This window comes from Triturus cristatus, chromosome 7, assembly GCF_964204655.1.
Source record: "Triturus cristatus chromosome 7, aTriCri1.1, whole genome shotgun sequence".
NCBI lineage: Eukaryota > Metazoa > Chordata > Amphibia > Caudata > Salamandridae > Triturus > Triturus cristatus.
This window is the reverse complement of record NC_140590.1, coordinates 1,257,446,976-1,257,519,064: the sequence shown is the minus strand read 5'-3', so window position 1 is coordinate 1,257,519,064 and position 72,089 is coordinate 1,257,446,976.

Below are 72,089 nucleotides of genomic sequence, written 5' to 3'. Positions count from 1 at the left end.
TACTAATTGGGTTTAACCTGCATTTGATTTAGATAAAGAAAGATTAATTGAATTCATGTGTTGCGTTGTTCTTTCATTGAAATGTATTATTGATTTGATTCAGAGAATTAAGGAGTCATTAAGCTAATTCCAACTAAATGATTCATCGACAAAGTTGGTGATCTCCTTGATGGGAAGGAGGAATAGAGGGATTCTGTTAAGTGATGTTAGCAAGTTCCCATCAAGGGAAGCAGTGTAGTTCGGAACCAAATGTTTTATCCCGTTTCTGAATAAAAGGTACGGATAGATTGATTAGAATGAATGTTGGTGTTATGGGCCCCACCAGTGTGTGATGTGTAAGTGTGTGTGTGACTGCGATATCACTCTGTCCGTGGTAGTAAGGGGAAATTGAGGAACCCGAACTGTACCAGTTTTTCTGGTAGCAGAGGATGGTAAAAAATAAAAATGCAGAAAAACAACTGTAAATGTTCTATTCTGCGCTCCCATATAAAAATTATCACAATATGTATTATTATCACGGCCTGGTTAACCCATTCCTTGTGGCTTTTTATGGTACAGACATGGTCCAGGGTAACCAGATCCAAACACTCCCCTTATTTCTGCAAACTGGGGCGGTCGGTGTACATGTAATTCACAAGTGACAAGGGATATGCCATACAAAGGCTAGTGACAGATCTGGCGGGGTAGCCGGCGGTCCCCTTCCCAAAGAACCTCATATGCATCTCCACAAACACATTACTCGGGACAGCCCTTTTATTACGTCCCTGGAATTTTTTTTGCCTGTACTAGGTGCGGGTACACGGTATGCATCCTCAAAGAACCATGTCACCCCACAAAGTATTATTTTCACCAGTATCAAAAGAGCAACGTTATTTTACTCTTTTTGGACCAAATCACATTATGTTGTGCCATGATAATTGGTTGCTCCTCCTCGGCAACCTTCCTACCAAAAAGATGCACAGTGGAATTCGTTTTTTTCCCTCTATTACAAAAGAAAATGCAAGGAAACACAATAGTTCACAGTGTCTATCAGATCCTCGCTAGCACAGGCTCCTATTGTCCATCAATCAGTTGGCGCTCTTGAACACCTGCGATGGAACTTGCTCTGTCCTAAGCTCTTCTCCTAATCTATCCCACGTCGATAAAGGTGGTATACTTTCAAAGTATACTTTTTCCCTATCTAATGTCCGAACATTAACAAAAAACAAATGCAGAATTTTCACCTGCTCGAATTCCTGGTTGGTACTGCTACTCAGTACTGCCTATCTTGTACAGTCCATCCCTAATTTCTTTCCCCTTCGATTCAGGGGCCCTCAGCAGAGGACGTAAATTGCACCCGGCAGCCCCAGGCACTGTGTGATCACTGAACAGACGCTCCTGGATAGCTCGTATTTCTGGTGGGACAGTCTTGTTCAGAACGTTGTCGTTCTCCTTCTCTGTTTGTCTCCAGATCAGTTGCGTGTCACTAAATAGGACAAATCTGGGCACTTGTTCACATTCAGTGTCTCCAATACCCTCCTTGACCCACTGGGCATACGGCAGCGGCAAAGGTACCCTCCAGCAATGGTTGGCGTGCACCTAGTTCTTTCGACCAGCAACTTTTACATCCATCCGCGTCACCAACAGAATTTGCTCTGGACCTTTCCATAGGGGCTCCAAACTTTTCTTCCTCTGAAAATTCTTAACCAGAACGAAGTCCCCAGGCTGGATGTTGTGGCCAAGCCCCTCTGGTGTGGGAGGTAGCGAGTCTTGCACCTGTTGGTGAATAGAAAACAAACTTTCTGTCAATTGTCCAAGATATAGTGGTGGCTGGTGAAGTTTGAGAGTGGTAGGGCTGAGCCTGGCCTTTGGGGAGTGAGGCATGTGGGGGGCACGTTATGGCAGCACGGCAGTGCATTTTTGGGAGTCCAATCACCATTTTCTGTGCAATCGCAATAAAAATATGTAGTTTTAACTGCTCCCCCATTATGGCTCTATTCTACTGCCCAAAGAATAGCAAGGGTCAATGCTTCTAGGTGTATTTAGGCCCCATGACATTCATATGTAAAAACCTAACTAAAAGGCAAGACAGTTGTCATGTAGACCCTGCAAGTGGCCCAGATTATTATAGAGCAAGATGTGAGCAAATACCTTAATTACTAGCTGATTTGTACAAAGTGAACCTAGAAAACATGGATAAATCAGGGCTTCCCCACATACATTATGCGATCTTAGGCAAACATTTGGTCTCACCAAATCGCTTTTCCTTCATTTTTAGGTATGAAAGCCCTTTAATCAAATGTGTTCAAAGCATGCCAGTTGTACAGAAAACATTAGGGCTGCCTTCAGGTTAAGGTCAGGTCACAGTCGTAAAAAGTATGGAAAATGCACAAAGAGGTAAAAATCAAAGCCTTCATACAGATTAATAGACTCTCAATTACTAGATATTTGTAAAGTGAAACCTGAAAACCTGTGGATCAATCGTGGCTTCCTAACTAAAATGAATGAACTTTAGTCACATCTCATGTCACGGCAACTCTTCAAAAACCATTACTGTGCGTACAATGAAATTACTTTAAAATATGTGTGCCCAGAATGCCAATTCTTCAAAAAAACATTATTGATTGTACTTTTAATTAGGTGCGGGAATGTAAGCTGTACAAAAACCATCAGCTGTGTAGCTATCTGCAGGTCGAGGTCTGTTAATTTTTTTGCCATCTACGAACCTGGAGGATGGTGGTTTCTCCTGCCACATGCAGGTGGCTAACAATGATCCAATTTACAGGCCACGCCCATAGAATAACAGACGGAACCCCACTGCCTCCCAGCGTGAGAGCAACGTTGCTTTGATTAGATTGCTACAGCCGCTGTCACACCGAAGCGAGGTTAGAAGGACCAATCAAATCCATGACAAGGCTAACTTGAACGGGACCTCTTCCATTACTCTGTGTAAGTGATACTTAACTAACCCGAACGCACGCTGCAATGTAAACCTTTACACTGACATTCAAAGTCCTACTCGTGGTTCAGCATGAAAACGGAGCAGCCATGGAATGTAACCCGTGCCGTTCCTTTTACAGACTTTCTCTTGGTTTGCACCAGTAAAATTAAGTGTTGAACACAGTAGCCTACAGTTGGTCCTACTGGCTCACTGAAAATTTGAAGTTGTTCCTTTTATCCCAACTTAAAGTATGATTACTTTGTTTCTCATATGGCTATCTAAGCACCTGGAAGCCCTTGTGTGTTACATGGCACCGTGTGAATGTATTACTCACTCCCTCATTCACTCCATCGTTTCGATGAGCTCTGCAAATCTACCATCCTGCTCCTTGATTCGAGCATGCTATTAATAAGTGGATATTGGAATTGGCCATTCACTCTGTGCACTTCCGTGCAGTTAGTTTACACCTCCTAGAGCTTGAAAGTGTGAGCACAACAAATCCCTTTATCCTACCTATCTTTAGATAGAAAAAGTACAAAGGATTACCGTGTTTACCCATTTTTCACGTACCTAATCAATAACAAACACCAGAGTAAAAAGGCTTCAAACTACACCACCGACACGCACGCAGGCACACAGTGTCCCAAGTCTGGGAGACACCCAAACATCGTCCATATAATCTCTGTGCACACTGTGGCTGGTCACTCCAAGCCTATTGGGTTTTACGATTGGCATACTATTACATAGGGCAGCACAACCAATGCATCAGTTGCGCATCTATGTGTTAAATCACGCACGCAGTTGCTAATTAAAACTGTGAGGTAAAAAACAAATGCACAAACAATTGCTGATCTAATCCTTTTCCCATGGACAGATGGAGCCGTAAAGAGACAGGGTTGGGAGTCTGCAGGGCACCGTCTGGACTCTGCAAGCAGTGACGCAGCCACGAGTCCCAGACCACTGCAGTGGACACCTCCGTAACCTTCCCTCCATGCTGCCACCGGGTCCAGGGGTTTGCTGCTGGCTGCCAAACAGTCCATCAATGTGTAGTGCCATACAGGTGTGATGCACCCACAATACAGTGCAGCACAGGAAACAGAAAACTCGAGTCTGCGCAGTGTCTTCAGGAATCCTGTGGACAAACTGCACAGATTCAATTTCTACACTTCCCGCCTGCCTGCAGCCTCTACCCCACCCCTTGCCAACTCGTCACAGGGTGGGACCAACCCCCCGTGACAAGTTGGAAATGGGTGGGGTAGCCATGCTCTTCACCCCCTGATTGACGTGAAGCCCCGGCACTACTGGGCTTAAGCCTGAAGCGCCCGGTGCTATCTTTACCCCCACGTTATCAGGGGATGGAGACTGATCCTTTGGGCTATGTGTTTGCTGAGCTGATGACCTCACAGGCCTCAGGTCGGTGAGCTCATCAGCCTGGCAAATAGTTTGCCCAGCGTCACTCAGCGTCAGTGACTCAGGCTGGCATTGTGCATTACTTATGGCCCCAACACAGAAAACAAGGATGTATACTAAGAACACAGTTCTGGGCACACATCCTGGGTATATAACAATGGTAGAAATGTCTCGTATTGTACCAATTTCTGTGGTCAACACAAGTATATTTGTTCGATAGTATTTAATAATGCAACAACAAAGACACATCCAGCTGACACGTGTTTCGTCACATGAGGGAACTATCCTGTGACTTCTTTAGGGCTGGGAAGGATAAAAAATCAGAAAAACATAGAATGGGTTGTTGCCAAAAAAAAAATAACACCACTGCTGGGGGAATGTGGATCAGTATCACCCATGTCACGTGGAAACCCTAGGTGAAAAATGTGAAAAGACAAATGTACAAGTGACTTGGTGTATGAACCGATGTCGTGGTGTGAAAATCGTGACTGTACAATGGAGCGATAATTGCGGAAAAACAAGGGGACACAATCTTAATACGTTGTGAATGATAGTGCTGGGGAGACCTCAAAATTCTAACTGTACAAAATCACAAAACATGTTCATCAATAGTTCAAAAACACAGACACCAAATCCTATGAATAGACATGACACACAAAAGATGAGTGTGTGAAGTATTGCCCACGGCTGCTCACCAGCCAGGTTGGGGGATGGATGGTATTGGGACATTAGTGAGGCATGAACGAATCGTGTGCAGGAGCTAAACTATAAAAGCAAAATAGGCACAGACAGGGGAGACAGCCAGGTGGCCGTGCATAGAATAAAAGCATTTTCAACAGGTGTCACTGCACAGCTGGCACGGAAATACTAATGGTACTGGGGGTGGAAGACAGTACCTGTGTGGCGGTGTCGATAGACCAGCAGAGTCTAGAGAAAAGGAGAGAGACAAAAGGACGGAATGAAGGGAGTGTGAGGGTACGTGGGGTTGTGGGGCCCACCCGGCGTTAAGGCAGACTCCATAATGAAACCAAGGATGAAGGATCACCACGAGGCCTGTGAGAACTTAAAACCTGGTATTGGGTCCAGGAAGACCTTGCAGTCCACGTAGGAATTCCTATTGTGAGGGTGGCCTGAGTAAGTGGGTCCCTGTGAATGGAGCTGGGAAGTCTAGGGTAGCACTAGGACCTGGTGAAAAACCACAGTAGGGGAGAAAAGGAGATCAATGGTGCCCTAAGGAGATGGGTGAAAGAGGATTGAGGGTGTTCCAATCGCTTACCTCTTGGAGGTTAAGACACGTCCTGGTGTGCTGTGTAGAGACAAGTGTGGAGTGCACAAGGAAGTGTCAGAAGCTGGAAAGGAGGGAGAGGGTGGAATTACACGAGGGAAGGCAGGAAAAACTGAGAAATGGACAGGCTCCGTGTGCTGGGGACTTACCCTCGGGGAAAGTGTTGCTTGGTACGTCCAGGTATTGGAAGAGGCAATAAGGCGGGTGAGCCGTACTGCGGGGAACTGAGACGCTGCAAAAATTGGGGGAGAGTGCAGGTACTCTGGGGAGGCAACACAATAAGAGGGGGACTGACCCGGCACATGTGTAGTGTGATCTTACACTAGGGTACAATATTCGGAACGTCCAGTGTAGGGATTAAGCAAAGGGTGGGTGTGCCAGACTACTGGGATAAAAAAAAGGAGAAAGAAACCAGTCAGGGTGAACTGAGACTCCTGGCTCTGAGAACCACGTAGGGCAGTGAACCGGGTGCGGCTTACTTCGAGTGGGTAGGAGAAGACAAACAAACACTGGGTCCATCACGATTTCCGGATGTGGAAGTCGGCGGATGTTTATGCGAGCTATTTGAACAGGTGTGGATTAAAAAGACTAGACCGTACCTGGAACGGTGCGTGCAACTGGAGATGATGTGAAGGGGCAAGCGAGGGTGGACTTAACGGGTGTGCGACTAATGGCGAGGTGCTAGCAGCAGACAGGCACCGGTGAAAATCATAACATGCTCAAAGTGCATGCGTGGTGTGGATGGAAAGAGTAGACCGTGTCTGGAAAAATCCACAGTGGCTCATTGACTGACGTGGATGCAGTTGAGCCTTAACAAATAGCATTGTAAAGTACTTATGTTGGACATGCATTTCTGGAACTCTAGTTCCTCACTGCAGTTCCTCCTAGTTCTGACGAATTCCCCATAGGGGATCGCTTGAATTTGATGGAACGGGTGAGAGCTCTCTGCATGTAAGATGGCATTACATGATGTTGACCTCCTATGCAAACAACTGTGTAGTGTGTCTGACTTGATGCAGAGTTCCACATCAAGAAATGTGATGCTTGAGGTACTGGAGTCACTCGTGAATCTCATGTTCATGTCATTGGAGTTCAGATATTCACAAAATTCTGCCAGTTACTGTTGCGACACTGACCATAGTAAAAGACAGGAGGGAACTCGGTCGACACCTTTTACAACCTGGTAATGGCTGACATAGACGTGAACAAAAAGTACTGAGCACCAAACACAGAACCAAGGACAATCTACATAGAGAGGAACGGGTAGCTTTGAAAACCTTGGGATCTAACACAGACATCGTAATTAAAAAGGCGGATAAAGGCGGAAATGTCGTGGTAATGAATCTGATTGACTACCACAATGAAATCCTGTCTCAATTACAAGACACCTCCTGCTATGAGCAGCTCACTTACAATCCCATGGGCAGACTCGCCACCAAAATCAACAAATGCCTTTCCAAATGGCACTCATTGGGTCTCATTGATGATCAGGAGCTTCTCTATCTGAAGGTACACAAGCCTGCATTCACCTGGTTGTACAACTTATCTAAGATACATAAACCTGCACCATTCCCACCTGGCAGACCTATCGTATCGGGTATTGTGGGTCCCACTGAGAGACTCGCACAATACGTGGATCTTTTCTTAAGTCCTATGGTCAAAAATTTACCATCCTAGATACGAAATGCATCCAAAGTATCTTGGCAGATGTCCAATGGCAACCAGGAATGACTCTAGCCACCTTGGATGTGGTTCCTCTCAACACAACAATTGAACCTGAGTTAGGACTCCGTTATCAGCAGCCTGCTACTGAATAGGCCAGCCACCTTATGGCAATATACCAACATGCTTATCACAATGATGGACATCATTTTGAATAACAATTTCTTCATGTATGACAACATATGGTACAAACAAAACAAAGGCGTGGCCATGGGCTCTAAGTTGTCGCCCTCATTTGGGAACCTTTACATGGGTGTCTGAGAATCTAATTGGATTTGGGGCAGTAAAGGGGTTCCATGGGTCGATTCCATTGTTCACTGGGGACGCTACATAGCCAACTGTCTTTTACTATGGTCAGGGTCCCAATACAAACTGGCAGAATTTTGTGAATATCTGAACTCCAATGACATGAACAGTATCTCAGCGGTACAAAAGGGGGTGATGATGGACGGAGCATCAGAACCAATCAAACACTCACACCCAGTCAACGGATCTGGGTTTGATCCATCACCGTTCTTTAGCCCACTCTGCCACCCCAGTTCAGACATGGCCATATGCAAATCAGTCTGACCCTGTGCCTCATGGGAACAGTCCAGCCCGAACTGCCAAGCCATGCCTTCCTTGGACCGGAAACAAGCTTCCTAGGACCGGTTTCTGGCATTTCAGCCGTCTTCAGCCAGGCTTGCTTGAATCCAGTGGCAAAGTGAGCAAGGGACTCACGTCTGAGCATACCCTGCCAACTTATGGCGAACAAAGCGGTACAAAAGGGGGTGGTGATGGACGGAGCATCAGAACCAATCAAACACTCACACCCAGTCAACGGATCTGGGTTTGATCCATCACCGTTCTTTAGCCCACTCTGCCACCCCAGTTCAGACATGGCCATATGCAAATCAGTCTGACCCTGTGCCTCATGGGAACAGTCCAGCCCGAACTGCCAAGCCATGCCTTCCTTGGACCGGAAACAAGCTTCCTAGGACCGGTTTCTGGCATTTCAGCCGTCTTCAGCCAGGCTTGCTTGAATCCAGTGGCAAAGTGAGCAAGGGACTCACGTCTGAGCATACCCTGCCAACTTATGGCGAACAAAGCGGTACAAAAGGGGGTGGTGATGGACGGAGCATCAGAACCAATCAAACACTCACACCCAGTCAACGGATCTGGGTTTGATCCATCACCGTTCTTTAGCCCACTCTGCCACCCCAGTTCAGACATGGCCATATGCAAATCAGTCTGACCCTGTGCCTCATGGGAACAGTCCAGCCCGAACTGCCAAGCCATGCCTTCCTTGGACCGGAAACAAGCTTCCTAGGACCGGTTTCTGGCATTTCAGCCGTCTTCTGCCAGGCTTGCTTGAATCCAGTGGCAAAGTGAGCAAGGGACTCACGTCTGAGCATACCCTGCCAACTTATGGCGAACAAAGCGGTACAAAAGGGGGTGGTGATGGACGGAGCATCAGAACCAATCAAACACTCACACCCAGTCAACGGATCTGGGTTTGATCCATCACCGTTCTTTAGCCCACTCTGCCACCCCAGTTCAGACATGGCCATATGCAAATCAGTCTGACCCTGTGCCTCATGGGAACAGTCCAGCCCGAACTGCCAAGCCATGCCTTCCTTGGACCGGAAACAAGCTTCCTAGGACCGGTTTCTGGCATTTCAGCCGTCTTCTGCCAGGCTTGCTTGAATCCAGTGGCAAAGTGAGCAAGGGACTCACGTCTGAGCATACCCTGCCAACTTATGGCGAACAAAGCGGTACAAAAGGGGGTGGTGATGGACGGAGCATCAGAACCAATCAAACACTCACACCCAGTCAACGGATCTGGGTTTCATCCATCACCGTTCTTTAGCCCACTCTGCCACCCCAGTTCAGACATGGCCATATGCAAATCAGTCTGACCCTGTGCCTCATGGGAACAGTCCAGCCCGAACTGCCAAGCCATGCCTTCCTTGGACCGGAAACAAGCTTCCTAGGACCGGTTTCTGGCATTTCAGCCGTCTTCAGCCAGGCTTGCTTGAATCCAGTGGCAAAGTGAGCAAGGGACTCACGTCTGAGCATACCCTGCCAACTTATGGCGAACAAAGCGGTACAAAAGGGGGTGGTGATGGACGGAGCATCAGAACCAATCAAACACTCACACCCAGTCAACGGATCTGGGTTTGATCCATCACCGTTCTTTAGCCCACTCTGCCACCCCAGTTCAGACATGGCCATATGCAAATCAGTCTGACCCTGTGCCTCATGGGAACAGTCCAGCCCGAACTGCCAAGCCATGCCTTCCTTGGACCGGAAACAAGCTTCCTAGGACCGGTTTCTGGCATTTCAGCCGTCTTCAGCCAGGCTTGCTTGAATCCAGTGGCAAAGTGAGCAAGGGACTCACGTCTGAGCATACCCTGCCAACTTATGGCGAACAAAGCGGTACAAAAGGGGGTGGTGATGGACGGAGCATCAGAACCAATCAAACACTCACACCCAGTCAACGGATCTGGGTTTGATCCATCACCGTTCTTTAGCCCACTCTGCCACCCCAGTTCAGACATGGCCATATGCAAATCAGTCTGACCCTGTGTATTATATTTATATTTTTGCATTTGTCACCCCGAGTGGGAAGGGTATGCTCAGACGTGAGTCCCCTGCTCTCCATGCCACTGGAATCAGGCTATCCTGGCTGATGAGGGCTGAAAGCCCGAAACCGGTCCTAGGATGCTTGTTTCCAGTCCAGGGAGGACCTGGCTTGGCAGTTCGGGCTGGACTGTTCCCATGGGGCACAGGGTCAAGACTGATTTGCATATGGCTGGGTTCAAACTGGAATGGCATGGTGAGCAAAAAAACGATGGATTTAGGCCCAGATCTCTGTACTGGGGTGAATGTATGACATTGTTCTGCATTCTGTCCATCAATTGTTATTTTTGCATTTGTCACCCCGAGTGGGAAGGGTATGCTCAGACGTGAGTCCCCTGCTCTCCATGCCACTGGAATCAGGCTATCCTGGCTGATGAGGGCTGAAAGCCCGAAACCGGTCCTAGGATGCTTGTTTCCAGTCCAGGGAGGACCTGGCTTGGCAGTTCGGGCTGGACTGTTCCCATGGGGCACAGGGTCAAGACTGATTTGCATATGGCTGGGTTCAAACTGGAATGGCATGGTGAGCAAAAAAACGATGGATTTAGGCCCAGATCTCTGTACTGGGGTGAATGTATGACATTGTTCTGCATTCTGTCCATCAATTGTTATTTTTGCATTTGTCACCCCGAGTGGGAAGGGTATGCTCAGACGTGAGTCCCCTGCTCTCCATGCCACTGGAATCAGGCTATCCTGGCCGATGAGGGCTGAAAGCCCGAAACCGGTCCTAGGATGCTTGTTTCCAGTCCAGGGAGGACCTGGCTTGGCAGTTCGGGCTGGACTGTTCCCATGGGGCACAGGGTCAAGACTGATTTGCATATGGCTGGGTTCAAACTGGAATGGCATGGTGAGCAAAAAAACGATGGATTTAGGCCCAGATCTCTGTACTGGGGTGAATGTATGACATTGTTCTGCATTCTGTCCATCAATTGTTATTTTTGCATTTGTCACCCCGAGTGGGAAGGGTATGCTCAGACGTGAGTCCCCTGCTCTCCATGCCACTGGAATCAGGCTATCCTGGCTGATGAGGGCTGAAAGCCCGAAACCGGTCCTAGGATGCTTGTTTCCAGTCCAGGGAGGACCTGGCTTGGCAGTTCGGGCTGGACTGTTCCCATGGGGCACAGGGTCAAGACTGATTTGCATATGGCTGGGTTCAAACTGGAATGGCATGGTGAGCAAAAAAACGATGGATTTAGGCCCAGATCTCTGTACTGGGGTGAATGTATGACATTGTTCTGCATTCTGTCCATCAATTGTTATTTTTGCATTTGTCACCCCGAGTGGGAAGGGTATGCTCAGACGTGAGTCCCCTGCTCTCCATGCCACTGGAATCAGGCTATCCTGGCTGATGAGGGCTGAAAGCCCGAAACCGGTCCTAGGATGCTTGTTTCCAGTCCAGGGAGGACCTGGCTTGGCAGTTCGGGCTGGACTGTTCCCATGGGGCACAGGGTCAAGACTGATTTGCATATGGCTGGGTTCAAACTGGAATGGCATGGTGAGCAAAAAAACGATGGATTTAGGCCCAGATCTCTGTACTGGGGTGAATGTATGACATTGTTCTGCATTCTGTCCATCAATTGTTATTTTTGCATTTGTCACCCCGAGTGGGAAGGGTATGCTCAGACGTGAGTCCCCTGCTCTCCATGCCACTGGAATCAGGCTATCCTGGCTGATGAGGGCTGAAAGCCCGAAACCGGTCCTAGGATGCTTGTTTCCAGTCCAGGGAGGACCTGGCTTGGCAGTTCGGGCTGGACTGTTCCCATGGGGCACAGGGTCAAGACTGATTTGCATATGGCTGGGTTCAAACTGGAATGGCATGGTGAGCAAAAAAACGATGGATTTAGGCCCAGATCTCTGTACTGGGGTGAATGTATGACATTGTTCTGCATTCTGTCCATCAATTGTTATTTTTGCATTTGTCACCCCGAGTGGGAAGGGTATGCTCAGACGTGAGTCCCCTGCTCTCCATGCCACTGGAATCAGGCTATCCTGGCTGATGAGGGCTGAAAGCCCGAAACCGGTCCTAGGATGCTTGTTTCCAGTCCAGGGAGGACCTGGCTTGGCAGTTCGGGCTGGACTGTTCCCATGGGGCACAGGGTCAAGACTGATTTGCATATGGCTGGGTTCAAACTGGAATGGCATGGTGAGCAAAAAAACGATGGATTTAGGCCCAGATCTCTGTACTGGGGTGAATGTATGACATTGTTCTGCATTCTGTCCATCAATTGTTATTTTTGCATGAACAGTATCTCAAGCATCACATTTCTTAATGTGGAACTCTACATCAAGTCAGACACACTACACAGTCGTTTCTACTGGATTTCCAGTGTTTCTTGCTTCACATTTGTATTTTCTGTGAGGATTTCTTGGTTCTTCATGGCTGACACCCCGAAGAAGGGCCTTTTCAGGTCTTGTTCTTCCTGTGGGAAAAAGAGACTTCATGTGGACGACCAACATGAGGACTGTGAGGTATGTCGTACCTTCTCCTCCAAGACCCTTAAAGACCGGGAAGGGTGCCTCTTAATCTGGCTGCAGAGGCTTAAGGACAAGGATACTGTATTGTCCTCTGAGGAAAGTGAGGGCTCTTCCATCTCCTCTCAGTCCTCTCAGAAGAGACCAAGGGTGACATCTCCGGTCCCTTCGTCGCAGCCACCTCAAAAGAAGACGCATAAAAAGTCTTCAGAGGTCCCTGCTAAGACTCTGCCAGGGACAGTTTCTCCTCAGGAAGTTCCACATGCCTTTAAGAAGCCTACTTCCACCCCGTCGACGACGAAGACCTCGTCGACGGTGGCTTCATCTACGAGGAGATCTCCATCGACGGCAGTCCATGTTACCTCGTCGATGACGACAGTGTCTACTTCTGTCGCGTCACATTCCTTGACTACATCGACGACGACAACTCCATCGTCGACGGCCGGTAAATCTGTCTCGTCAACGCTGAAAATTAAAAAGACAACGTCATCAGCCAAGCTGCCGTCGACACTGCGATCGCCGGCAACAGCATCGACGACGACACCATCGACAAAAGCTACCTCGTCGACATCATCGTCGACGAGGACACCGTCGACGACAGCTCCGTTGATGAAGCATTCATCATTGTCGTCGACGACGACACCGTCGGCGATGGCCTCGACGACGGCGTCACAACTTTCAATGATGCTGGTCCCCACTACATCGTCGACGACTCTACCATCGACGGGCCCATCGACAGCTATGGACTCCGATGTACAAAGTACATATGTGCACCTCAAGATTACGAAACGTGCACTGACACCGGCCCTGACTTCACGTAGTAGGGTCCATCTCTTGCCTCCAGCTCAACTTTTGGAGGAGGAAGACTCTGACGACGGAAGTATGTTCCGTACAGCGACAAGTCCGTCGCAGCTCCATGTGAAATATCAAGATAGCTCTGACTATGAGGATAACGGACAGGAATATCAGGATGTTGCACCTGAGGACTATACGCAACCTCCACCATCCATGGTTTGTCTGCCTGCGTCCCTGGTCTCCGATCTCCAGTTCCTTATAATCGACTTCAAGCAGCGGTTTCCAATGCAGGCTCCTTCTCCGATACCGGTTGTGCCTCCAACACCAAGGCCACGACCGCCTCCATTGGTTTTACAGTCTGAGCCTATCACATCACCGCCTCGTCTCACTACAGATGACGAAGATGATGAGGAGCATGAGGAAGGAGAGCTTCAGGATGCCCAATCTCATCAGGATGAATGGGAGGACTACATTCTTCCCTGTCCTGCTTCTCCCGTTCCTACCACAGCCGACACGCCTCCAGAGGACATTGGAGGCTTTCATAATATCGTAGAGAGAGCGGCCCAGCGCTTTCAAAAGCCTATGCCCTCGCACCAACAGGATTGTTTCCTCTACGATTTTAAAGAGCCTTTCAAAAAGTCGGTTCGCTCGATCCCTATAATAGACTACATTTGGGAACAAGGCATAAAGATTATGCAGAACCGTTCCTCGGTCCCTCCAGTTTTGCCTCGGCTGGATAAGAAATATAAAGCGCCAGATACCGCTCCAGCTCGTCTCACAGGCCATCCAAAACTGGACTCTGTCATTACCCAAGCCGATCAGAGAAAGTAAAAAAATCCATCTGCTTTGTTGACTGCTCCACCGGATAAAGAGGGTAGGCGACTGGATAAAATTGGTAAGCGCTTTTCGTCCATGTCTGCTTTGACAGTGCGTGCTTCCAACTCCTTAGCAGTGTTGGGACGTTACTATCGGCAGATGTGGGCAGATATTGCGCCACACCTATCGAACTTACCTGAAGAGTCGAAAGAGGAGGCAAAGAAGATCTTACTGGAGGGGGAGAGATCTGCCTCTGAAATTATAGATTGCGCAATGGATATTGCTTCAACCAGATTTCGCCAGCTAGCGGGCGCAGCTGTGTTACGGCGCCAGGGTTGGTTGAAAGCAACTTCCTTCAGGCCGGAAGTACAAACCAAGGTACTAGACATGCCATATGATAGCCAACTTCTCTTTGGCACGCATATTGATGAGGCATTACAAGGTATTAAGAAGGATACCGACACCGCTAGGGCGTTGGGTACCCTACAATTCCGGAACCCTTCTTTTCGAGGCGCAAGAGGGAAAGGTCAAACATCGACTCGAGAAGATTTCCAACACTGATCTTCCTTCCCTTCCTCTCAGCAATACCGTTCGCAATATGAACAGCGTCAACAACCCTCCTCCTACACTAAATCTTCCTTTCGTGCAAGGGAGGGAGACAAAAGGACGCCGCTCGCCGGCAATGACTTTCAACTACCGCCGGTCTCCAACTCCTCTCTGCCCTCCAAAGTTGGAGGAAGAATTTCCCATTTTCTCACAAATTGGCAAAAAGTAACTACGGACCGTTGGGTTCTACAATTAGTTCAATTCGGACATTCTCTAGAGTTCATCCAGATTCCTCCCCAAACCCCTCCCCGTCCTATGCTTCACAAAAATGTGCGTGCTTTACTCCTGGAGGTGGTACTCATGCTCCAGAAGGGAGCTATCGAGAGGGTTCCCCCAGGTCAAAGGGGAAAGGGGTTTTACTCCCGTTTTTTCCTCATTCGAAAAAAGGAGATGAAATGGAGACGGATATTGGACTTGAGGGATCTAAACAAGTTCTTGAAAAAAGTTGTTTCGTATGGTCACCATTCAGGAAGTGTTACAGCTTCTCAATGTGGACGATTACATAATGTCTTTAGACCTGCAAGACGCCTATTTTCATATTCCAATACACCGCAACCACAATAAATATCTGAGATTCATGGTGGCGGGCAGGCATTACCAGTTTCGGGTTCTGCCGTTTGGACTCAAATCGGCGACATGCACTTTTACCAAATGTCTAGCTCCAGTGGCTGCGTACCTACGACAACATCACCATCAAGTCTTCCTATATCTGGACAACTGGCTCGTCAAATCACCCTCTCTAGAAGGCACGTCCAGGTCTTCCAGCGCCTGTCTGAGGCTTTTCGATTGTCTGGGGCTGACGCTCAATCGGGACAAGTCCATCCTTCAGCCTTCCCAGCGCACGAGTTTTCTGGGTGCTACCCTAGACACCATGCAGAGGAAGGCGTTTCCATCACAGGAACGCTAAGACAAACTTCATTCATTGGTGCTCCGTATAAGGTCCAAGAAGACGCTGTCAGTGCGTCTCTTCAAGTCCCTACTCGGGATGATGTCTTCCTGCATCCTTTTAGTTCCGCACTGTCGCCTTTGCATGCGGCCTCTTCAAGAAGCGCTGTCGGATCAATGGGTCCAGTGTACGGGGTCCTTCGACGTCATCCAGGTGACCCCTGTGATCAAAAAGGCTCTACGGTGGTGGACTTGTACCCAGAACCTTTCTCACGGCTTGCCTTTCTTGCTTCCTGCTGCTCCACATATCATCACCACGGACGCCTCCTTAGAAGCCTGGGGAGCTTTCCTTCAAGAACTGCAGATAAGCGGAAAGTGGTCCCCTTCAGAGAAGGCACTTCACATAAATCTTCTGGAGCTGCGCGCAGTGTATCTCACTCTGGTGGCTTTTCTTCCACGAATCAAAAACTCCCTAGTGCTTGTCCGAACCGACAATACCACGACAATGCACTATTTGAACAAACAGGGTGGGACTCGTTCTCTGACATTCTCTCACGAGTCGCAAAAAATTTCCATGCTCCCACAACGTGTTGGCGGATTCTCTGAGCAGAAGGCAGGCGGAATGCCACGAGTGGGAGTTGGATCAGCTGGTCCTCAACAGCATATTCGCTCGATGGGGCACCCCTCTTCTGGACCTCTTCGCTACCCAGCAGAACGCCAAATGCCAACACTTTGCAAGCTGGCATCCCCAGCAAGGGTCTCTGGGGAATGCATTTTCGATCGCATGGTGCAACGTCTTTGCGTACGCCTTTCCGCCAATTCCCCTGATTCCCAGGGTTCTCCGGAAGTTGAAAGCGGAGCCCTGCACACTCATCTTGATAGATCCAGCTTGGCCACGCCAACATTGGTTTACAGAGCTTCACCTTCTCTCCCTGGAACCGCCGATCAGGTTGAAACCATTTCCATCTCTTCTAACGCTCAACAACCAACAAGTCCAGTATCCGGATCCGGCATCTCTCAAATTATCAGCTTGGCTCCTGAGTTCAGAGAGTTTCAGGGTTTAGACATTCCTCCTGATTGTAGACAAGTTCTAGCTCGAGCCAGAGCAGATAGTACCAACAGAACGTATTCATTAAAATGGAAGAGGTTTTGTATCTGGTGCAAATCAAACAAAATACACCCTCTCTCTTCCACACCGGAACAAATATTGCCGTACCTTCTACATCTGGCGAAATCTGGTCTAGCGCATGCCTCCATTCAAGTTCACCTGGCAGCAATCTCGCGCTTCAGGAGTTCCTCTACAGGTCCTTCTCTGTGGTCTCACAGGCTTATTAAGCAATTCCTTAAAGGACTGTTTAGAACATTCCCTCCAGTAAAACCTGTACCTCCGACTTGCATCTCAACACGGTTCTGGCTCAACTCATGAAACACCCGTTTGAGCCAATACACAGAGCAGATCTTAAGTATCTCTCCTGGAAGACTGAGCTCCTTCTGGCCCTTACCTCGGCAAGGCGAGTGGGGGAACTCCAGGCTTTCTCAATCCAAGACCTTTTCCTTCAATTCAAACAGGATAGGGTATCGTGCTGCGTTCATTCTTTTCAAATCCGCAGACAGCGGCAGAAAAAACCCTGCATTCCTTGGACCTTAAGCGCTGCCTAAAGTTTTACATTGACAGAACGAAACCATTTCGTAAATCTAACCAACTCTTCATAGCGTACAGTAGGCCTAGAAAAGGGCTACCACTAACCAAACAAAGTATCTCTCGCTGGATCTCTTCAGCCATTACCTTCTGTCACCAGCAAGCAGGGCGCCCACTACTCTCAACAGTTCGTGCCCATTCCACGAGGGCAATGTCTACTTCCATGGCACTGTTTGCAGGAGTGCCCATTGTGGACATTTGTAAAGCGGCCACATGGAAGACGCCGCATACATTCACCAAGCATTACTGCCTGGATACAGAACTCCTGAAGGATGCTGCAGTGGGTCAAGCGGTGCTCCGTCATCTATTTCATTAGAGGTGAGCCCTTTCTTTCATCCCACCATCCTTTCCTTTTTACGCACATTTCTCTACTGTGATTTTTGCCTCTGCTATGTCATTGCTTTTTGGTACTTTCTAATTTTTCACATGGATATGTTATCTGTGAATGTTTATATGCTGTACCTTGCGAAATGTGCTTTCCATTGCTTACTATTCTGATTCAGGCATGTGAATCTGTGAAAGATACCCTAATGCTGGATAAGGAACGCGTTACTTCCCTGTAACTGCGGTTATCCAGTATTGGTATCTTTAATAGATTCACATGCAACCCACCCACCTCCCCTGGAAGGGCTCTCTTGGATCTCTCAATGATACAACTACTTAGCACTGTGCTTACGAAAATCTGAGGGACTAGAGCTCCTTCCAGGAAGGTTCTAGAGGGTGGTGCTAGCTGATTGTCTAATCGCCAAACTTTGGTCCTTTTTACATAAGGACGTGGATATGTTATTAAGATAAGGCCTTTTGGGCCTCTTACTCTATATGTCTACTGAGACATTGCTTTGTTTATTTACCGGGGACTCCCATCCCGACGACGGGGAATGATTCAGGCATGTGAATCTATGAAAGACACCAATACTGGATAACCGCAGTTACAGGTAAGTAACGCGTTCCTTCACCGCAGTCAACAAACAGTACCAAATTAAGTGCAACATCAACTGTAACACCAAATTCGTTATATATACTCTTGAATGCGCCTGCAAAAACTGGTACATTGGCAGTACCATCAGACCGCTGAAAGTACGCACTGGTGAACACATCAGGGCACTCCAAAATCAGGACACCAGATACCCGTCGGCAGTGAATGCGGACACCTCTCCCAACCAAGCTGTAATAAAACGCTTTTCCTTCTTCGGAATTGATGTCGCACCTGTCAGCGCCAGAGGCAGAAACAAAGAACTGAGGCTCAGGCGCCCGGAGGCAACTGGGATCATGCGCCTACAGTCAGTACAACATGGTTTAAACACGGACCATGAACTGCATTACTTTCTGGGCGAATGAACTCTCAATACTGAATCTTCTTTGAACTACCTTTGTCATGTGATTATGTACGTTTCTCCCCTTTGCCTTTTGAACAGAGAAGGCATCAAGGGGGATGAGTGAATATGCTCCAGTACTAGTTTGTCACATGTGTCAACGTACACTGTCAACACACTCACACTCTTTCTCCTTAACAAGTGTGTGCAAGTCCGGCACACTGGTGCCTCTCATGTTATACAAGTTGCTACGTACTACATTACCATTTACCTCGGGTCAGAATTTCTATATAGCATCTGCTACCTCAGTGTTAACACATTGTCCCTCTCATGCCACACGTGTCTATGCACCACAATATGTCTTGTCATGACCTTCTCCTTCAGTGTCTAGCACACACGCTATAACTACTAATCTTTCGCTGCCTTTTACACACAATCTTATAAGTGTGCTTGATATTACATAATCTGTGGAGTCATGTTGCTTTCACCACAGGATGTTTGAATTTGTGTACTTCTTTCATTCTTCCAGCACAGCTACCTTCTGTACTCATTTGTCGCTTTCTCCCCACATACGATCTTTTGTGTGCTTAACAATACTATTTCTGTTAATGCTCCACTGCATTCACGTCAGTATTGTCCTGCGATCTTCACTCACAACATTCCTGTCCAGAATCCACCATGGCAGTATTACCATTTTTCTGTTACTTGCACACGTCTCCCGCATAATGAGAACCCCCCCCCCCTTTTTTTTCTATATCTGTGTGGCTGATCACTTCTCTCCATTCCTGATCACCTCTCTCTCCATTCCTGCTTTTCATTTTCAACTCCCCATTCCTCACGCGTATCGGACCGTACACATGCGCGGTACTTGCCTGGGGCCCAACATATCAATGAGCCACCGTGGATTTTTCCAGTCACGGTCTACTCTTTCCATCCACGCCACACATGCACTTTGAGCATTTTGTGATTTTCACCTGTGCCTGTCTCCTGCCAGCATCTCGCCACTAGTCGCACACCTGTTCAGTCCACCCTCGCTTGCCCCTTCATGTCGTCTCCGGTTGCACGCACCGTTTCAGGTACGGTCTAGTCTTTTTACTCCACACCTGTTCAAATAGCTTGCATAGACGTCCACCGACTTCCGCATCTGGAAATTGTGACAACCCAGTGTTTGTTTGTCCTCTTCTACCCACTTGAGGTAAGCCGCACCTGGTTCACTGCCCCATGTGGTTCTCAGGGCCAGGAGTCTCAGTCCACCCTGACTGGCTTCTTTCTCCTTTTTTTTTATCCCATTAGTCAGGCGCACCCGCCCTTTGCTTAATCCTGACACTGGACGTTCCGAATATTGTACCCTAGGGTAAGATCACACTATACAAATTGCCAGGTCAGTCCCCCTCTTATTGTGTTGCCTCCCCCAACTAACTGCACTCTCTCCCTCCATTTATGCAGCATCTCACAGTTCCCCGCAGTACGGCTCACCCACCTTATTGCCTCCTCCAATACCTGGATGTACCAAGCAACACTTTCCCCAAGGGTAAGTCCCCAGCAGACGGAGCCTGTCCATTTCTCAGTTTTTCCTGCCTTCTCTCATGTAATTCCACCCTCTCCCTCCTTTCCAGCATCTCACGCTTCCTTGTGCACTCCACCCTCGTCTCTAAACAGCACAGAAGGACGTGTCTTAACCTCCAAGAGGTAAGCGATTGGAACACCCTCAATCCTCTTTCATCCGTCTCTTTAGGGCACCACTGATCTCCTTTTCTCCCCTACTGTGGTTTTTCACCAGGTCCTACTGCTACCGTAGACTTCCCAGCCCCATTCACAGTGTAGTGTAGTTCCTATATCACTGATAGGCTCTGCGCATTGGAATAATATACACTATAGTTTTGACATAGGACTGAGGTGAGTATGTCTCTATCGAGTACATTAAACTTAATTACTTGTGTGTGCCAGCTAACTCAGAGGTTACTAGAAACTTCTCGAATTTACAAGAAGGGATTAGTTTCTGACAACCGCATAAACATGACAACTTTGTTTCCCTTAGAGTCGGAACAATCTCAGAACCGTGGAAACAATAGATAACAGTTTCACTCAGTCAATCGTGCATGCTTCGCTTCTACAGAGTTGCACAGAAATAGCAAGACGGGCGTTTCAATAAAAGGGGTTTATTGAACAGTCTTATTTCTCGTGCAAGAGATATGAACTACTACAATCGTAAGACAGGATGCAAAGTACAATACGTACAGAGTTAGCAGGAAGATAAAATAATACTGCAATAGCATGGTTCGTAGCTATGACATATATCCATAAAATAAATACATAAATAACACAGGCTAAAATGTGAATACTCACCTGATGCTTCTAAATAGTTCTACCCCAGTGTACCTAACCTAAGTGTAGTACGAGGTAAGAAGTAGGTGCTGTTTTCTAAAGTATAGCTAGCTATAGTTTTAGTTTTGCCAAGAGTTGCCAAAAGTTTCTCTAAGTTCAAGTCTGCTCCGTACCTTAGAATGTGTGTGGTTGGAAACTCTTTCCGGGACTCGATATCTAACACCCCGCAAGGGGAATCAGAAACACTGGAGCTGGATTCTCTGCGAGGAGGATGACAGCGTCTGGTCAGTGCATCAGGCGGGAACTTGATCTCCTTGCGAACTTGCTATGGCGAGCCGCAAGTAGGCAGTCGAACTGGACCGTTCCGGAACCGTGGTTTGCCAGGACAAGTGCAGTTATATTTATATCTTGAAGGTGTTTAGGAATGCCTGTATTGACGTAAAAGTCTGGCATCGGAACGTCATGACCGAACCCCGAAGGAATAGATGTTCATGCATACTAAATGAGTTCTTGGAGAAATCAACATCCAAGCAAGGGAAATTCCTAAAGGCTTAAGAGTCTGGTTTTCCAAGAACTCGTTGTGACGTGGATTGACGGATGTAGGAGACCATGCCTGTATTTGGTTAGCATGGACAATGCCTAAATAAGGGTTGGATTTTCTATGCCTAAACAAGGGCAATATGAACTATATAAGGGCATAAATCAGGAAACCTATATACGGAATCTAAATCTACACACAACACTCACTCCAGTTTCGTATGAACGACATTACTAAATCCCAAACATACTAAACATATCTAAAAGAGAGTATCGCATGATAAGCTAAAACATATCTAAAAACATACGTCCTAAAAATGTATTACAAAACCATTGTTATGCATAAGGTTCTGTACATATTAAAAGCAATATTTCATTCTGAGCATATGTGTGCATTTGAAATGCTAAAAAGAATGAACCAGAAATATATTCACATGATGAAATGGCTTGTTAAACCCTTCGCTGCGGCGCGAATTCTGCCGCGGCGCTGGGGGGGTTCGGGGTGAGCGCGGCGCCGCCATGTTCGTGACGGAACCACGCCGTCATGAGTCACGGGTGAGCTGTGCTCATGACGGCGTGGTTCCGTCACGACTCCGCCCACTTGTATTGTTCGCCCGCACAGGCGGGGAATCAGTGCCACGTGAGCGGAGCGGCCGCCAACGGCCGCAGCATGATGGAACCACGCCGTCATGAGCACACGCCGCCCGTGGCTCATGACGGCGTGGTTCCGTCAAGCGCGTGGAAGGGGTTAATAAAGAAGGAAAAGGGGATGAAACCATTTCATAGCAGGTTAACACAAATCAATTGTTGTTGTGACAAGGTGGCATAATGTCCCTGGAAGATTTTCAAAGAATTCTGTTCTCTATGAATAGTTCTCCTATAAGCAGATTACTGTGCCAAAAAATGAAAAAAATACAAATTTGGGGAAAAAAAAATTAATCATAGGAAAAAGTTCCAAAGTTAGTCCCTTGTCTGAAAGGAAGAAGAAAGCCAAATTCAGAGTCTCGTCGGAACACTGTGTGCCGGAATCAAAAGTCAGTGTGTGGGCCTGGAGAAAACATGAAATCTTCTAATCCTGTATACAAAAAGTCGTCTACCGTTGTAGGTGAAAGTTGGAATACCTCGTTTAGAAGATTAACTGCAAATAGATGTGAACAATCTCCTTCAGCATTGGTTGCATTAGCAATGTTCGAATCGGATGTTACCTGCGTGCCTGATGTTTCCTCTCGTACCTCAGCAGTAGCAATTTGCGTCTGTGAGATCTCAATGAATGCCGTCATCAGGATTGGTGGCCGCTGGGGACAACACAGAGCATGGGCCGTTACCGGGTCCAGCAGAGTATCGATATCCGTAGGCATGACTGATGGGAGTGTTAGATGTCTAGCACGCATTCTTCACCACAGAGCAGGCAGTGTGTAACAGGTAAGATGCAATCTTGCCAGATTGGTCTGAATGACAGAAACCATGTGGTGTTTAATTCTCGTAGACGAGGTAAACCCAAAATTTGGATAATGCGCTCACGACACTTCATCTCCAATAGAGCTCTCTCTATGGTGCGTGGAGTGACACTGGTGATGTGGCTTGCCATATCGTAGCAGTAGGAGCAAAAATAGGATCCCTGCAGCAAGTGCTAAAAGGAGCGGCAGTCTGCCAAACACAGAGTGCACAAAGTTTGGAAAGATGCTGAGGACTGCTTGAAAAGGTGCTAACAGTCCTGCACATATGTTCTTAAATACATGTATAATACCGCTCGTATCAGACATGTTTAAGATAGGACCTAACATTTCTGAGAAATGTACAGGGCAGTTTGTATACAAAAGGGTATGTATCTCGGCAGAAGTCCTTGCGACTTGGAGATCATTGGTTTCTCTGGCCTAGGTCAGTGGCACTGTTTTCTGTAAAAGAATGGCTTTCATTCTGCTTAGAGTATCAATTCGTATAGAAGAGATGTTCAGTGAAGGCCATAAAGGTGACTCCCTGACTGTCTATTTGTGGAAACAAGACTTGCATACAGCAAGTGACCCTGGATGTAACCAAACTAGATATGGAATTGGAATACCTGGCAACATGCCACAGCAGCTGTGATCATTCAACATAATGTAACTCCCATTAGAAAGTTGGCCAAAAATTGGATTAATCACTGCAGCCGGTGAACCTTGCAGTTGACAGGATAAGTTTGTAGTGGACCATCACAGGCCCCATGTAAGTTAATACCCTGACAAAGGAGAGAACTGCTTAGTGCGTGTTCACAGTTTTCACAGCTAAGAAACACTTCACGTTTCCCACTTCAACATCTATGTGTGTAAGGTAAATCCCAGGATGTCTTGATGTATTCTTTACCCAACCGTTCATATTTGCCTACTGGTATATGTTTTAGGCAATACTGAAAATGGAAAGTTGTAACAGGCAGTGTTTTTACCTTGTATGATCCACTCAGTAGCTGGTTGTTCTGCCATTGTGAGTGGTAATTTTTCCAGTTTTTCAATGCTCAGCATAGTGTAGTCTGCTCCCCTTTGTGCCAGTCTGATCTGTTTATCAGTGAGGTTGAATTCTGAAAACAGTGACATAGTGTTGAATAAACGCCAAAGCACATAGCCTGCACGCAAGTTTTCTAGCGTCCAGCCCAATAGCATGATAGAACGTAGCTGAGACTGACCATGTTGCAACATGACCAAGTCCTGTTCCACAATATCTATGACAGAAGACACAATGCTGTCCAATGAATATATTCTGGACGACAGTCGTTAACCCATTGTCTACTACAGAGAGAGTTTTCTACAAATTAATACGATCAATTTCTCGTATTCGTTCTGCAGTCTCTGCTTGAGTAACCTTCCATGCTTCATTATAAGCAGCGTAGATACCGGCATATATGAAACGTTTTTGACGCGGTTTTCTTGGTCCTAGCAAGAATTCCCTAAGGTCTGCGCCTTCTTGAAGTAAAGTTAAGTGTTTTTTACATCCTTCAGTGTAGCTTTCTGTAGCCAATCAAGGCAGAGTTTCCCTACACTGTATGTTGTTACTACCCCTGGATGCTGTCTTTGAACATAGCGTGGGTCTGGCCTATTGATAGTGAAACCCTGTGTTTTGTTCAGGAATCGATCTTGACAGTTATTCGTGTATGTGGGCCAGAGCAACCATTGTTTCCATTCTGGATCTGATCTGTGTGATGCTAAATATTATGTACGTCGACCTCCCCCTGTGTAGTGCTATTACTTGCAGGTATAGGTATGGTCGGTGTGTTCATGTCTTTGATCCTGGCTAATCCAAGGCAAGACATTTGTTGGACAGTGTCATTCAAAAACATAATTTGCTCAGGGATGATACAGGCTCTAAATAAAGCTTCTACCCCCTGTACTTGCCAATCTTTAGTACCCCAGACAGATTTTGTCTCAATGTTCTCTTTCCAAAAGTCGAAACCCTGTCTAGACAGTTGGGCAATAAAGGCTGCAGAATAAATCTGTTTCGTATTGGTTAACATATTTTTCATTCCTGTCTTGTTCACATTTTTAAAGTAAAACGTTTCTGGATTAGACGAATTGTAGCCTGAAATATATGGAAATTTTATTGAAAAAGTTTTCGAACTACCCTTTGGAGGTGTGGGACAATGTTCGTATTGGTTATACATAAATATATTTCTAGGTGTTGCAGATCTATGCAAGAAATGATGACCATAGTGGTTATAACAATACATTTGTTCATAGTCTGATGAACCCTCTAAATATTCATGATTTGTGAATACTGCAGACATCTCTAGATCAGAGCAGACACTAAATTTTACATAAAATTAAATATAGACCATAATGGGTTACTATACACATCCGATGTCCAGCCGGACAGGGGATTTTTATTTTTCAGATACTAAAGGATATGGTCAAGGATAATGAAAACACTACATTTATCGTGGGGCACAATTCTGCACCCTACAGCATGGGGAACGTGCGGGGGGAAAAAAGGAATAACAATGCAGACAGTTTAGGACAAACCACAGTTACAGGCAAAGACTGAGAGCCGTTGCAACTTGCAGGCATAAATGAAGTTGTAGCAAGTTTGACAAAATAGAGACCACAACGAGTAAGCACAATGGATATTTGTGGCACTAGTTTTAAAAAGTCGACGTTTCGATCCCAAGCTCATTGATTAACGGGATCATCTTCAGGACTAAATTTATAACATTTGCCTGGTTTTTAACGCCCCAATTGAGGACATAGGGGTATCACATATGGCAGGTCAGAGTGGAAACTGACAATGAAGAACAGCGTTGTTGCTTTTGGTTTGGTCGCTTGCAGTTAAGGTTTCTATAAAACTTAGTGGGCGCTGGAGCGTGCTGCTCCTTGCCTGGATCGGCTGTTGGGTAGTTAGACTGTGGTGCAGATGGGCCACATTTCAATGCGCCAAGGTATTGCTTCAATATACTAATATGTTACAGTCCAAGCTGTGGAGAGATACAGCAATGGAGATCTCTGTCCTCAGCAACAATGTGCTGTGTAGTAACCGGCTCAATGGCAGGCACTGTGCCTGCCATTGAGCCGGTTATAGAAACCTTAACTGCAAGCGACCAAACCAAAAGCAACAACGCTGTTCTTCATTGTCAGTTTCCACTCTGACCTGTATATTTTAAATGTACTGGAACATGGTTAGAGAAGGCTGGCATAATGATGTCTTCGCCATGTGGGCACTCTCTGACAAATTCTGGTGGCCAGTCTTGTTCTGCTAGAAGTATATCATAACTAAGGCTCCCTGTTTTCTGTTTTTACTGATTTTTACAGATACATAAGACAGAAAACAATTCATTTTCCTGTCTGTAATTATTTTTCAATGTGGATAAAAACGGAAATTGGGTTGTTTTTGAGTGATTCTAAATGCTGTCAATCATGACTGCCAGGCCAATAGCTGTGCGGATTGACAGGCAAGGGGGTTAAAAAACATAGGGATTTTAGTAAAGAGCCTTAAACAGCACTAGATTTGCACAACCATTATACTACAATTTACATATTTCTTGCACATGCATAATTTGCCACCTGTGTGTGTATATATCATTGAAACCTGTCAGGCATTCAGGCAAGAGTGCACATTAACTGGATAAATAAATGCAGAAATATACACATTTCATCTATTTTTTTCACAAAACCTAAATTAAATATGGATATATACAGGTAAAATTTTCAAAAAATAAATATGGATAAATACAGACAGAAATGACAAAAATATAAATACCATAAAACCGGGAGCCCAAATCATAACCCTTTGAAAGTCGCTCCCAAAAGAGTGCTTTGACTTTTTTTGGTATGTCTCCCTCGATCCGGAGTGTTATTTCATATAACCTATGCGGAGAACTAACCCTGGTATCTGCAGTTTCAACTTGAATGTCCACTGTGTCCAGAAGCCACTTCAGGTTCTGTCGAGCTACTGTAACTTCTGCTGTGCTGTCCAACACTGTCTGAGCCCATTCTCCGTTCTTGAGTTGTGTTCTCAGAATTCTCGGCATGTCTGATCTTCAGACCTGCTACCTATTTTTTGGAGAATTGAGGTTTTGGTTTGTTTTTCTGAACGTGTTGATCGTCTTTGGACTTCACGCGTTCTTCTTTGTTCTCTGACCGTCCTCTTCTTTCGGATGTCTGTGATGATATCTGAAAGGTATGAGAGGAACGTGTATCAGTATCTTGATACCCGTCAGGTTTTCTCAAATTATCCCTATTCCTGAGGTTATACCTCCTTTCAGAGGGCTCCTTTTGAGGAGACCTACCTTGGGATTGAGAATATTTCTCTTTTGAATGTTGTTTATTTTCCCACTTCTTTTTAGAAGAGGTAGGATTATTTTTAGTAAAGCACAATATGAACAAAAACCTCTTCTCAAAAAATAGTCAAGCTACGGGGAATATCTCCACAATCAATATACAACAACAACCATGTACCACAGAAATGGATTTATAATTCACAGTTTTATTAATCAAAAAGTTTAAGCATTATTTATATGTCATTATTTTTATATTCATATTTTTTTTCCTTTTTATACATTTGCAAACACAAATTTGGTCATGTGTTGATTGGCTAAAAGAGGGGAATCAAAATACAAGTGTGAGACACAAACTCAACATTTAAAGTGAGCACAAATTGCATATTACATAACAAAACACATAAACAATACAAAACATTCTATGCAACAAAGAGTCACTTATAAAAACATATAATGATACACTCCTAATATATACACATAAAATAGAGATGTCGCCACAAAGGATGACAATTGGAGCAGAAAGAAGCGCCGACGCGCGTTTCGGAGAAGGATCAAAAGACCCACAGTTCCTTCGTCAGGGCGCAATAATCCTTTGGGGGTTCGTGTCAATTTAATTCCCAACTTATTCCAAGGTCTTGTTCAGACGGGAAATTTATTAAACAATTGCTTAGCGGGTATGTATTAGTACTTGTTTAAACATTCTGTGGAAACAAGGAAAACATGTTGTAAAATAACCTAATAAATACAATGCACACAGCTAAATATAATCTATGAAGGAGCCTACAGCACCAGTGAAAAGCCAATACAGCCCAATGATAAGAAATGTAAAGAAAGCTAACACCACGTGAAAGGAAAGAATAAGTGTATCCACCAATACGAAAACGATAACCAAAATAAAGAAAAAAAGAAAGTATGTTAATAGAAGAAAAGGAGGTCATGAAAACTGGACCTACTTCATAACCAGTATGATAGGCGCACCGCTTCCTCTAGAGAATAGGGCCCACAAATTACTTAGTGGAGTATAGCCTCACTGCTGCGGGCTGAAATAAGGAGAAAAGCAGAATATACTGTCCAATCTTAATAGGAGAGGATTCATACAAAACCAAGTCAAGTAAAGAAATAGAATGACTGGAGGTAGTTCCACAGCTGTGCACAATGGACTATGAATCGAAAGAGTTACAATTAAAAAATATATAGCAATAATGAAAAGTATCCGACTTCCATAATTTGAATAAGGAGATGAAGCTATGTAAGGTGCTATAAACACGGTACAAATCAAAGCGTCTAGCTAGTACGCCAGTAGAAACTAAAAAGGATAAGGGTGGAAGGGTAAGAGTGACAAAACCTAACAGGTTAGCGCCCGCTGAGGGACCACTACTTACTTAAAAGCGTTAGGATTACGCATGTCCGTTAAATTGACATTATATCCGGACGGTAAAGTCCTCCGGCTAGAGGGTGGGTGAAACGGGATGAATAGATAAACCCTGAAAGGAAAAAAAGGTCTAAGGAACCAAGTCCAATTTAAATATGCAAAAAGCCAGATAGTTCAAAGTCACTGATTAGATCTTACCTGTACGGCGGCAGATAAGGTTTCAAAGTAGAGCTGGGAAAGCGGTGTCCAAGCGAGCGAAGTCCGTATATGCGGACCTCCCACAAGTATAACCGACACAGGAGGTGTATATAAGGCAAAATACCCGGGAAAGATGAGCCGGAAATAAGGAACGCAAACACCTTGCAGCTGATGGAGAGCGGAGCAACAGGAAAACGCGAGGTTACTCAGTGTGAAACGCCCTCAGCGTCAAAGTGTAGCCGCCATATTGGATAGGTATAAGGATGATAAAAAAAAAGAAATAAAGAAGGGAATAGACCCGTACCATGGACGGTCTAACAGAGGGAAACGTAAACAGATAAAGAAACTCAGAATATGGAGCAAGGAGCTACCGGAAATTACAGAAACGAAACAATCGGAGTACCAATGAGAACAATGAGTAAAAATAAATAAAAAACCTGATATAAGTGAAAAGCGCTATGTTGAAAAAAACTAGGAGGATGGAATGGAGGCAAGATGGGTACAAAGTATGTATCCATAAAAAATAACCCAGATAAACACAGTGGAGGGCAAACAACAGCACTGTGTATGGATAGGGCACATAAAAGACAGTGGATGGGAGAGGTGACCAAAAACACTCATGGTCAATAAGAAAAACTAACACAGTGAATTATATAGTTAGTTTACAGAAGAGCATTTTCCCAAGGTATATGTTCATTAAGGCCAGAGACAGCTGTTTGGAGAGTAAACATCCAAAAAACCTCTCTTTTTTTCCTCAATGGCTCAGTGTTCTTATCTCTAGGAATCAGTACTTTTTCTACAATGATCCATTTTATGTCCTCAATTTTATGGTTTTTATCTAGCCAATGTTCAACTAGAGGAGCCCCTCTACGTTGATTCCTGATTGAGGATTTATGTTCACTCAATCTTGTTCTGAATTCCCTGCCTGTTTCTCCTACATAACCTTTATTGCAGGGGCAGAGGATAAGGTAGATAATGTTAGATGATCTACAGTTGGTCATTTCTGTGAGATGAAATATGGACTTACCCCATTTAAGTACACTGGATGTGATGGCAGACTCACAGGCGTGGCAGTTCTCCGATACTTCGGAATCGGATGGTGAAAGTGTCCCGGGCCCATCAGGAGAAACAGGCAATAGAAGAACACCCTTTCAAAACACCAATAGAGGTAGTCGTTTTTTGGGGAACCGCAGGGGGACCCCAAGATCCAGATACAGAGGCCAGGGAAGGGGCCAGTATCAATATCCAGAACACCAGTACCAATACTCGGAGAACCAACCACAATATCTCCAAACAAGAAAAAACCAATACTGGAGACAATAACAAATTCTAATAACATGGAAACCATACCTATCTTCAACCTATCTCAATTCAACCTTGACCATCATGCTCTTAATCTGTTAACTCGAGGTTTATCCTTTGTTCCGACTGCCACATTAAATAAATTTGAACTTAATCAAGACCTACAGGCCTTTTTCAGAAAAGTTAGGCTTAAAAAGTTCTTTTCTCAAATTATCCCTACACAGACCAACAATAGAACGGGATTACGACCGGATTCTAGTTTTACTCCATCATTAGATCAAGTTGGCCCAGAAGTCAGTATTTTTGAAAAGAGTGTTTACACCAAAATACAAAACTCCATCAAATTTGTACCTAAACCTATATTCAATTTGAACTATGAGGAATATAGGACCTGGAAAGATTTATCGGCTAATCAACAAATCACAATTAAACCGTGTGATAAAGGAGGCGGAATTGTCCTCTTGGATAGTACAGACTATAAAACACAAATGCTTAAAATGTTACAAGTCCCTGAACATTACCATGAAGTCAATTCTTACCCTAGTAAGAGAATCCAAGAGGAAATACTGGTTATTACGCAGAGAGCTTTGGACAGAAGCTCCATTTGTCAACAAGAATTCGATTATCTTAATAAACAGTATTTCAATATTCCAGTCCTGTATGGAGTACCAAAAATGCATAAAAATGCAGTGAATCCCCCATATAGACCGATTGTATCTACTATTGGCTCCATCACAGAACCTCTATCTAAATATGTAGATAAATTTTTAAACCCTTTGGTTAGCACCCTACCAGGGTACATCAAGGACACGGGCCACCTCATAAATAAAATTGAGGGTTTGTCGTTTAACCCCGACACAGATTTTTTGGTTTCTATGGATATAGAAGCCCTATACACAAACATCCCACAGAGAGGAGCCCTAGAGGCAGTAAAAAGTTCATTGGAAAAGAACAGCAATACTGAAGACATACTTTTTATTCTAGAATGCCTTTCTATTGTTCTCAATGAAAACTACTTCGAATTTGACAATATCATTTATAAACAGATCCATGGTGTAAGCATGGGAGCAGCCTGTGCACCAAATGTTGCCAATACCTATATGGGGTCCTTTGAAGAGCGCTGTATCTTCAATGAAATTGCTCCTTTTTTTGAAAATATTCAACACTGGAACAGATTTATTGACGATATCTTTTTTATTTGGAGGGGCCCTGAGGAACAACTTCAAGAATTTATCCTTTGGCTCAACCTCTGTGATTGCCACCTTAAATTCTGCGCCAATATCAGTAAGAAACAGATTGAGTTTCTAGATCTATGGATCCAAAACATAGAAGGAAAAATTGAGGTGTCACTGTATACCAAACCCACGGCAAGGAACACCATTCTTCAATACCAGAGTTATCACCCGCGTAATCAAAAAGACAATATACCGTTTAGTCAATTCCTAAGATTGCGTAGGAATTGTACTACCATGGCCAATTTTGAAGTTCATGCCAATGACCTCAGAGGCAAATTACTCAAAAGAGGATACCCACATAGAGTCATAAGAGATGCATATAAAAGAGCCAAATATTACAACAGGGAGGCTCTTTTACAACAAAGGACTAACACTGAAGAAGAAAAACTTGTATGTGTTACTCGTCACTCCAATTTCGATAACAAATTGCGTCAAATTATAGGCTCACAATGGCATATTCTTAATACAGGGAATCCTAACTGCAATATGCCCAAACCAATCTTTGCGTTCCGCCGGAATAAGAATTTACGCAATTCTCTAGTGAAATCCCACTTCAATAACACCAAGAAGTGGATACAAAAATCCATTACTGGTAACAATCCAGTATTAGGCAACCACAGGTGTGGCAACTGCCACGCCTGTGAGTCTGCCATCACATCCAGTGTACTTAAATGGGGTAAGTCCATATTTCATCTCACAGAAATGACCAACTGTAGATCATCTAACATTATCTACCTTATCCTCTGCCCCTGCAATAAAGGTTATGTAGGAGAAACAGGCAGGGAATTCAGAACAAGATTGAGTGAACATAAATCCTCAATCAGGAATCAACGTAGAGGGGCTCCTCTAGTTGAACATTGGCTAGATAAAAACCATAAAATTGAGGACATAAAATGGATCATTGTAGAAAAAGTACTGATTCCTAGAGATAAGAACACTGAGCCATTGAGGAAAAAAAGAGAGGTTTTTTGGATGTTTACTCTCCAAACAGCTGTCTCTGGCCTTAATGAACATATACCTTGGGAAAATGCTCTTCTGTAAACTAACTATATAATTCACTGTGTTAGTTTTTCTTATTGACCATGAGTGTTTTTGGTCACCTCTCCCATCCACTGTCTTTTATGTGCCCTATCCATACACAGTGCTGTTGTTTGCCCTCCACTGTGTTTATCTGGGTTATTTTTTATGGATACATACTTTGTACCCATCTTGCCTCCATTCCATCCTCCTAGTTTTTTTCAACATAGCGCTTTTCACTTATATCAGGTTTTTTATTTATTTTTACTCATTGTTCTCATTGGTACTCCGATTGTTTCGTTTCTGTAATTTCCGGTAGCTCCTTGCTCCATATTCTGAGTTTCTTTATCTGTTTACGTTTCCCTCTGTTAGACCGTCCATGGTACGGGTCTATTCCCTTCTTTATTTCTTTTTTTTTATCATCCTTATACCTATCCAATATGGCGGCTACACTTTGACGCTGAGGGCGTTTCACACTGAGTAACCTCGCGTTTTCCTGTTGCTCCGCTCTCCATCAGCTGCAAGGTGTTTGCGTTCCTTATTTCCGGCTCATCTTTCCCGGGTATTTTGCCTTATATACACCTCCTGTGTCGGTTATACTTGTGGGAGGTCCGCATATACGGACTTCGCTCGCTTGGACACCGCTTTCCCAGCTCTACTTTGAAACCTTATCTGCCGCCGTACAGGTAAGATCTAATCAGTGACTTTGAACTATCTGGCTTTTTGCATATTTAAATTGGACTTGGTTCCTTAGACCTTTTTTTCCTTTCAGGGTTTATCTATTCATCCCGTTTCACCCACCCTCTAGCCGGAGGACTTTACCGTCCGGATATAATGTCAATTTAACGGACATGCGTAATCCTAACGCTTTTAAGTAAGTAGTGGTCCCTCAGCGGGCGCTAACCTGTTAGGTTTTGTCACTCTTACCCTTCCACCCTTATCCTTTTTAGTTTCTACTGGCGTACTAGCTAGACGCTTTGATTTGTACCGTGTTTATAGCACCTTACATAGCTTCATCTCCTTATTCAAATTATGGAAGTCGGATACTTTTCATTATTGCTATATATTTTTTAATTGTAACTCTTTCGATTCATAGTCCATTGTGCACAGCTGTGGAACTACCTCCAGTCATTCTATTTCTTTACTTGACTTGGTTTTGTATGAATCCTCTCCTATTAAGATTGGACAGTATATTCTGCTTTTCTCCTTATTTCAGCCCGCAGCAGTGAGGCTATACTCCACTAAGTAATTTGTGGGCCCTATTCTCTAGAGGAAGCGGTGCGCCTATCATACTGGTTATGAAGTAGGTCCAGTTTTCATGACCTCCTTTTCTTCTATTAACATACTTTCTTTTTTTCTTTATTTTGGTTATCGTTTTCGTATTGGTGGATACACTTATTCTTTCCTTTCACGTGGTGTTAGCTTTCTTTACATTTCTTATCATTGGGCTGTATTGGCTTTTCACTGGTGCTGTAGGCTCCTTCATAGATTATATTTAGCTGTGTGCATTGTATTTATTAGGTTATTTTACAACATGTTTTCCTTGTTTCCACAGAATGTTTAAACAAGTACTAATACATACCCGCTAAGCAATTGTTTAATAAATTTCCCGTCTGAACAAGACCTTGGAATAAGTTGGGAATTAAATTGACACGAACCCCCAAAGGATTATTGCGCCCTGACGAAGGAACTGTGGGTCTTTTGATCCTTCTCCGAAACGCGCGTCGGCGCTTCTTTCTGCTCCAATTGTCATCCTTTGTGGCGACATCTCTATTTTATGTGTATATATTAGGAGTGTATCATTATATGTTTTTATAAGTGACTCTTTGTTGCATAGAATGTTTTGTATTGTTTATGTGTTTTGTTATGTAATATGCAATTTGTGCTCACTTTAAATGTTGAGTTTGTGTCTCACACTTGTATTTTGATTCCCCTCTTTTAGCCAATCAACACATGACCAAATTTGTGTTTGCAAATGTATAAAAAGGAAAAAAAATATGAATATAAAAATAATGACATATAAATAATGCTTAAACTTTTTGATTAATAAAACTGTGAATTATAAATCCATTTCTGTGGTACATGGTTGTTGTTGTATATTGATTGTGGAGATATTCCCCGTAGCTTGACTATTTTTTGAGAAGAGGTTTTTGTTCATATTGTGTTTCCCTTCCCTGCTTCCCTCTTCTCATATTCGTACATCAGGGACCCTCTTGTTGTTTAATATATTATTTTTAGTAAAGGCCTTTTCAGGACTTTCAGACAGTTGTGGTTTAACTGTTTCCCTCCCAAACTGTCTCTGCCTACATTTTTCGATTATTCTGGCTAGTTCTTGTGGTTGTTCTGCTACATCAAATTCCCTTAATTTCTGGCGGATTGCCACTGATGCTGCTTCTCCTTTAATATTAGATAATATTATTGTTAAGACCTGGTCTAAATTTTTAAGTAACTTCATACCTAAATTCAAAACAGGCTCTGGCCGTATTCGTTTTGAATCTGTTTCAGGAGATCAGGTATTACCGCCATAGAAGGAACACCATGTGTTCTTGTGTAGATTGCAGCAAAGACTGTGCCCAAAGTGGTGCAGTCTTCCAGATGTGGTGTGATCCCCATTGGTAAACAGATTGTTAGAGTTCTGTTTCTCTCATAAGGGCTAGTATTAGGAAATACTGCTTCGATTTGAGTAATTTTTTGAGCTATCCAGAATGGAATTTGTTTACTTTTTGTAGGCATTTTACCCATGACTGCGTGTAAAGTCTGTGGAGTGATTTTTAGTGTATTCCCCTGATGAGGGGCTATATTTTGAATGGTTAATGGTGGTTGGACTGTGAAAGTCTGCATGACATATTGAAATAATTATCTGTAGATTTTGATTAGCTCCTTGAGTTGAGCTAGCAATTCTACATCTGACATTTCTTTAGTGTCAGGATGAGGTGTGTAGCCGGCTAAAATCGGCCATGTTGCTCTTGGTCTACCTAGTGGACCGAGCCTGGTAATGTGATTGCAATGTTTTAGGGCGCCCTTAAACCAGAGATCATGCTCCTGGTATGTGAGTGGAATTTCAATATCCTTGAAAGGAATATATTCCTCAGGTGGTTCATCTTCTTTGTAGAAGTGGAACGTTTTAGTTACTGGATTTGATTTTGGGAATTCTATCCATACATAGAATAACTCTGTCTGGTGAGATTCATGTGCCTCTATCACAAAAACTGCCCTACCACCTCTCGGTGTTAGGCCATGTTTTATAAGTTTTAGAGTGATGGCTCTCCTTAAATTTGGATGGATGTTTATAACACCCTCATTGGTTTCATTTAAACCTGTAGTATTAAAAGCTGCTACGACTTGATCAGACGGAGCCTCTGTATCAGACATTTTTGTTTAGTGAAAAATGTAGAACAAGTTTCTAGGAAACAAAGATAAGGTGCACAATATTTTGGAACACTGTATCCTTCAACGTTGAACAAACCAAACAGCTAATACATAGGATTTTTGTCCTACACCGCTATGGCAGATATTATCCCTATCCCCTCCAGATGTCTTATGGAGTATTATTAATAGGGGTCTCTGAGAAAAGTACAACTGAGTTACTTCAGTATCTAGCGTTAAATTAGTGCCTTACCAAACCGTTGGGCGCCATGTAGTGTAGTTCCTATATCCCTGATAGGCTCTGCGCATTGGAATAATATACATTATAGTTTTGACATAGGACTAAGGTCAGTATGTCTCTATTGAGTACATTAAACTTAATTACTTGTGTGCGCCAGCTAACTCAGAGGTCACTAGAAACTTCTCGAATATACAAGAAGGGATTAGTTTCTGACACCCACATAAACATGACAGCTTTGTTTCCCTTTCGGAACAATCTCAGAACCGTGGAAACAATAGATCAGTTTCACTCGGTCAATTGTGCATGCTTCATGTCTACAGAGTTGTACAGAAATAGAGAGACGGGCGTTTCAATAAAAAGGAGTTTATTGAACAGTCTTATTTCTCATGCAAGAGATATGAACTGCTACAATCGTAAGACAGGATGCAAAGTACAATACGTACAGAGTTAGCAGTAAGATAAAATAATACTGCAATAGCATGGTTCGTAGCTATGACATATAATCATAAAATACATACATAAATAACACAGGCTAAAATGTGAATACTCATCTGATGCTTCTAAATAGATCTACCCCAGTGTACCTAACTTAAGTGTGGTACGAGGTAAGAAGTAGGTGCTGTTTTCTAAAGTATAGCTAGCAATAGTTTTAGTTTTGCCAAGAGTTGCCAAAAGTTTCTCTAAGTTCAAGTCTGCTCCGTACCTTAGAATGTGTGAGGTTGGAATCTCTTCCCGGGACTCGGACTCAATATCTAACACCCCGCCAGGGGAGTCAGAAACACTGGAGCTGGATTCTTTGCGAGGAGGATGACAGCGTCTGGTCAGTGCATCAGGCGGGAACTCGATCCCCTTTCGAACTTGCTGTGGTGAACCGCAAGTAGGCAGTCGAACTAGACCGTACCGGAAATGTGGTTTGCCAGGCAAAGTGCAGGTATATTTATACATTGAAGGTCTTTAGGAATGCCTGTATTGACGTAAAAGTCGGGCATCGGAACGTCATGAATGAACCCCTAAGGAATAGATGTTCATGCATACTAAATGAGTTCTTGGAGAAATCAATACCCAAGCAAGGGAAATTCCTAAAGGCTTAAGAGTCTGGTTTTCCTAGGACTCGTTGTGACGTGGATTGACGGATGTAGGAGACCATGCCTGTATTTGGTTAACATGGACAATGCCTAAATAAGGGCTGAGTTTTCGATGCCTAAATAAGGGCAATATGAATTGTACCCATATAAGGGCATAAATCGGGAAACCTATATACTGAATCTAAATCTACACACAACAACAGGGACCCACTTACTCAGGCCACCCTCATAATAGGAACTCCTAGGTGGACCACGAGGTCTTCCTGGACCCCCTGACCAGGTTTTGAATTCTCACAGGCCTTATGGTGATCCTTCATCCTTGGTTTCATTATAGAGGCTGCCTTAACGCCAGGTGGGCCCCACAACCCCACGTATCCTCACACTCCCTTCATTCCGTCTTTTTGCTCTTTCTTTTTCTAGACTCTGCTTGTCTATCCACACCGCTACACAGATACTGTCTTCCACCCCCAGTACCATTAGTGTTTCCGTGCCAGCTTGGCAGTTACACCTGTTGATAATGCTTTTATTCTATGCATGGCCATCTGGCTGTGTCCCCTGTCTGTGCCTATTTTGCTTTTATAGTTTAGCCCCTGCACATGATTCGTCCATGCCTCACTAATGTCCCAATACCATCCATCCCCCAACCCGGCTGGTGAGCAGCCATGGGCAATACTTCACACACTCATCTTTTGTGTGTCATGTCTATACATAGGATTTTGCGTCTTTGTGTTTTTGAACTATTGAACATGTTTTATGATTTTGTAGAGTTAGAATTTTGAGGTCTCCCCAGCACTTCCATTCACATCGTATTAAGATTGTGTCGTCTTGTTTTTCTGCAATTATCGCTCCATTGTACAGTCACGATTTTTACACCACGACATCGGTTCATACACCAAGTCACTTGTACATTTGTCTTTTCACATTTTTCACCTAGGGTTTCCACGTGACATGGGTGATCCTGATCCTCATTCCCCCAGCAGTGGTGTTATGTTTTTTTTTTTGCAACAACCCATTCTATGTTTTTCCGATTCTTTTTTTTTTTTTTTTTTTTACTGAATATTTTGTATCCTTCCCAGCCCTGAAGAAGTCACGGGATAGTTCCCTCATGTGATGAAACACTTGTCGGCTGGTTGTTTCTTTGTTGTTGCATTTTTAAATACTTTTGAACAAATATACTGGTGTTGACCACAGAAATTGGTACAATACAAGACATTTCTACCATTGTTATATACCCAGAGCGTGTGCCCAGGACGGTGTTCTCATTACTGGTGTGGGTTTTACGACTCACACATTCACGGGGCTTACAAGGTATTTCCCCCGACCTGGTAGTGCTGGAGCAGGGTTTTCTATTGAAAATTTATTGAGATTTAAACTCCAGTTTATGTTATATGTCATAATTAAAATTACTGATAATTAATTGATAATTATTAATTTTGTTAAAGTCTCTGACTAATCAACATTACTAATGAAAGAATTACACGTGGGAATGCATTTATGTTGCTTTATTAATATGTGAATTAAATTGGTGAGCAAATTAATTAAATAAGTGTCGCAAAAGTGCTATTTGTTTCGTGTTTGCGCTTTTAAATAACATGCTTTAATGCTTTTATACGTTGCAGACGGCTAGATAATTACATACACATAAGGGTATTAGTGGGAATTAACACTGTTTAATCATTACGATGTGGTAACGTTGTTTTGTGTTTCTTTTAATGAACTCTGATAAACTTGCGGTGGCTTCACTATGGTTCCGAGGAAGAGCATTCATGGATGTATCATTTTTTAGCTTGAGCTTCCTTCTTCCGTGTTTTTATTTTTGTGATTTTTCGAGAGCGGAGATTTTCTAAATGTTGCGAGTCAACATCCTTTCCTGCTCGCTCTGCTCAGCGGCTCAACGGACGTTTAGAGTTTATTTGTTACTTTCAATTCGTTATTTTCCCTATAAATAATGTTAGACTAGAGAGGGTCTAAGGCCACTTCTTCCCGAACCTATGCTCGTGAGGATCGACGCTGATTGAGAGGACGGCGACTCGGGAGACTTTACTGAGAGACCTGTCCTGTCCCAAATGACACTTAGCTAGAATAGGTAACTATGAGAATAATGATTTCACTATTGATTGACTTTCTTTGAACTAATTTAGACTAATTTAGATAAAAGATGACCTTTGTTTGAATTCCAGTGTCGGGTGGTTATTTCTTGTCATTTATAGAGTTTCAAATGTATTTTCCTATGTTTAAAATCACGACTCAGGACAATTTCTTTAGGTTGCATTGACCTCGCTTTAGATGCAGATTGTTTAGGATTTCTCTCATATATTCAGTGTGGATAGAGTAATAGAATGAATGTTAGTGTGATGGGCCCTAGCGTATGATGAGAGTATGTGCGTGTGACTGTGGATTTACTCTGTCCGTGGAAGTAGGGAGAATTTATATGCTCCGATCTGCAGCAGTTTCCTGGTAGCAGTATGATGATTTTAGATTATTGTCTTGATCTGATAGATGGCTTGTACATAGGCTTTTGATTTATTGATTTATTGATTGATGTTGGTATATGTACTAATACTATATGTTGAAGTCGTCGTATTGAGTTCTATGTAGTGTGTACGGCTTCTGGAACGTGGGGAGCTGGTGACGGTTCCGTAGTAGGGCAGAGGGAAGTGAGTGCTGCTCTCGGGAAAGACGGGATTGTTGGCCCTGTACGTATGCGGGGAAAAGCGTGTGACAATTGAAGTTGCGCGTCACATTGTCTGGGTTCGGAATCAGTGACATCGTCGTGTGTTACTATTAGAGACATATTTTCAGTATAAAAGGAGTGCGTATGGTAGCGAAGGTTATCTGTGAAACTCTGGTCTTAAGTCCCAGGGATCCGTAAGGTTCGCCGTTAAAGCTTATCGCTGGAGAAGTAATAGGTATTCTCTGAGCTTGTTTGAAGGACTGGGCAGAGGTAAGCGCTGCTTGGTTAACGTGTGTTATAATTCTGTAGCAGGACAGGCTGTTCGCTGTTCTCGGGAAAAGCAGGATTCTGTGTGGATGTACTACATTTCTGGTGTGAAAGTGCGTGAATGTATGAGCATTTAGTTGTGAGACTCTTTGGAGCATTCCTGGAGGAAACAGTTAATGGATGCATGATAGAAGGGCAGAGTAGAGGGATGTGCTACTGTGTCAACGAAAGTAATAATTCCGTGGTAGAGCAGAGGCAAGCGCTGTTCTAGAGAGAAGCGGGATTCTTGTGAAAAAGAATTTTCTTTACTATTCTGTGGTTAGCGAAGCAGACAATGGAGATGTTTATATGTTGTAACTAATAGATTTTGTAGAATCTGAAACGAAGTCTACTGAGAAGGCTTTGTAAAGGAGGGGTAGACGAGTGACAGGAGACAGAGTAGAAGCGACTGCAGCGACTACTGACGTCAGACAGACCGCGCTGTGATTGGGCAGTGGATTAGAACAGTGCTCGCGCTGTGGTTGGTGCGTTGGTGTGAGCCGCGCAGTGATTGGAAGGAATACAGGGTGACGTAGACGCTCCAGGATTGGTGCGTTAGTGTGAGTCGCGCTGTTATTGAACAAAAGATCGTACAGTTGCGGAAAGGACTAGAGGGTTGTAGTAAACGCTAAGATGTATTATCAACCGGAGGAAAAGAAAAGGAAATCCTTGTTCGGTAAAATTAAAAGATGGTTCGACAAGGATAAGAACATAATAACTAGAGAAGGTGAATTGTTACCTCCGACAAGAACTCCTGCATCCTTCATGGTTGCGAAATATGGGTATCATACCTGTATATGGTTAGACAACTGGGCTAAGTACACTAAGGACGATGGTGTTTTAGCGTTCCCGGAACATGGTTCATTTAATCTGGCCGTGTTGAGAAATTTACGGGAAAAGATGATGTGTTTAGAGCCTAGACCAAGGCCGACACAGTTCGAGGCGTTGGTAGAATGGGAAGATGAGGTGCATGAGCGAGAAAAGCAGAGGAGTGGAGGCAATTATAGGTATATTTTTGGGAGGAAATATGATCGTGAAACTCATCATGATCGAATGAGGAGATGGCGAGATGCTAGTATGTCAGAGGGATTATATCCTATGAGAACTGTTGAAGAAGCGGAAGGGAGGAAAGGTGCAGAAAAGATGCCTTATACAGAAGTGAGAAGGTATGGGGCTAATGATTATGAGTATGAGGTCTTGGATGACATGATTTATAAGAGACCACCTCCATATAGACCAGAACCAGAAGAGAGAACGCCAGTTGCTACTCCCATAAGAGATACTTTACGAATTGTTAAAACTGAGATTGTGACCCCTGATTTGAAAAGTGGTAGTTCTTTCACGGAAAGGGAGAGAGAGAGAGAGCGAGAGAGAGAGAATCAAATCAGTAATGAGAAAACAAGAGAATTAGCCAGAACGACATCTGAGCTGACTGAGAAAATTAGAGAACTGACGAAAAATCTAGAAGCTGTTACAGTACCTGTAACCATTGGTCCGGTTGTGCCTATTTTTGATAAACAAAGAATGGGTGAAAATGGTTTGACAGTTCCCTATGTAGGTAATGGTTTGGTTGGTTCTTGCACTTTGGAGGAATCAGGAATGAGGACGGGAGAAAATAATTTGAGACAGCTGAGACATGACACATGTAGTGGAGGATCAGATGTACAGCCTAGTTCAGGACTGAATACTGGTTGTTCGGGAGGAACGATTTTGGAACCACACAGGATGGCAGTTCAAGTGGGTGCAGTGAAAAAGTCTACAGAAATAACAGCTGAAGATTTGAATGATTGGTTGAAAGTTCTTCAGAAAAAGGATAAAGATTCACAGGCAATTGATGTAGCCAGGTTGCGCATAGAATTGGAGGAACTTATTGCGGGAACAATTCCTACAGAAATATTGAAAAACCATCATGATGGAGAGTTGTTATTTATGTGCAAAAGTATCACCTGGAGGGCTAAGAGTACACATGACAGGTTAAAAACAATAGCGAGTGAACAAGGAGTTGACATGGATAAGGTAAAAGCTTTGCAGAAGCCTTACAGGGTGGATTTTTCCGACAAGGACATTGAAAATCTAAATGGTGTTGGTAGAACAGGGCAGATTAAGGAAATGATTTCCTTATTGCGAAAATGGGGTGATGTGGAAAAATGGAAGGATAGATGGTACAAGAAAAGGGAAGATTCAGTGGACAGGACTTACTCAGCTTTTCCTATGAGAGAAAAAGAGAAAACAGTGGATGCTTATCCTATGAGAGAGATTCCTGGAGGAGGATATGTACATGTCCCTTGGACTAGACAGGATATTTTATCATTTACGAATAATTTCCCTCGACTGAGAGAAAAGCCCGTCGAGTGGTATAGGCAGGTAGACAGATATGTGAAATTGTCAAAAGTGCTGTGGATTGACCTGAATAGTCTGTTTGATATAATTGTTCCAGCAGACTTGTGGGCAGAGTGTAAGATAGTTGTAGATTGGCCTGCTAAGGAGTACCCAAGAGATCCGAAAACGGGAGCACCAGATCCAGAGGTTATAAGGAAGCACGAGCAGGTTATTGTGTTCCTGAAAAATAAGGTACCCCCGAAAGAGACAGACTGGGTTAAGATAGATCGAACACATCAGGAAGCAAAAGAATCAGTTCATGCTTTTTATGAAAGGCTGATACTGGCTTTTAAACAGTTCAGTGGAGATGAACACCTGGGTGATAAGGATTTGAGTCATTTTGTATACAGGTTTGTATATGGCCTGAGACCTGAAATCAGTGAAAGGATTCGAGAGCACACAGTTGATTGGCAGAGTAAAAATATTGATGAAATCTTGAGACATGCAAAGTACTTCAGTGATGAGATTGAGGCAAAACAGAGAAAGCTGAAGGAGAAAGCAATGTGGGCACAGGTGAAGGTTGCTGAAAGACAAGAAGCACAGATGGTGGAACAAGCAAATAATCCAGGAAACAGGCCTAGATATGGTGCAGGAAAAGGAAAGGGAAATTTAGAGGAGGCCAAGAAAAAGTTCCCATGTCACAACTGTGGACAATTGGGGCATTGGAGATCCGAGTGTACCAATCCACCATTAGTGAGTAATGAGAATAAATCATTGAATCAACAGGTGCAGAACGAGGGGTGTAATCATCAGCAGCAACAGCAGAAGGTTGTCAAACAGCAGAGTCAAGAGCCAAAACCGCCCTTGCCGCAGAATAGAGGGTCCCAAAAGTATAACCAGGACTCAGGATTCTACAATGATGAGCAGGTAAACAAACCGAGACGTTCAAACCTGGTACAGCAGTACTGGTTAAAGAATGAGGGGAGTGAGTCTGAAGGGGAATATTGACGGTGCCGAAGAGAGGAGGAAGAGTGCATACTTGGTGCAACTCTAGAAATAGACCAGGCAGGACCATTTGTAGATGGGAAAATAAATGGGGAGAGTGTTACTTTTTTGGTAGACACAGGAGCGACGAGATCAACTGTCAGGTCAGCAGATATAAGAAATCTTCCTCTCTCGGACGAAGCAATCCAAGTGGTTGGTGTAGCCAATACACAGATTAAGACTCGTCTTACCGAACCAGTAAGGGTAAGAATAGGGAAATTTTCAGACATGCACAGGTTTGTAGTCTGTGACACTAGTCCAGTGAACTTGTTAGGTAGGGACTTATTGTGTAAGATGAATTGCACAATTTTCTGTACTCCGGATGGAATAGCTTTTGAGACACCAGATGAGGATGTTCTGTACAGGATGACTCTAGATAATAGAGAGAGTGAGATTGTTGGTACGTATGCTGTGTTTAATCCAGATGATTTGCCTCAGGAGTTGACACACACAGTAAAAACAGTGGTTTGGGATTTTACTGGAGAAGATGTGGGATTGATGAATAATGTAGATCCAGTCAAGATTTCAGTGAAAGAGGGAATCGTTTATCCTAATATCCCACAGTACAGATTGACACCAGAGATAATTGAGGGAATAACCCCTATAATTGACAAGATGATTCAACAGGGTGTTTTGAGAGAGTTACTGAGTAGCCCGTGTAATTCACCGATAATGGGGCTAAAGAAACCTAATGGAAAGTTCAGGATTGTACAAGATTTGAGAAAAGTTAACAAAATTGAGGTGGCATGTTGTCCCATTGTGCCAAATCCTTCAGTGATTTTGTATCAGATTCCTCATGATGCTGAATGGTACACGGTGATTGATTTGTGTCATGCTTTCTTTTCAATTCCATTGCATCATGACAGCCAGCCGATTTTTGCATTTCGGTTTGGACAGCGTATTTTGGCATGGTGTCGTATCCCACAGGGGTATACAGAGAGTCCTTCGATATTCAATCAGTTGTTGAAAAAATCATTGGAGAGTTTGATCATGCCTGAAAGCTCAGTACTAGTGCAGTACATCGATGACCTACTTGTGGCATCGAAGACACGTGAAGCTTGTGAAGTAGATACTATAGCTTTACTGAATCATCTGGCAGATGGAGGGTTAAAGGTATCTCCAGCCAAATTGCAATTTTGCAAGAAAGAGGTGCATTATCTTGGACACAATATTAAAAAAGGTCTGAGAAAGGTGACCGATGACAGGATCAAAATTATCAGAGGAATGAGAGCACCAATGACCCAGAGAGAAGTGAGGATGTTTTTGGGGATGGTGGGTTATTGTCGTCAGTGGATAAGTAATTTCTCCCTGATAGCAAAGCCATTGATTAAATTGACCAAAAGTGAAGTGAAAGACCAATTGGAACTGAATGCAGAACAAATGGCAGCATTTGAAGAATTAAAGAGCAGAATGTGTGAAGCTCCTGCTTTGGGAATGCCAGACTATGAGAAAGAGTTTGAGTTGTACTGCAGTGAGAGAAATGGATGTGCACTTTCAGTGTTAATCCAGAAACACGGACAACTGAGAAGGCCAATTGCGTACTTCTCATCAACACTTGACCCCGTAGCTGTGGGTTTGCCAGGTTGCCTGAAAGCAGTAGCTGCTACATGCAGAAGCTTGGAACAGAGTGAGGCTATAATAATGGGATATCCTGTACGGGTATTCGTACCTCATGATGTGGCAATTCTTTTGACAAGAAGCAGGACTCAATATATGTCACACAGTCGGCTGACTAAATATGAGAAAATCATTCTGGGAGCATCAAATGTGACTCTTGAGAGATGTGTGAATGTGAATCCAGCAACTTTATTGCCAGATGCTGAAAATGTGAATGTGGGAGATGATGTTGATCATGATTGTTTGGATGTGCTTGACTACTGCACAAAACCCAGACCAGACATAAGAGACTTGCCATTACCTGAGAGTGATCATGTGCTGTTTGTGGATGGATCATGTCTGAGAACTGATGATGGTGTGCTGAGTGCAGCATATGCGGTGTGCAAGGTTTCAGAAGTTATGGAAGCTTCGTCTTTGAAAGGAGTAAGATCTGCTCAAGTGGCTGAATTGGTGGCATTGACGAAAGCTTGCAAGATTGTGAAGAATTTGAGAGTGACTGTGATGACTGATAGTCAGTATGGATTTGGAGTGGTTTATGATTTTGGCCAACTTTGGCTTCAGAGAGGTTTCTTGACGTCGAGTGGGACTCCAATAAAGAATGCTGAAGTGATTGGAAAGTTGCTTGAGGCGATACAGCTGCCTAAAGAATTAGCGGTTGTAAAATGTGCTGCTGATGGACAAGGAGATGATTTTGTTACTCTTGGTAATCGTTTTGCCAATGACATAGCACAGTATTGTGTAAAGAATAATCATTCGATTAATCGAGGACGAGAAAGGGAGATGTATTTTTGTTCTGTGATGTTTACTAATGTCCTAGAAACGTGGGATGAAGTGAAACAGTTGCAGGATGAAGCAGGAGATGAGGAAATGAGAGATTGGATCAAGGCAGGTTGTGCCCCAAGAGAGACAGATCATGTTTGGATCTATAGAGATGGAAGACCAGTTATGCCAAATTCCATGCTGTCAACAATGGCAAGAATGTATCATGGCCAGGGACATCTGGGGAGGGATGCAATGATTAGGTCCTTTAAACAAACCTGGTACAATGCAAAGTTCAGGCTGATTGCAGAGAGCATCTGTCAGAGATGTTTGATTTGTCAGCAGTTCAATACTGGAAAAAAGACAGTGGTGAGCCTAGGAACAATAGGCAGAGAAGGAGGTCCTTTTACCAGAATGCAAATAGATTTCATTGAAATGCCCCAAGTGAATAAATTGAGGTATGTTCTAGTGGTAGTCTGTTTGTTCTCGAGATGGGTGGAGGCCTATCCGACTAGGAGAAATGATGGAATAACAGTGGCAAAGTTACTGTTAAGAGAGTTGATTCCTAGGTACGGGTTCCCAGTTACAATTGAGTCAGACAGAGGTGGACACTTCTACAATGAGCTCATGGGTTTAATTTGTGAAGCATTGAGCATACAGCAGAAGCTACATTGTGCATACAGACCAGAGGCTTCTGGTGTGGTTGAACAGATGAACGGCACAATCAAAAACCGAATTGGTAAGATGTGTTTAGCCACTGGAATGAAATGGCCTGATGTCTTGCCTCTAGTGCTAATGACTATTAGGTCTACTCCAGATAGAACAACAGGGTTGAGTCCACATGAAATATTGATGGGACGTGCGATGAGACATGCATTCGTGCCTGTCAACAAGTTGATGACAATAACTGATGACATGATTTTGGATTACTGTAAAGGCCTGGCTGACGCAGTTCATTCTGTGTTTCACCAGGTTGGAGAAGACGCCACCACACTTGAGAAGAAGCAAGCCCATGATCTGAGTCCAGGGGACTGGGTGAGGATTAAGGTGCACAGAAGAAGAAATTGCTTGGTTCCAAGGTGGGGAAGGCCAAGACAAGTTATTCTGACTACGACAACTGCAGTGAAGTGTGCTGGTGTGAAAAACTGGGTTCATGCAAGTCATACTCTAAGAGTTCCAAATCCAAAGGATGGGACTGGGAAAGAGTATTTTGAAGAGTCAGATTCCAGTGATGATGCGGAGACTGAACCAGTGAGAAGAAAAAAGAATCCTGAAAGGGGGGAAGGAGAAAGAGAGTCAGGTGATTCTTTTTTCTTTCCGAGAGAGACTTCAAGGGAAACATTGAGGGTCTCAGAGGAGAGATCGGATTCTGTAAGAGTGCCTGAAGTTCCAATAAGCAGTGAAGGAAAAAGGAGAGAAAATGGCAATTCCACAGAGACTACACCTGAATCAGATGAGGAGGTTGAAGATCCAACTGAGATTACTCCTGAAGAAGTAGGGTCAGTAGAAGATAGAGAGGGACAGATTGCGGAAGACCCCCGAGGAGGTGTAGGGAACACTCCTGATAAGCTAGGTGAAGGGACAAGTAGACAGCAAGAAGATTGCGTGTCGGAGACCCGAGGAGGGACAGTAGCAGGGAAATCTCAATCGGTGGGGAGGAAGTCTGTGGAGCAAAAGAAAATTGTTGAAGAACAAGAGGCAAATGAAACAGAATCAGATGAAAGTGAGAATGAGAAATCAGAGGGTCGAGTTCTGAGAAAGAGAACTTGGATCGGAGAAAGAAATAATAAGGAAGTAAGACCAAAAAGGAGTGTAAGAGGAGATCTTTGGCCTAACAGTATAAAGAGGCTAAGGTACAGACTGACACGAGCAAGTGCAAGTTCAAGTTCATCAAAAGCTGAACAGGTGAACGAGGTGTCCAGTCAGAATCAAGCGAAAGGTGAAAAACAAAAGGTCTCAAAAGAACCAGAGGAGATCAAGAGAATCAGAAAACCTAACCAGAAGTATAGGTCACCGGAATGGACGTACGTGGCACTGTCTGAAGGTGAAGAGACAGAAAGTCAAGGAAATCCAGAGGGGACCGTACGAGAAGTGGTTGAGGAGGAGAAAACTGTTGGAATCCTGAAAGTTATCTTGACAGACATTGGAGAAGAGTCGGATGCTCAGGATGTTGAAGATCTGATACAATTTGATGTTGCTGAAGAAGAAGTGAAAAGTGATGAAAATCCAAATTGAGTGAACAAAAAGGAGTCACTTGGAGAAAAGTGAAAAGAAGATGATTTGAAATTAGCTGTTTGAAATAATCTAGAGTTTTAAAATTCGGTAGTGGAGTAGTAGAGGCTAAGCCAAAAGACACTGCCAAAGTAGTAAAATGGCTAACACAGAAAATAATCAAAGTAGATGTGCCTTCTTGAAAAGATGGTGTAGAATGTGCTGCTGCTGTACGGGATTATTAATGCTGTTATGGGGTGTACTTGCTTTACTAGTTACCTTTAGGGTTACAATAGACACTTTTGGGATACATACTGAGAATATAACTAATATAGAGAAGAATTCACAGAAAGTAGTGCCAACTAGAAGTAGTAACATTTATATACATAAAGATAGCTCAATTAATGATTGTTCTAGCAATGTTTTTTCAAAGTTGTACGAATACGTAAAGACGATGGAAGTTAGGGATTGCTACGTTTGTATGCAATTACCTGCATCCGTTTCAGAGGGTGTTACTTATCACCATTTACCAGCTACGTATGGGAGTGTGCTAAGTAGTGTTTTTTATTTGTTAGGGAAAATAGATTATGAGATGTCTAACAAAGATAACATTTTTGGGCAATTACCTATGAATGCGAAGATGAAACCAGCTAAAGAAGCTAACATTTTTGGTGAGATTTTTATTGAGGCAGAAGAATTAACATTAGATTACATTTTTAGAAACAATTTAACTTGCAGTTTGAAAGAAGAAGAAAAAGCTTTCCTAGACATGGTAGAGAAAAGGAGAGTGAGCATGCATGAAAAGGCAGGGAAATATAAAGTGAGTGAGACAATATGGGGTATTGAGATGGGAAAGGAGTTGAAGAATGGGGCCAGTCCAACTTTGGCTTTAGATGCACCACAGAAGGGTAAATTATGCATTACCAGAAAGAAATCCCAATATGATAAGTATTTTGTTGGGACTAGTGAGTGTCATGATACATACTTTATTGCAACAGGATGGGGATTTAAAGGTGGAGAGGATCCAGTTTTCCCGGGAGTGTATTATATTTGTGGGAATAAGGCTTATTACAGGTTGCCTGACCATTGGTATGGCACGTGTTATGTTGGCCTGGTCTTTCCAAAGATTTTCCATATAGATAAGATAGAAGATGTAGAACACATTAATCTACTAACACGCTTTAAGAGAGAAACTTGGTCAGAAATTGTAGGTGATATTTTTGGAGCTTTAATTCCAGCAGTGGGAATTTCTTTGAATGCATATGGAATTCGGAAACTGTCAACAGTGGTGGATCGCTTATCGACAAGTACCGCTGGAGGGTTTCTTTTGGTAAATACGGAGATGATTGCCGTACGTGCCATGTCTATGCAAAATCGACTTGCCCTTGATATTCTATTGGCTAAAGAGGGTGGAGTCTGTGGAATGCTGAAAGTTCAACATTGTTGCACTTACATTCCTGATGAAAGCAAAGATCTAAAGGTCTATATCAAAAATATTACTGATTTGCATGAAGAATTAGTACCACTGGAAGCTGAAAGTATCTGGACTAAAATGGCTAATAAGCTACTTGCTGTTAAGAGTGTTATTGCTAAGATAGGTAGTACCATTATTGGTAAAATATTATTTCCTTTGACATGTGTAATTGTTGATTTATTGATGCTTAGATTAGGGTGTTTGTGTTGTAAAACCAGGGGAGGGAAAAAGAGAATAATTAGAGGAAATACTGCAAAGAAAGAGAAGAGGTCAAAGAGAGACCCACAAGAAATAGAATTAGAAGAATTGAGGGAGAGAGTTTACTTGGAGTCGAAGAGGGATGATGAAAGAGAGTCTGGTGTGTAGTGTCGTAAAAAAAAAAGACATTTCAATTTCTCCTAAAAATGGGGACTAAATTTTTTTTTTGGGTTGGTTTTTGTGGTGATATATATCACCAAAGGGGGGATTGCTGGAGCAGGGTTTTCTATTGACAATTTATTGAGATTTAAACTCCAGTTTATGTTATATGTCATAATTAAAATTACTGATAATTAATTGATAATTATTAATTTTGTTAAAGTCTCTGACTAATCAACATTACTAATGAAAGAATTACACGTGGGAATGCATTTATGTTGCTTTATTAATATGTGAACTAAATTGGTGAGCAAATTAATTAAATAAGTGTTGCAAAAGTGCTATTTGTTTCGTGTTTGCGCTTTTAAATAACATGCTTTAATGCTTTTATATGTTGCAGACAGCTAGATAATTACATACACATTAGGGTATTAGTGGGAATTAACACTGTTTAATCATTACGATGTGGTAACGTTGTTTTGTGTTTCTTTTAATTAAGATGGTCCGTTTTGGCCTAATCCAAGATGGCCGATATTTACAGCCTGCACTTGAGTTTCCAAAATACGACGAGAGGCCTTGCTGAACATGGTTAGAAACCACCTGACTTCGGCCTCTGACTGTATTAAAAGTTTCCGTGAGGACAGCAGCTCCAGGCATGCTGCCAGTTGCCCTTGGAGAAGAATAAAGCCACAATGAACTCTGATAAACTTGCGGTGGCTTCACTATGGTTCCGAGGAAGAGGATTCATGGATGTATCGTTTTTTAGCTTGAGCTTCCTTCTTCCGTGTTTTTATTTTTGTGATTTTTCGAGAGCGGAGATTTTCTAAATGTTGCGAGTCAACATCCTTTCCTGCTCGCTCTGCTCAGCGGCTCAACGGACGTTTAGAGTTTATTTGTTACTTTCAATTCGTTATTTTCCCTATAAATAATGTTAGACTAGAGAGGGTCTAAGGCCACTTCTTCCTGAACCTATGCTCGTGAGGATCGACGCTGATTGAGAGGACGGCGACTCGGGAGACTTTACTGAGAGACCTGTCCTGTCCCAAATGACACTTAGCTAGAATCGGTAACTATGAGAATAATGATTTCACTATTGATTGACTTTCTTTGAACTAATTTAGACTAATTTAGATAAAAGATGACCTTTGTTTGAATTCCAGTGTCGGGTGGTTATTTCTTGTCATTTATTGAGTTTCAAATGTATTTTCCTATGTTTAAAATCACGACTCAGGACAATTTCTTTAGGTTGCATTGACCTTGCTTTAGATGCAGATTGTTTAGGATTTCTCTCATATATTCAGTGTGGATAAAGTAATAGAATGAATGTTAGTGTGATGGGCCCTAGCGTATGATGAGAGTATGTGCGTGTGACTGTGGATTTACTCTGTCCGTGGAAGTAGGGAGAATTTATATGCTCCGATCTGCAGCAGTAGCACCGTGATTACTCTCAGCATAACAAACATAACGTGAACTAGTTTGAGCGCCAAGCTTCCTGTTTTTACTAAAAACCCTACATCAAGATAGTACTTTAAGGATAAATACTATTTACCAAATTTAGGTGAGTGCAGCCTGCAGTGTTTAAAAATATAAACAGCAACTTCTGTTTTTATTGTGGAGATGGTGATGGGGACAAAAGTAAGGGGGTGGAGCCCCGACGCCCTGTACGAGAAACCACCACTGCCAAGATAATCAAGCAATAGAGGATACTCAGTATTTGAGGACGTGGGACGCCCCAGACATTTGCCGGATGTCCAAACAAGACCTCGTAAAGTGATAAACCAGTCCAAGGCAAAGGCTCATGCACATCTTTCATTGTTAGTGCAAGTAAATGTGTTATTAATAAAGAGTAGTTCAGGATCCAATGGCAACAGTAAGAAGTACTGCCTATGAAAGCACGCATATCGGAAGGGGCATTTTAACAATGGTACTAATGCATTCTGGTGTTAACCTTCTACCCTCCTTCAACAGTAGGTGACCTAAAAAGGTGACCTGTCGATAATATTGAAACTTTGAAAGGGATACCTTGTGTCTATGATGGGCCAGATGTAACAATAATTTCACTGAACTATCCTTACAACCTTGTTCCGTATCGGAAGCAATCAACAAATCATCGACATATTGATCTACTACATTACCTGGAGACGGCAAGGGTAAATCCAACTGACTTTTCAATGCTTGACTATAAATACTAGGACTTTCATTATAGCCTTGAGGAGTGCAGCAGAAGAAAAAGCTTTTGCCAGCTAGTGTAAACCCAAACAAATACCTGCTATCTGGGTAAATAGGAATGCTAAAGAATGCATTCTTCAAAACAATAACAGAGAAAAACTTAGCGGTAGATGGAATCATTGTCAAAAGCATAGTAATGTCAGGAACCACTGGGAATTATGGATCAATCCCAAAACGATATACCTCATCATCTTTATCAGAGGAATCTGAAAGTGTCCTTTTCAGGACAGGAAGAATAGGACTATTACATACATTACCTGTAGTCTCCTCAACAACTCCTTAACGTATTAAATCCTGAACTATTTGAAGAGAGGCTTGTTCACTTGCCTGTGGTATTTTATTCTCTGGAATGCGGGGCAATATGGCATCATCCTTAACCTGTATGGAAACTGGGGGTATATGCAAGAGATCTACATTGGTATCACCAGTGGCCCACAACGTAGGGGGTACTTGAGCAAATTCAGGTGGAAGGGGGGCATCTTAAGATGGGCTAAGTCTAATACCTACCTCCGGACCCATTGTAATATAGACTCCTTCTGGGGAACAGTAAATAGTAGCATGCAATCTCTTTAGTAAATCCAAACCCATCAAATTCTCACCACAGTTAGATGTTAAAAGAAATGAAGAATCCACAGTAAAAGGACCAACAGTAAGATCAAGAGGGCGTGAGATGGGGCTTACAACCAGTACTCCTGAAAAACTCACCAAAACACTATTCTGGCCAAACAGGGGTGCCCCAGGAACCATGTGTCAGGCAATAGAGCTGTTTGTGGCACCTGTATCAACCAGGAATTCCTTAAGAGATCCTTGCAGATCTATCTTGACATAAGGGCCACTTTGATCTACAGGTATCTGAACTGGTCCCGTACCCTGTCCCTGGCTGTCCTAGCTGTTAGACATCCCCGTCACATCATCAATATCATAATCGTCGTTGTAGTACTGCCTGTCTCTAGCATCATCAAAATAATTGTCAGAACGATCTACAGGGGCAGAAGTACGTTGCTGCCAATTGGTCCCACTGCCCCTGTTTCTGGAACCTTGTCCACCCAAAACGTTTTGCAAAAGTACGGGTCAGTGGCTGCGCCAGTGACCTTCCTCCTTACAAAATGCACACTGATTCTGCCCCAAATGTGTAACTGGAGGCTGCCTAGTATGAGGAAGCTGTTGTTGGGGTCCCTGTCCCCAGGTGTTACCTCAATTGCTTGTTGCAATAATGCCTTAGTCTTCAAATCCTAATGCTTTGTATGATTTCTGTCTTTCTCTTCATTATCCCTATGCTCGTATTATTGGGCCATATTTAAAATCACAGAGGGAGATGACATAGACCAAGTGCTGTCAGATGCCTGAAGTCTGAACATTATTTTGGGGAGGAGATTAAGGACAAACCTATCAACAAATAAACAGACTCCTCCTCCTGTAGACATATCCTGCCCACTGTCGTCCAAAAACGTTTCCTCAAACCTAGTGAAAAATCATACACACACTCGTCTTTCTTCTGCCGACAGGCAGTCAATCCTATTATAAATTAATCCAACTAATTTTCTTGGGCCGAATAAGAGCATGCATGTATTGTATTATACGGCTGGGCAAAGCAAGTAACTCAGCACATGATTTATCTCCTGGCTTCCTGTCTCTTTCCCAACCTTTAATTGCGTCCCATGTACCACCTAACTCTGCAATGTGATCTTGGGTATGTACTTGCCGCCAAATATTAACTGGAGCCAATAAACCAAAAGACATTTCAATGTCAGAAAGGGTCATTACAGTAGAGGAGGCAGCCTCCGTAAATTGTTTATAGTAAACAGTAGGATTTTTCATAGGGTCGGGTAACGTAGCCTTGAGGGCCAAAACCTCACTTCTCTGTCATGGGCTATAAAGCCATTGTTCCTGAAAGCGAGAAGGTACAGCCTGTAAGGTAATTGTCCCATGCTGATCTGTTATTGCAGGAATTTCCGGATGATAAATTGGGTGAACTTCTTGCATTGGGAATTGAGTTATCTTAGTAGGGCTCCTATCATGCAACCTAGGTCTATAAGCCAACAGTGTGGAAATATTTCTATACAAGGAGGTCGGTTCCAAACTATGTACATAAGCACCATCTTTAATATCAAATAATATTCTGGGTGCTTCTGTTTCAATGTGTATGCGCCAAAGGTCAATCAGGGTAGAGGACAAATGTTTGAGGGCATGTTGTTGCAAAAAGGGGTCATAGTCCTGCGTGACCTGCCAAATGTCTGTGAGACTATAAATCGGGTAACGAGCCCGTTTTATCGGCTGATCCGCTACTTCATTCATTTCTCTATCTTGCACACCTGAACGCATTAACGGACCTGACTGTTCTCGGAGTCCAGTAAGATCTCAATCTCCCAAGGCGCGCATTGGCATGTCAGTAATTAGGGCCGATGGGGGATGGATTACTGGGGCAGGAGTGGTAGGTTTTGTAACTGTTAAAGAGTGTAACGGAAGAGGAGGAGCAGGGGGCGCCCTAACTGGCGCAGTATGTGTGCCGACTGTAGGGGCACCTAGTACCTGTGGTTGCTGATGGGGAATAACGGGGTAGACTCTTTCTTGGACATATGGAGGCGGGGGTCGAGTATCTAACAAAGCATCCATAAAAGTATCCCCCTTCTCCTTTGCTACATAAGATTTATCAATTTGCAACCGAAATCGCTTGTCCTCACACTCTACTCCTGTTTTACATTATCATAAGCCACAACTTTTTGTGTAAGAGTTTGCATCTTACCTTTTCTAACATCTCTCTCTGTTTTCAATCGCTTCTGTCTAGCTTCTTTCTGCCAAGTACAAAGAGAGGCAAACATAGATTGTCTACTACGTCTTTTAAACAACTGTTCCTGCAGAAATCCTCTTTTGTTCATCAAACGAGCCCGTCAAAGGCCACTGCAACTCAGCCTTGTCCTATAAATTTGTGCCATATTGTACTAAACATAATAGGGCCAAGGCCATGTTTCACATACATATCATAATTAGGACTGCCCTCAGGAGGTACAGGTTGGGATTCGGCCAACCATGCATCAGTAGAACAAACAACCACCAAACAAACTCCAAAGCTTACTAAAACAAGGCATTGCAAAGGAATGAAAAACAAATTGTTATTTTACCTGGCAAAGTATTTGCAAACACTTTTTATCAAAACAATCCAAATACCAAAACAAATCCAAATCACAGTGGTATCACATCCACATAGAACCAAAACAGACTCACCTGATATCCGAAGTACAAAGAAACCCTTTCTCCACTGCCAACTCTTCAGACCAAACAGTCAGATCAGAGTTCACCGTTCAGGACCCCAGTCGGGATGACCGGCGGGTGAGGCACCCTCCGGTGGGACAGAGGCAGCAGCTGTGAGTAGCAGAAAATCTTCGTGCAGGAATCCCTGAGCTGTCAGTCCTACCTTATGATGTCCTTGTCCTCCCCACCATCTGCGGAAAGGGGATGGGTCAATAACTCGGAGTCATTGTTTGGGCGCCAACTGAATGAAGTGGCCCGCATGGGGTCACCTGGGTCACTAGTAGACCACCTCTCAGCCTTCCATACCAAATGAAGAGTCGGAGGAACAGTGGAGCATATACACCAATAATTGTTTATTCGTATACACTCAGAGCAGAGACCCGCCAACACCGAGTGGTACAGAGGGAACTAAAGTCTGCAAGCATAGTGATACATAATGTACATTTCATGATTCATTTAAAACATGCGCACAGTGGAATTTCCCTGGCACATGCAGCTGATCAGTAAAATGCAAACAAAATCAGTTTCTGCTCTTGCAACTCAACACAGTCCAAGGCTGTTGCACCCTGACAGGTGGGAGAGGGCCTCTATCTAGTGGGAAAGTTATGTGCTGGTGTTCGCAGTTCTTCATTACAGAAACGAAACTCAGCAGAGGACATTTCTTCAGAAATAGCAAGGATTTGTTTCGATCATCTTACAAAATGGAGTCTTAAACAGAAAATGGTGCGGCGAATGCTAACTTATACAAGGCACTGCGTAAACATTTACGGGCCTAACCTAACAATTCGAGCAGAAGGCCCAATGTAATTAGCTCTCACCATACCCACAAATCGATCACAAAAGTCAAATTTCCATAAAGTAAGGAATAAAAAGAACCAGTCCGCCCGGTTGAAGGCCTTTTCGGCATCTAGTGTCAAAAGGGCTGCCGGTATTGATCTTTTTGGTGGTTTTTTTCCGATCAGGAGGACTACCCTCTGCAGATTATCATGCGTCTACCTGCCTCATATAAAACCTGATTGATCCGGATGGATGAGTTCCGGAAGCATCCCATCTAGCCTGGAGGCTATTATCTTTGTATATAAGTTGACATCTAGATTGAGGATTGCGATTGGTCGATGTGAGTCGCACTTTTGGGGATCTTTCCCTGGTTTCTGGATTACTGCAATTAGGGCCTCAATCATAGAAGGGGACACCTCCTCCTCTTCTGCCATGGAATGAAATAGGAACACTAGGTGGGGGTGCAACTCCGTACTAAAGGTCTTATAAATTTGGGCTGTCAATCCGTCAGGGCCTGGGGATTTATGTAATTTAAGCCCTGTTATAGCTGTGCGGATTTCTTCTGCAGTGATAGGGCCACTCAGTTCATTCTGAGCACAAGTAACTTGTGGGAAGTCCACCCCTTCTAAGTACTCCAGTTATGTGTTCTTGGCTGCAGTCTCCCCCATGTAGAGCCCCTTATAGAATTAACCACACACGTGGGCTTTTGCGGAGTCAGTAACTACTTTCTCTCCTGTGTGAGATTGTATATCCCCTAGATAATATTTTTCCCATTTTACTTTCAGTTGTCTGGCCCCAACTTGTTTCCTTGTTCGTATGAAGTGCGTTTAAGTCTGAGGAGTGTGAGTACCGCCCTAGTGTTATAAATGGCATTCAGTTTTCGCTGGATTGTCGTAGCTTTCCTCTATAAGGCTGGTGTTGGGGTTGCCTTATGCGTCTTCTCCGCCTCTCTCAGTTCTTTCTATAGTTCTATTCTTTCTTTCATCCTTTGTTTATTGAGGGCTGCATTCTTAGCTATACAATGGCCCCTAAGTACTGCCTTAAATGCGTCCCAATTGTTGGTCGGGGTAGTGCATTGGGGTGTGTTCAGCTCAAAAGTCTGTAATGGCTGTCTGTTGTTCTTCTCGGATCAACTTATCGCTTACTAGAGAACTTGGGAAAAACCATTAACGGTGTCGCGCTGGGCTCCCATCCCACTGCATAGTAATAGTTGTTGGCGCATGATCGGATATCGTGATTGGATGGATCGAGCCCGTGGTCACCTCCCCTATTAATGCCTGGTTGACAAAAATGTAATCTAGGTGGGAAAAAGTATGATGAGTGAGTGAAAAGAAGGTATACTCTCTCTCGGTGGGGTGGATTATGCGCCATGTGTCTACTAGGTTCAAATCTTTAAATTCTCATTTCAGTGCTCTCAGGAAGCTACCAGCATTAGCCCTATGAGGGTGTGTACTATCTCCGCCCACCTCCCACGTGAGATTAAAGTCGCCTATTAAAACTATATTTCCTTCCACAAAATTCCCCAGTGTCGACAACACTGAGCTCAAAAATTGTCCCTGGTTACTATTGGGAGCATGGACCTAGGCAAATGTGCACATCTTGCCATGGATGCGTCCCATGACCATTCTACCTTCCATGTCCGACTTGAATCCCTCTGGTTGAAATTTCAATGATGAATGGAACAGAAGGGCAACCCCATTATGTTTTAATGGTGCAGATGATCTATGGATAATTGGATAAGCTCTGTGCTGAGCGTTTCAGATGGGTTTCCTGCAACGCAACCACATCATGTCTTGGTCTAGTAGATATTTCAATATCATGTGCCTCTTGGCTGGTGAATTAAGCCCTTTGACGTTCCATGTTAATGAGGTGACTACCATTGTGGCTTAACGGTTTGTAAGGGCTCCTCTGGTTATCTGTGTCCCTTTCCTATCTCTCTGTAGTCTTGTGGTAGAATGGCCCTTAACCCTGTGTTCCTGTGATTGTTGACATTGTGTTCATGCCCATGTATCCTCTGTGCTAAAAAAGGGAGAAGAAAAAAGAAAAAATTGAATAACTAGCCCAAAGAATGTGTGAACTTGTGAACAATACCTATGCGCAGCTGTTCTCTCATGAGAGAAAAGCATCTACTGGGGCGGTTAGGTCAAATTCGGCCAATGTAAGGTAGAACTGGCTTACCAAAGTATTTCTATAGTAATAACTTCTAGTGGTACAACTTCAACTATTATAGCGGCATGTACACCTAGACCGGCACACCACCGTGATACCCTCCATTTTGTTCTCGGAGCGCTCATCAGTTCAAGCTTATTACGTCCCATGTTGACCCCACTCCAGCCAGTCTCCTCAGTGTAGCCTCAATATCACAATTAACAATTCGAATAACTTTATCTCACCAATACAATTCCGGCATAAAAAAGTATTCTACCAAAATAGTTTCCACGATAATTAAAAAATCATTACAAGATAAGATAATATCTGGTTAAAAACAAGTTAAAAAAGGAACGAATGGGATTGTTACATGTAAAATATTCATAGTCTTAAAACATTAGTTCATACATAATTACAAAAGATTTAAAAAGAAGAGCCCCTTTAGTTGTGTCCTGGAGATCGAGTTAAGGAGATACCCTCCTCCTGTTTACAGCAGATAGATAAAACGAGACCAAGCAGAAGCAAACAAGAGGATCCGGTAGTGACTGGAGGTAATATAGGGCTGTGTGACATTGACTAAAATTCAATTTTCGCTTTAGAGGGAGAATATATCTTTTTCTTTCTTTGGGTATACAAGTTACAAAAGAAATCAAAATGCAGGTCATTCTGAGCAGATTGCATATCACAAGGAAAGGAATGAAGTGAATCGATTGAGTAGGTTTTAGACGGATGCCCTAACATCAGTGGATATAATTTAAGCAAAATCTCAATAATATTTATCTGTGTTGGAGGTTCGTAACAATTGTTAAACAAGAAAATTCGATGTTATTTATACTAGGAGCTGTGTGGTATTGTCTGACTGTGAACAGATTATAGCTAATCGTGTCTCTTCTCTTCAAAAGGGGCTAGTAGACGAGCCTTCAGTTCCTTTTTTAGGTCTCAGCTAGCATGGCTGCGCACATGCGCAGCTCGCTCGGCGAGATTTAATGTCTTTGATGAGGTTCAGTAAAGGGCTTTAAGCCCCGCCCCTCTTTTCCATTGGCTGGGCCAGCCATTGGAAAAGAGCTTTCTATGTTGCTTCCCTTTGGCATTTTGGGACGGCGTACTTGGACTCCCTCGCCGGCTTTCCTCCCGTCGCAAACGTTTTCTTATCTTTATGGGGCCATGTGTTTCAAACAGATGGCCTCATAAAGACAAGCTTCGGCTCGATCCTCTTTCGCTTTCGGAGCGCTTGTTTTCTTCAGAGCACTTGTTTTGCGATAGAAGGTCACTTGGCGCTACACTCGCAACAATATTTGGAAAAAAACATCATTTTGCAGGTGAAAGTTGATTGGTGCTATAGTGTGCTTCGCATAAAGTCGCGTCGAATCGCCGAGCACCGGGGCAAAAGTTAGTGTTTTATCAAAGCTCTGTAATGACAGAGGCCTCTAATACCAGCGAGATGACAAACGGCCAATAAATATGAGACACAAGGACTTCACACAGTCCTCTGTCAGAGCAGAAATAAACTCTGCAACTGTACAGCGTGTGCCCGCGCTGCTCGGGCCTATCACAGGCCTCGTGACCAAAAACATTGTGGAAAACAGAGCTGACCCTGGAGACTCCACAAACCGGTTCTCCCACACCGGCGCAGGGGACGCCGTGAACTCAGGGAGGCCTTGCGAGGGCAGGGTGCCCTGCAGGGCGGAGTGGTCCAATCATTTTATTGAAATACCGGCCAGCTTTTATTCAGCGTGCCACGCGAACGCAGTCGCCACTTACAGCCCAATACCTCGCGTAGGCGTTCAACTCAGTAGCACTCGGTCTCTTCGACTCAGGAGGATGAAAGTCAGAATCAGCCTTCCAAACCTCGCATGTGGCCTGCAGGTTGTATCCAAATGTCTACAGGATGAGAAGTAGTCCCATCCATTTCACTGAGATTGAAACATGGGACCTGTAGGTTGCACAGCTCTGCAGCAGGTGCACAAACCTCATAATGGGATTCACACACCGGACTTGTGTGGCATCTGTAGATATAATTCCCCTCCTGTACTATCTTAGTAGGCGGAGCGCCAGCGCCTTATTACCCCATGTTGGACAACCAAATGTGGGCTATCCCGGATATAAGGTGCCAATACCAACGGAAGGGCAATCAAGGGACAAAGGTGGCAGTGTGCTTAAACCAACTAGGGCTCCGCATTTTAAATGGAAGACTTAATTCAGACTCGCCCGCTGCTTATACCCATGTATCCCCCTTCAGAATGGCTACCTTAGATTACATATGGATCTCGGTCGCCCACTTTCATCTTGTTCAGGAATTTGTGGTAACCCCCTTATTGGAAAGTGATCATGCCGTCCTAATGTGCAAAGTTCTATCTAGGCAGAGCTCCCGCCCAAAACATTACTTAATTGGGAAATAATCTATATTGGAGCCTTTTAGAAAACTACGGTGGACCCTGGATCAACAAGAAACAACTGAAGAGAAGGTGGATGACTTATTGGAAAACCTGAACCATGAGTTTAGCGACCAGCTGACGGCACTATTGTGGGAACAGGACCTAAAAAAAATTCTATCTATAAAGATACTTAAAAGTTCAAATAATTCCCCCTCAACTATACCCCACTTTAGTGAGCACAAGCAAACTATGTTGAGTATTAAACACAAATTAAATAACTTATTGCGCAAATGCACATACACCAGCCTAGATCACAAATCCTTACGAGGGAAGTTATTGATTACTCGCAAAGAGTATAGGAAGGCAAGGTTCACCTATCAGAGGATAAAAGAAGAACAGCACTGGACAATTGCCTATGAAATCAAAGGATCAAAAGAGATTTTGCAGCTGGGTAAATAAGTCTGTTAGGTCGGATCAACCACCTACCGTAACAAATATTTCCCCCACTGATTGGGAGGCTCATATTGAAGCACTTTACGTTGAGCCCGTCAGAAACAACTGGCCTAACTACCACAACTCTATTCTCCTTAATCCCCATTTTGGAACGCCACCCACTATTAAGATCGCCCCTAAACAAGTTGCACTTATCATAAAGCAAATGTGCCCAGGAGGGGCCCTGGGCCTAAATGGTTTACCAACAAAATTATATAAAGCTTCTACTCATAAGTGGGCAGCGCTCTTGGCCCCCCTATTTGAGACATGCAGAATGGGCGGGCCTGTTCCTGATTCTTGGCGAGGCTCTCTTCTCGTCCCAATCTACAAAAAAGGCCAGCGGTCTAGTCCCGATAACTATCGGATGATTGCCCTCCTTGACATTGAAGGCCTATGCAAGCGTCTTATTACAAGAATTGACCAACTGGGCGGAAGACCGTAAATTAATACCTTTCACGCAAACCGGTTTCCAAAAGGGCTGTCACATCGAGGACAATCTGATCTGCTTAGCCCACATGATTAACGATAATCTTGCAACAAAGGGAAAATAGCTATTATTGGGATTTATTGATTTTCGAAAGGCATTTGATAGCGTTATCCGTCCCAGGCTTTGGGAAAAACTGTTCAAATGGGGCATCCCGCAGTTTCTATTGAAAGCCCTTATCGCTCTCTATACCGATACCTGGGTAAAAATAAAAGATTCCACTGGCTGGTCTACAACCAATAAAATCATGACCAACAGAGGCCAAAAGCAGGGATGCATTTTGGCTCCTTTACTCTTTAATTTGTACCTTGCAGACTTGCCTGAGTGGCTGGCCTGTTCTCGAGCTTTCCCACCAAGAATCGCATCTGTTAAAATCCAGTCAATGCAATACGCAGATGACACGATTCTCCTTGATCAAACTCAGGTGGGCTTTCAACGACCTTTTGATTCCCTGGCATCGTATTGTGAAACAAATGCTTTGGAGATTAATATTTCTAAAACTAAGGTGATGATAGTGTCGAGGTGTCAAGCAAGACAGCGCCCCTGGTACATCGCTGGGAAACCTATAGAGGTAGTTGCCATATATAAATATCTTGGAGTTTGGATAAACCACAGAGGGAGCCTGGGTCCGCAAATTGCTGCAATGCATGGTGTGGCTCGCAGCCTGGAGGGGGCCTTCCTAAGAACTAAGAAAGCTCTCCATTCTCCAGACATCCCTCCGTTAATTAGAGTGATAGGTGCCAAATTACTATTCACTATAGCGTTTGGCACCATTACTTTTAAAGATAAAATGTTTACCTGGTTGGATAGAGTGCAATCAGCTTGTTTTCGCAGTGTTTCACCTCCCCATCTCGACCTCTCATGCCCAAATCCGTATGTAGTTCTGCCGGTCTTCCCAACATCGGATCATGAAAGCAAGATTCATTGCCTATTGTGCAAAAACTAAAATGGCTCATGACTCCACACTAAAGAGCTGTATATGGTCACTGTTCAACAACCCCAGCACTTCCTGGAATACATTTTTAATATTCTGCTTGGACGCACTAGAAGCTCATGAATTATGGGCAAGCTCGCTGCCTCTGGGGGTGGTTGCTAAAGCTTTAACTAAACAAGCAAAGATCCTCTCAGTGGAACACGATGCATCAGCCGTGAAGAATCTATCCCATGGCAGTTGGGTGTCAAAACTTTATGATCTTAAAACCTTACCACATTATCTGTCATCCTCTATGAAGCCATCGGTGAAACACCAGCTAATGAGACGACGTTTTGGCCTAATCGCCCTGATGGCGTATAAGTATGGACAGAAGTATAAGGCAGATACGCCCTCTCAATGTCGTTTTTGCAGCAATGGGGAACGAAATGTAATACATGTTTTGTGTATCTGTAGAATCCTACTCCCCTTTCAAATTTTTTGGTTGCGCCCCATCTGGAGAACTCTAAATGTGCAGACATGCCAAGAAGCCCTAGAGGAGTGTATGAAGGGGGACTCAGCTCAGATTCATGATTAAGATAAACTCAATTTTACCAGTAGATGTCCCCCATGAACCTCCGCTGTGTTAGCTATGAACTTCTTCCTTTAAAAAAAAAAACATGAACTTTTTAATTGAGTGGAAAGTGCTTTTTTAAGTCCTTTTTGTATGAATTGCAATTATTTTAATTAATTGTGCAAATAAACATATCTATATCTATCTTACTCCAATAGCTCCGCCGCAGCTGCTTAACCTTCTGTGCCACCTCAAAAATTACGACACGAATCTGATCCTTTAAAGGGTGAATTCCCCCTGCAGTAGAGTTTAAGATATACATTATTTCACGAGGTTTAAACATCACCTATGAACCCCTCCCCAACCCGTGTTTTCCCAAAGAGGGTGGGGTGGTGGTCTAAAGCGCCCGCATGAGATTTGATTTACAGGACACCGGGCAAAAAAAAGGGCTACGCTCTAGTAAAAAAAAAATCCTATACGTTTTTTTCCGGCCAGTCTTTTCTTGGGGACTAGGTCGGGCATATCGAGGTTTCTCGGCACTATATTAGTGATAGGCGCACTCAAGTTATTTCACTTACCTCCATGCGTGGGGACGTCGGGCATTGCAAGCTGGGCGATCCTCCGAGCCCACGTCTCGGCGCTCTGGCGGTTCTCTCCAGGGTCCGCAGAACCCCCGGCCCGGAAGGTCTGGCAGAGCTCTAGCCTCCTCCTCCGACGCCCGACAGTCGGGTAGGTGGTGACAGTGAAATAGTAGCCAAGAGGGTCAGCTGGAGGGGGACGAAAGGCCCAGCTTCCCAGACAGTCAGAATGCCGTAGCTCCTCGGGGACCCCTGGCGTGCCCTTAAGGCTCTGGTCGTACAACACGCTAGAGGTCAGGGTGAGGGCGTACTCAACTGTGGGCCCCGAAACCTGCGTGAAACGTCCACAATGAAGGATCTCCTGAGAAGCCCCTGCACTCCAAGGCTCCAGGTCCATTGTGCCATGCTCATATATAGCGCCCAAAAGCTGGCGAGTAGCACACAGAACCCCTCTTAGAAGCTGATGAGTATCGCTCCTATTAGATGGGTGCGACTGCCTAAAGAAGTTGTATTCGCAGTTTCTAATGCTGAAGCGATACATCGGTGGCTCGTGAGGCTGAAGGCATACACTAGAAATGTGGACAGGAAGGGGCTGTTGGGCAGATTCGCTGGGGTCGCAAAGCTTTTGGAGGCTGTGGTAATATAGCTCCTTGAAGCTGGAAGTGTACAGTTCGCCGAACGCGGATATTCTGTTGCAACCCAGGCCGTCTGAGGTGGCCTGCCGCTGCTGGCACACTATCATATTCATATCATTATTTTCATATCACAGATGAGGTGCTCCAAGTCTGACCCGAGCAGGTCCCACCTCGAGTCATGCTGTGCATTTATTTTTGCACGCTGTCTCTTACCCTACTTTCCCTTTACAGTGTGTAAAAGTGTGTTTTTTGGTCCTTGTAATTTTTATTTTTCCGCTCTAAAGGTCGGAAACGTGTTCCAGAATGCACAAAAAAAATCACATGCTTTGTATGACAGGGTGAGCGCTTTACGCCCACCCTGGGGCCATCCGCGGACCATGCTCTCCAAATGTTCTGCCTAGGCCATGCAGCTCGAAGAGAGCCACCTCCCCCAAAGGCCCCCCATACACTCACTCCCTGTAATGTCCGGCACGCGAGAGGCGTTCTAGCCTTCCGCGCTGCCGGGGTGCGCTAGCGCTGACGCGTGACGTCAGACGCTAGCCTGTATAAATAAAGAGGCGTGGCCTCGGCGCGGCAGTCGGGAGCCGCGTGTAAAGTATAAAATACCGACTCCTGTGATCCTTTAGCGCGACCGCGCAAGCATGTATATTAGAGCGCTAGAAACGCTACACTGGCGACGAGGGGTCTATTGAGCCCTGCATTGATGGTGATATGCCCCACTGTGTGGTACATCGGCCACACAAGTTTCCTGGGCCTGCGGTTGGTGTCACATCCTAGTGGTTATCCAGCTGAGCATGCTGGTGGTTCCTGTGGGAGACACTGAGAGAGCCCTGGAGGCCCATCCTGCAGCCTGTGGAGACCCTGAGAGAGCCTTGGAGCCCCACCCTACAGCCTGTGAGGAGTCTGTCTCGCCTGGGTGGTGGCAGGCCTGATGCCACGAGGAGCCTGACGACGGCCGCACCCTACCCCTGAGCAGGCCCAAGCCTGGCGGGATCGCCCAAGCCCTTGAACACCCTGAGGGTCCCGATGATGACTCCTGGAGGTATGCACGCCCGCTGGATGGTGTAGAGACAGGGTGGGGGACCACGCGCGACGCCCACAAGGGAGTGCCCACCGATCAGCTTCGCCAAAGAGGAGAGATAGCCGGCTTCCGCAGCGTGCTGCGCACGTGCCAATATGGCGTCGATTCCCGCCATTGAGCCGTTTGTCGTTGACGGTGCCCCGTCGTCCCTCGCCCCGCGCTGGAGAGATTGGACAGACCGCCTACAAATTTATTTCGAAGGGGCAGGCATTTTTGAGGGAAAGGCGCAGAGCACTGCTACTCCACCTAGGAGGCAAAGACATCCACCGCATCTACAAAACCCTTGTGGAGGCAACGCCGAAGACTTACCACACGCTGCTGAACGCTCTCAACGCCCATTTCGAACCCATGGCGAATAGAGACTATGAAAGATTAATCTTTCGTCAAGCCAAACAGGAGGCAGAAGAGTCCCTTGATGCGTTCCACGGCAGACTGAAGGAGTTAGCCAGCATGTGTGGGTTCCGCGATGAGCAAGAGGAGATCCAAGGGCAGATCATACAAGGGTGCTACTCGTCCAAGCTCCGGGTAACGGTCCTCCAGGAAGAAGGAAAGCCCCTCACGGACATCCTCACCCTCGGACGGTCGAAGGAGCTCTCGCAGGCGAGGGCCTCGCACATGGAAGCAGCCCTACATCGCCCCGTGAAGATGGAACAAGTGCAGGTGGCGGAAGCGGTGAATGTGGTACGGCCCAAAGGGAGGCCGGCCGGAGGGAAAAGACAACCGGAGACGAAGAAGAAAGAATGCGGATACTGCGGCGGCCAGCCCCACCGCATGCAAGACTGTCCCGCCAGAGGGAAAAAGTGCAGCCCCTGCGGGTGGATGAACCACTTTGCGGCGGTGTGCCGGTCCACCAGAGTCAAGAAAGAGGCGGCCCATGCGGTGCAGGAAGGGGCGGATAGCGAAGACATGGACGATGACACCGAAGAGTACCCAGTCCATTATGTGTTTGCGATCAACCAGCCACAAAAGAAGAAGCGCAGACTTCCAAAATGTCGCATCTTGGTCCAACAACAGGAGGTAAAGGCGACAATTGATACAGGGGCATCCATTGAGCTGATGGCCGCCAATGTCTACCACCAACTGCGCACCAAGCCTCCGCTGCGAGAGGCGAAGATCCGAGTGTTCGCGTACGGACAAAAGACGCCCATCCCTCTCATTGGGTGCTTCAAGACAGAGCTGCAACATGGAGAGAGGAGGATCAGCACCACCATCTATGTCACCGAAGAGGGCAGTGGGATGCTGCTGAGCGGGCAATCGGCCGAAGAACTGAGACTGATCTCGTTTGCCATGGCAGTCCTAGAGGAAGAACTGGATACCATCATGGAAGAGTTCGGAGAAGTTTTCAAAGGCATCGGATACCTGAAAGGGAAGGAAGTGTCCTTACACATCGATCTGTCGGTCCAACCAGTGGCGCTGAGGCACAGGCGAATCGCGTTCCATCTGAGGCAAAAGGTCGAGGAGGAGCTGGAGGTCCTGGAGAGACAAGGCATCATTGAAAAGGTCAGCGGGCCAACCCCGTGGGTATCCCGATCGTCATCGCCAGGAAGCCGAAACAGCCAGGACAAGTCCGCATCTGTGTGGACATGCGCCTTCCCAACGCCGCAGTAAAGAGGGAACGACACCTGACGCCCACCATTGATGACATCTTGGGAGAGCTGAACGGGGCCAGGTGGTTTTCGAAGAAGGACCTACGATCAGGCTATCACCAGCTGCCACTTCATCCAGACTCGAGGTATATAACCACGTTCTCCACACATGTGGGCCTCAGACGGTATCGGCGTCTCAACTTCGGCATCTCGAGTGCCGCCGAGGTATTCCAAAATACCATCAGAGAAGTCCTCAGCGGGCTCCCCGGCGTGCTCAATGTGAGAGATAACCTGCTGATCTACGCGTCAACCATAGAGGAACACCACCAGCGGTTGAGAGGGGTCCTTAAAAGGATTCAGGAGTCAGGCCTGACCCTGCACCGAGAGAAGTGTCGGATACACCTTCTCGGATCAAGGAGTGGCCCCAGACCCGGACAAGGTGAAGGATGTCCAAGAAGCCCCAGCCCAGACAAACATCTCGGAGGCCAGGAGTTTCCTGGGCATGGTCAACTTCTGCGGCCGCTTCATTCCGGATCTCTCCAACCTCACCAAACCCCTCAGGGAGTTGACCAAGTCGTCGACCACGTGGCAGTGGAGCCCGGAACAAGAGCAAGCGTTCCAAGCAACGAAGGCGGCCCTCTCGGCGGACACTACCCTCTCGTACTTCGACCCTGCGAAGCCCACCAATGTGGCGGTGGATGCAAGCCCTTTTGGTCTGGGAGCGGTGTTGACTCAACTCCAGAGCAACGGAGAGTGGGCCCCCATCGCCTACGCAAGCAGGTCTCTGACCGAGACAGAGCAGCGTTACTCGCAAATCGAGCGAGAAGCCATTGCCATCCACTGGGCCTGCAGGCCCTTTCATGTATATGTGTACGGCCACCACTTCACGGTGGCAACCGATCACAAGCCCCTCATACCTCTCTTCCAAGGGTCAGCCTCGAAGCCGCCACCCCGGATCAAAAAGTGGATACTCCAACTACAAGGGTACGACTACAGGGTGGAGTACAATCCGGGGGCCACGAACCCGGCGGATTATCTGTCAAGGCACCCGCGGAAAGCCACAACGGAAGAAAAGGAAGAGGCCGAGGACACATAGGAGTACGTCCGGTATGTGACAGAGCGGTCACGACCCCTCCCGATGAGCCTAGCCGCCATCATAGAAGCGTAGAGAGGCGATGAATGCTTGAGAGCAGCGGTGGAGGCCGTCAGATCGGGGGATTGGAGAATAATCCAAGAATCGCTAAGCCGGAGAACTCCCCAAGCCAAGCTGACACTGGAATCCATCTTGAGAGTGAAGGGTGAACTGTCCGTCGACGCCCAAGGATGTCTTCTACGTGGCCCGAGACTGGTCATGCCGGCCAGCCTGGCCCAACAGGCGGTAGACCTCGCCCACCGGGGACATCAAGGAATGGTGAAAACGAAGGGCAGGCTCCGAGCCAAAGTATGGTTCCCTGGCATGGATGCGATGGTTGAGCAGGCAGTGAGAACCTGCACGTGGTGCCAAGCGGCAGGACAGCCGGATCGCCCTCACCCGGTGGCGACCGAAGAAAACCCCCTGAGGCCGTGGGAGTGCGTGAGCGCCGACTTCGGACACCTCCCAGATGGATGGTACGCGTTAGTCATCATCGATGACTTCACCAAATACCCAGAGGTCGAAATCGTGGGGAGCCAGACAGCCACCGAAGTAATAGCGAAGTTTGAGAAAACCATCGCCACTCATGGCATATTCGGAGTGGTCAAGACTGACAATGGACCCCCCTTCCAGGGGCAGGAGTTTGCAGAATATCTCAAGAGTTGGGGTATCCATCATCGCAAGGTGACACCACGATGGCCCCAAGCCGGTGGAGAGGTTTATGAGGACACTCAACAAAACCATACGCATAGCCATGGCTGACGGATCTCCACTGGAGAGGGCGATCTACAGTTTCCTGAGGGAATACCAGATGACCCCCCATGTCACAACAGAGGCAGCGCCAGGAACAGCCACCATGGGAAGAATAGTGAGTGACACGATCCCTCACCACCCGACTTGGATTCCGGCACAAGCTACTAATGAAAAGACTCTAGCCAATCGGACGCGCTCGAATGACCAAGCCAGCCGACGAAGGGGAGCTAAGGAGTCCACGATACAATGGCAGGATCTAGTGTATGTGAAGGACCGCTACCCAGGCAGCAAGTTCAGACTTCCTTTCGAACCACAACCTTGGATCGTCACCCGCCGGGCAGGCACGATGGTGACCGCCCAAAGAGGAGCTGAAACGGTCACCCGAGATGTGTCCTTCTTCAAAAAAGTCCATCCAGGGACACCTTCACGTCCCGGGGCCGAACCAGAAGGACCCGGCCCGACCAGCTGAGCGGAGACCAGGAGGGGGAGGACGGTCTGGGTGAAGATTGTGACTCCCAGTCTATACCAGCCACACCCGGGGGTAACCTGCCCGGCTGCTCCCCGTCCCGAGAGGAGCATAACACCCCAAGGCACAGAACCACCGAGATGGCCCCACCCAGAGGCGGCCAATCCCGCTACAGCCTGCGGAAGAACCCGGCACCGTCGTCCCAGTTGGCGGACTATATGGTGTAACCTGAAAGGACTGGCAGACTGGTAACAGACTCATCGTTGGTTTTGATTTTGTGTTTTGCTTTGATGTTTTATAAAGGTTGGAAGGAGTGTAATGTCCGGGGCGCGCAAGGCGTTCTAGCCTTCCGCTCTGCGGGGGTGCGCTAGCGCTGACGCGTGACGTCAGACGCTAGCCTGTATAAATAAAGAGGCGTGGCCTCGGCGCGGCAGTCGGGAGCCGCGTGTAAAGTATAAAATACCGACTCCTGTGATCCTTTAGCGCGACTGCGCAAGCATGTATGTTAGAGCGCTAGAATCGCTACACTCCCCAAAGACTGTGATTAGAAGAATCTGCCAGTTCCAGTCAGAGATGTTTTGGAAAATGTAGCTACCTTCAAGCGCTCTGGAAGATCACGCCCCCTGCTTCTGTTAAAGCACCTGCTCACGCAAGAGTAAAAGTTCACAAGAGCCAGTGCGTGCTTCTGCGGGCCGCTACAATATGGTCCCCGTTGCTCCTGATGTTTTGTATGCTACTGTAGCCTTTTCATTGCACCTGACCACTGGAGTTGTGCAGCAGGGTTGAACTGAATTACGCAGCACCAAGAGGCACATTATGTGGCATAATAAAGCACATGTTGTGATACTTTTAGTTTGTCGTGCTTAGACATGTTAACCGTCTCAACAAAGGGTTCTCCCCACTAGTGGCAGTTTAACATCAAATACAGTAACAAGCAACTGAAAGGTGGCCAGTCAACCCTTGAGAAGGCCTTCCACTGCGAGGCAGAACGTCTTTGGTAACTTTTGATCTGTTCAAAATAGAACACCTTTTTTTGGGTTAAAATCAGCAAATTATGCAGCAGATGATAGGTTAGGTGTGAATGCGGCAAATCCATAATTATTCTGAAAACAATGCAGTCACAGAATTGCATAATTCAGTGGCCTTGCTCATACTCCACCAAAGGGCACTAATGCGTATGGTAGAACCAGTGGGGTGTCTCTCTCCCTCTGCCCTTGTTTCCTTCACCCCTCACTATCTCGCTCCACTTCTGACCCCTTGTGTATCTCTCTCTCCCGCTGCCCTAGTTTCCATCTCATCCTCTACTCCGCTCCACTTCTATGTGTGTGTACGTCTCTCTCCTCTAGGATCCGTTTCCCCTCCCTCGACGCCTGACCCACGTGTTTCACTCTCTTCCTCTGCCTTGTTTGGGAGATAAAGGGGGGGGGAGCAAGTCGACACAAGACCACTTTCTGTGTGTGAAAAAGGCCGCTTTATTGAAACAGGTGCATATCACAAATTTTAACCCTTTGCAACTGCCTTCCAAAACTAAGAACCTCACTATACAAGAATTTCCTGACACCTTGTTCCTCCCCCCACCCCTACGATCCCCACATCAGATCCCCCATCCCACGAAATACAACGTAACATTCCATAACCATACTCTTACCCAATCCTACACAATGCATTTCCAAATCCTAAACTCCCCTGACCCTAATCCCTACCAGCCTTTGTGCTACTGTAACTAACCAACCTCTAATCTAAACTTATCCTACCTGGTTACCCTTTCCCTGCTCCTACTCACAAACTACCAACATATAACAAAAAACTACAGCCAATCCCGGCCAACTGTCAACCACCCCGCCTGCACCTGTTCCAAGCGACACATACAATATATACCAATCCCCTATGTACCTGTTCCAACAAATGCCGCCAACCGAAAACAAAAAGACAAAGATAGACTAAGCCATAAAAAACACCCCCCCAAATGCCAAAAAACTAGAGAGGGTGGGAGGGGACAAAAAAACCTAAGCTATGCCAGCGCTCCCAGCCACCAGGTCACCAAACCTAAAATGGTGGCTGGGGAGGCGCGAAATTACACTATATACCCCTTGGGCTATGATTTCAAATATTGGGCTACAATTGGGCTAGTCCCAAATGTAGCCCAAAAAACATACAAAATGGCCGCTCGCTGGCCACTCTCCCCCCTTCCCAATCTGCCCGGGGGGCAGACCTCGCCATGCTCGGCTGCCCCCCAAGCCCCCATTCTGCCTCCCCTCACTCTCTCGCTCGACGATTGACACCACAGTGTGTCACTCTCCCCCTCTGCCTTGTTTCCGTCTCCCCCTGCTCTCTTCCTTCACTTCTTCACTTTGCTTGAGAAAAATACAACCTTTCAGTTCACTCCTAACATTCTAAAACAAGCATTGAAAATGCAATAGGTCTCGCCTTTTATTAAGTTAAAGCCATTTGCTTTGCTATACAATACCATTAGCAAAGCAAATGGCTTTAACTTAATTAAAGGCGAAACCTATTGCATTTTCAATGCTTGTTTAGTTGGGCATGAGGAAAACACTTTTCCATAAGTAATGCTTAATGTATCTAACTTCTGTTCAATTTGAAACTAGTATTTACTGCTTTCTCACAGTGAAATACCAGCTATGTGGGCGTGTTTTGGGGTTCTGAAAGGAACGCCTGTTTGTGTAACGTCTTCCGAAGTCTTTTGGAAAGTTATCAGTTCTGCCTCGATTTGCTTTAGAGATCTTATAAAAACTGTGATGTTCCTAGCCTTAGCGTCAGAAAGGTTAGATTTTTATTAAAGTCACAGATTATTATTAAAGAATATTTGCTGACAGCTACCCATGTACTGGCTTCCCGTTGCTAGCGGAAAACAAGTGAGAGACCATGAAGGATTTACTGTGCT